This window comes from Notolabrus celidotus, chromosome 12 (genome assembly GCF_009762535.1).
Source record: "Notolabrus celidotus isolate fNotCel1 chromosome 12, fNotCel1.pri, whole genome shotgun sequence".
Classification (NCBI taxonomy): domain Eukaryota; kingdom Metazoa; phylum Chordata; class Actinopteri; order Labriformes; family Labridae; genus Notolabrus; species Notolabrus celidotus.
In genome coordinates, this window is record NC_048283.1 from 343,537 (window position 1) to 415,625 (window position 72,089).

A 72,089-nucleotide genomic window follows, 5' to 3' on the forward strand; every position below is an offset into this window, starting at 1 on the left:
CACTGCATTAAACACAGACATGACTCTGTAGTGGAAGTCACTGCATTAAACACAGACATGACTCTGTAGTGGAAGTCACTGCATTATAAACAGACATGACTCTGTAGTGGAAGTCACTGCATTAAACACAGACATGACTCTGTAGTGGAAGTCACTGCATTAAACACAGACATGACTCTGTAGTGGAAGTCACTGCATTATAAACAGACATGACTCTGTAGTGGAAGTCACTGCATTATAAACAGACATGACTCTGTAGTGGAAGTCACTGCATTAAAAACAGACATGACTCTGTAGTGGAAGTCACTGCATTAAACACAGACATGACTCTGTAGTGGAAGTCACTGCATTAAAACAGACATGACTCTGTAGTGGAAGTCACTGCATTAAACACAGACATGACTCTGTAGTGGAAGTCACTGCATTAAACACAGACATGACTCTGTAGTGGAAGTCACTGCATTAAAAACAGACAAGACTCTGTAGTGGAAGTCACTGCATTAAACACAGACATGACTCTGTAGTGGAAGTCACTGCATTAAAAACAGACATGTCTCTGTAGTGGAAGTCACTGCATTAAAGGAGTAAACACAGAAGCTGAAATCCAAGTCATGCATACGTTTCATGGGTGCAGCATGGGACCATTGCTGCTGTCACTAGGGGGCAGTAATGAGGCGTTTCGACCCTCCTCCTCTTCCCCCACTTGCAGTGTTCATCCTCCTCGTCTGTGGATCCCAGAAAGAGGAGGCAGGATTATTCTGATTCTGTGAGTGGTGTAGAGGAGAGGAGGTCATGGTGAAAATACCACGGCTCTGAAAACAGACCTCTGACCTTTGACCTCTTCACAAACCGGCTTCGCACGGAGCCACAAACAGCTCATCAGGCTGCTGAAAGAACCTCAGTGATCTCTGAGCGGGTCACAGGAAGTCTAGACTTGTTGGGACGGTGAAGTTTACGGTGCAGTGAGAGCATCACGTCTGAAATCACGCCATGTTTACAGTTCCTCTTCCGCTCGCTCGATGAGGTCGTGCACACAGAAAAGATGCAGTGATGTTTTTTTAATCTTACAGAAACTGAAGTGATCATGTAGATAATCTTCAAGTGTGTCTCATCACTTATTCAGGGTAAAGACTGCAGCAGCAGAGTCCCCCATGTGGTCTTAATGATGTCTGCAGGGATTTGCATGTTAAAGCTGATTTGAGTCTTTGGGCCAAACACTGATTTATTTATATTTATCCTCAAAGAGTAAAGTCAACTCCAGTGCTAACTCCTTTTTATGAGCACAACATGAAGACATGAAGAAGTCTGTTTGAATCTGACTTTCTGTAAAACAATGGATGAATGAACAGAGATGATACGTTCATTATACACCACAGAGAGACAGCCCCAAGTGGACACTGGAGGAACTGCAGTTTTATGCACCGCAACATCAGAGACTGCTGCTCGGACAAGACTCCTGATCTCCTCGTCATACCACCTGCTAACTTAACAACATGCACACCTGATGATAAATGATGGAGGGTGGATGATTACATCACCTGAAAGAAAATAACAACAAATAATATCACAGAGGAAGACCATGATGACCAACATTTAGATTTAAAATTCAACATTTAGATTTATATGTAGTATTTAGATTTATATGTAGTATTTAGATTTAACATTTAGATTTAACATTTAGATTTAACATTTAGATTTATATTTGACATTCAGATTTAACATTTAACATTTATATCTAACATTTATATTTAACATTTAGATTAATATTCAACATTTAGATTTAACATTAACATTTAGATAACACATTTAGATAACACTTTAAGATTTAACATTTAGTTTTATATATAACATTTATATTTATATTCGACATTTAGATTTAACATTAACATTTAGATTTAACATTTAGATAAAACATTTAGATTTAACATTTATATTTATATTTAGTATTGGGGTTTAACATTTAACATGTAGATTTATATCTAACATTTAGATTTAGATTTAACATTTATTTAAAACATTTAGATTTAACATTTAGATTTAATATTTAGATTTATATATACCATTTATATTTAACATTTAGATTTAACATTCAGATTTATATTCAACATTTAGATTTAACATTAACATTTAGATTTAAAATTTAGATAACACATTAAGATTTAACATTTAGTTTTATATATAACATTTAGATTTATATTTGACATTTAGATTTAACATTAACATTTAGATTTAACATTTAGATAAAACATTTAGATTTAACATTAAGATTTATATTTAGTATTGGGGTTTAACATTTAACATGTAGATTTATATCTAACATTTAGATTCAACATTTAACATTTAGTTAAAACATTTAGATTAAACATTTAACCTTTAAACTAATATCTAACATTTATATTTTGCATTTGGAATTAACAGTGATTGTAACTTAAATATATTTTTCACAGCAAAGTTAAATGTGAAGAAGATCAAATATTCCTCTAAATCTGATAAAAAGTTGACATTGAAAAATTCAGAGCTCAATGTGGAGAATAGTTTCTGTTATTTTCACTGCACACACCTTTAGAAATGGCGCCCCATAGATATTAAGATACGTGTTCAAAGTTCTCGACAGACTCAAAACAACAGGAGACAGAAATGTATTATGTAACATGTGAAATGTTAAATTTTACAGGAGTAAACAAGTCAAAAATAAACAGCCTGGAGTCAGACTCTTACATCCTGTTCTTAGTTGTAAGTCTGACAGCAGCAGCTTGAAGATGGTTTCCTTTCAACAAGAAAACAAGCAATCACAGCGGTCGATATTTCTCCTCCCAGCGACCTGCTGAAGATAATGATGTCTTCACAGTCTGAGCGTCGATCTGAGACAACAAATGACCGACATGTTTAAAGGACAGGAGGCCCGACCTGAGCAGACCAAAGATAGACCTGTTACATAAACCACATCTAAAGAGACTGAAAACAGAACTCTGTATAGAAGCACTCTGAAGGAGGAGAGGTACTCCGGAGTCCACACACTTCACACCTGAAGGTCTGTGCCGTCTCCTTAAAGAGAAGGAGAGGAAACCTGGACACCTTGTTACCTCCGATCTCTGACTGCAGAGCGAGTGAACCCCGGCTTCTTTAAAGTATAAATAACTGCACGTCTGTGGCTCATATCTATTCACAGATTCTACATGGAAACAGAATCGTCATGAGAGGTATTCTGGTCCCCAATCAGGTGTCTGCAGGAGAAACAGTCTGTATGGAGAGCAACAGCAGGTGTTCTAGAATTCTGACAGAATTCCAGAATTCAGTCTTTGATGATGTCATAATTCAGTCTTTGATGATTTCAGAGTTCTGTCTTTGATGATGTCAGAATCCTGTCTTTGATGATGTCACAATTCTGTCTTTGATGATGTCAGAATTTTGTCTTTGATGATGTCAGAATTCTGTCTTTGATGATGTCAGAATTCTGTCTCTGATGATGTCAGAATTCTGTCTTTGATGATGTCAGAATTCTGTCTTTGATGATGTCAGAATTCTGTCTTTAATGATGTCAGAATTCTGTCTTTGATGATGTCAGAATTCTGTCTTTAATGATGTCAGAATTCTGTCTTTGATGATGTCAGAATTCTGTCTTTGATGATGTCAGAATTCTGTCTTTGATGATGTCACAATTCTGTCTCTGATGATGTCAGAATTCTGTCTTTGATGATGTCAGAATTCTGTCTTTGATGATGTCAGAATTCTGTCTTTAATGATGTCAGAATTCTGTCTTTGATGATGTCAGAATTCTGTCTTTAATGATGTCAGAATTCTGTCTTTGATGATGTCAGAATTCTGTCTTTGATGATGTCAGAATTCTGTCTTTGATGATGTCACAATTCTGTCTTTGATGATGTCAGAATTCTGTCTTTGATGATGCCAGAATTCTGTCTTTGATGATGTCAGAATTCTGTCTTTGATGATGTCAGAATTCTGTCTTTGATGATGTCAGAATTCTGTCTTTGATGATGTCAGAATTCTGTCCTCTATGATGTCAGAATTCTGTCTTTGATGATGTCAGAATTCTGTCTTTAATGATGTCAGAATTCTGTCTTTGATGATGTCAGAATTCTGTCTTTGATGATGTCAGAATTCTGTCTTTGATGATGTCAGAATTCTGTCTTTGATGATGTCAGAATTCTGTCCTCTATGATGTCAGAATTCTGTCTTTGATGATGTCAGAATTCTGTCTTTAATGATGTCAGAATTCTGTCTTTGATGATGTCAGAATTCTGTCTTTGATGATGTCAGAATTCTGTCTTTGATGATGTCAGAATTCTGTCTTTGATGATGTCAGAATTCTGTCTTTGATGATGTCAGAATTCTGTCTTTGATGATGTCAGAATTCTGTCTTTGATGATGTCAGAATTCTGTCTTTAATGATGTCAGAATTCTGTCTTTGATGATGTCAGAATTCTGTCTTTAATGATGTCAGAATTCTGTCTTTGATGATGTCAGAATTCTGTCTTTGATGATGTCAGAATTCTGTCTTTGATGATGTCACAATTCTGTCTTTGATGATGTCAGAATTCTGTCTTTGATGATGCCAGAATTCTGTCTTTGATGATGTCAGAATTCTGTCTTTGATGATGTCAGAATTCTGTCTTTGATGATGTCAGAATTCTGTCTTTGATGATGTCAGAATTCTGTCCTCTATGATGTCAGAATTCTGTCTTTGATGATGTCAGAATTCTGTCTTTAATGATGTCAGAATTCTGTCTTTGATGATGTCAGAATTCTGTCTTTGATGATGTCAGAATTCTGTCTTTGATGATGTCAGAATTCTGTCTTTGATGATGTCAGAATTCTGTCCTCTATGATGTCAGAATTCTGTCTTTGATGATGTCAGAATTCTGTCTTTAATGATGTCAGAATTCTGTCTTTGATGATGTCAGAATTCTGTCTTTGATGATGTCAGAATTCTGTCTTTGATGATGTCAGAATTCTGTCTTTGATGATGTCAGAATTCTGTCTTTGATGATGTCAGAATTCTGTCTTTGATGATGTCAGAATTCTGAGAACAAATGGAACATTCTGTGAAGAAGGTCAGAGCTAAAGAAACATCAGTGTCTCTAATCCTCTTTCATAGACCTCCATTCAACAAACAAACATTGTAGACATAGTTTTCTTCTCCTCTTGAGGACAGACCTGACAAAGCTTGACTTTGGACTTTGGACTAATCTGCATCATGATGTTGTTATTTCAGCAAACTGAAGACCCGTTAATTACAAGAACATCACAAGAACATCAGTTCCTGTTTCCGGCTCTGCAGTCGTCACATCGTCATCTGCATAAAGTAAAAGCATGTGAAAACAAACTCTTCCTGATTTGATCTTTTTCTTCCTCCATGCTTTAGCCTCCTCCTCGTACACACTAACCCGACACTTCATAAGAGGTGCTTCTTTCACGTGGTCTCTGGTTATGAAACACAATCAGTCAGGTGAACCGAACAGCTGAGCTCAGAGCTTTATTTGTTCCTGCTTCCTCTGACCTCAAACTGTGAAGGAGAGGAACAGAGGAAGCAGAGATTTTTTCACCGTCACTTCACTGAATGAGAGGTCAACAAGGTCGAGCCGAGACGCCCCCGCTGTGACCGATGGAGATCAATAAACTCAACCCTGATGATTCTTATCTTATATAACGTGATGGCGTTTCCTCTCTTCGTCATCTCGAAGGTTCAAGGTCAAAGATCAGTCGGACCTTCTCAAACTGAAACCACTTTTCAATTTTCTGGAAACTTTGGAGACGGGCTGCCTCTGAGACTTCACAGTTATTGTTCACATCAGTTGCATGAGTAACGTCTTCAGCCATGATTCTTCCTGACAGTTACCTGCTGTGTGGACACGTCCCCCTGCCCTCCTGAGGGAATCCTACATGGAGGCCGGCTGGGAAGTGTTGCGTACGAACATTCGTACGAACATGCAGCTCACCAGGAGTTTTGTGCGTGTGTGAATACTGCATTAAAACCAAACCTACCTCTAGTTTTTTGCACAACAACAAAGTGACCCAGTGACTCGAGTCTCATATCAATCAATCTTTATTTATAAAGCACCAAATCACAACAAACGTTCTCCTCAGACGCTTTCCATCAGAGCAGGTTTAGACCGGACTCTATGTTCCATTATTAACAAAGATCCAACATCAAGACCGGATCAGATCCAGTCCCATCTTCCAGACAGGACTCAGTCTGATCTCATCTTAATCCACCATGAGCAGAGCACTTTGCAGCATTTAGCAAGTTACAGTGGCAAGGACAAACTTCCTTTAACAGGCAGAAACCTCCAGCAGGACCAGACTCATGTTAGACACACATCTGCTGAGACCGTGTTGGAGAGAGGGATAGAGGGAGATGAAGAGAGAGAGAGAGATGATAGTGGGGAGACGGATAGTAGTAGTTGTAGCAGCTGGAGTCTGGACCACGTCCACAGCAGCAGAGATCCAGAGGAACCTATGAGACAAGGGAGCTCAGGGACTCCAGAAAGGTCTAAGAAAAGAGAGAAGAGAGGGAGACCAGAAGAAAGAAAAAGAGGAGAAGAAATGGTGAAGGAAAGGACAGGATAAGAAAAGGAGACATAGAGGATGAAGAAACATGGAAAGAACAAAGAGGGAAGGAATGAAAGGAAAAATGAACAAAAGAAAGAAAGGAAGGATGAAAGAAAGAAGGAATGAGTTAAAGAAGAAAAAGAAAGAAGGGGTGAAATAAAGACAGAAAGGAGAAAGGAATGAAAGTAAGGAAGGAAGAAAGAAGGAAAGAATGAAAGAAAGAAGAAAAAAGAAGGAAGGAAGGAAAGAGGGAATTAAATAAAGAAGGAAAGAAAGAAGGAAGGAATGAAAGAAAGAAGGAAGGAGAACGAATGAAATAAATGAAGGAAAGAAAGAAAGAAAGAAAGAAAGAAAGAAAGAAAGAAAGAAGAAAAAAGAAGGAAGGAAGGAAAGAGGGAATTAAATAAAGAAGGAAAGAAAGAAGGAAGGAATGAAAGAAAGAAGGAAGGAGAACGAATGAAATAAATGAAGGAAAGAAAGAAAGAAAGAAAGAAAGACAGAAAGAAAGAAAGAAAGAAAGAAAGAAAGAAAGAAAGAAAGAAAGAAAGAAAGAAAGAAAGAAAGAAAGAAAGAAAGAAAGAAGGAAAGGAAGAAAGAAAGAAAGAAAGAAAGAAAGGAAGGAAGGAAGAAAGAAAGAAAGAAAGGAAGGAAGAAAGGAAGGAAGGAAGGAAGGAAGGAAGGAAAGAAAGAAAGAAAGAAAGAAAGAAAGAAAGAAAGAAAGAAAGAAAGAAAGAAAGAAAGAGGGACAGCAGGAAAGAAAGAAAGAAAGAAAGAAAGAAAGAAAGAAAGAAAGAAAGAAAGAAAGAAAGAAAGAAAGAAAGAAAGAAAGAAAGAAAGAAAGAAAGAAAGGATGAATAACAGACCCCAAAAAGGAATCTACAGCAGAGATCCAGAGGAACCTACGAGACAAGGGAGCTCAGGGACTCCAGAAAGGTCTATGGTTAGTCCGATTCATCACACAGTCACTCTGTCAGCATCATGGAGTCTTCTTTTTCCTCTTCAGTTATGTTGAAACTGAAATATTACAGACTTCATCAGATCAGTGATATAAGTAATCTTCCTCTTGTTTGACGGGGCTTCCTGTTGTATCCGCTCTCTGTTCACCTCAGGTCTCACAAACAGGAGACTCCATTAACCTCCAATCTCTCACAAACCAACAAACCGCATCATGTCTCTGGAGCGCTCATTATCTGGCGGGTGAAGAGATCTTTCTATGGAGCCCTTTGTGCCTCGTTAACACACAGAATAATAAGAATAATACATCTTTCAGCCTCACTGCAGCACATGTGGAGCTCCATGTGGATGTGGAATGAAAAGGCCTGCCCTGAGTAGTTCATTCAAAGACCATGAAGCTGTCATCGCTGCTGCTGTGAGTTCATCATTTGAGTTTGATTAGGATTATTATTTAATGCAGGAGATTAGATGGTCCGTCTGTTGCTGAAATCCAGCCTCAGAGAAGATGTCAGCTGTGACGTCCTGATGTGGGAAGCCCGGATACTGCATGGATACACACGTCTGCAAACTCGTGCAAGAAAACTCCTCTCAGGTGGATTAAAGGAGGAGCTTTCAGCGGGGGCACTTTCACCTCTTTTCTACCAGCGTGAACCGGGTTGTATTTTCAGACTGGTTTGGAGCTGGTTGAACTCGTGAACCAACGCGGCACCCGTTTGTTTTTCTGCCCACTCAAGCCCGTGGAAGAGACACGTCATGACGTCAGATTCATTGGGGGCGGCAGTAGCTCAGTCCATAGGGACTTGGCTTGGGAACCGAAGGGTCGCCGGTTCGAGTCCCAGCATGGACGAAGCTTGGCAAGTGGACTGGTGGCTGGAGAGGTGCTGGTTCACTTGCCTGGGCACTGCCAAGGTGCCTTTGAGCAAGGCACAGAACCCCCAACTGATCAGGGTGCGCTGGTTGATGGCAGCATCCTCACCCTGACATCTCTCCCTGTGTGCATGATTGTATGTATATATGTATGTGTAGCATGTCCAAAAATAGCATGAGTGAAAAAATTGAAAGTACCTGTCTTTACGTGACCGCTTTTCCCAGCAGGGCTAGAACAAACTTTCCCTCACAACAACAACGATGGAGGACAACGGCAGCTCGTCTCCACGGCCGACCGCTGCTTTGCCTTGGACTCCATTAGTCTCTTTGATTTGTTCTCTGCAGGACGATGGAGGAAACACGTTTGGTTTGTGTTTTTGTTCGCAGTTCTAGACCAGCAAAGAGTTGGAGCCGCTCTGGAACCAGTTTTCACGGCCGTGAGCCGGTTCACTCGCAGTCTAAACACGAAAAACCGGTTCTCAATTGAGCGCCTGCTCCGAACCGGCCCTGAAACTGCCTCGGTTGAAAATGGGTATTAAGCCCCGTTTCCACCAAGTGGTTCAGTTCGGTTCGTCTCGGTACGGCACGCATTTTGTGGCGTTTCCATCGACTAAAACTCACCGAGCCGTACCGTCCCACTCTTTGGTCCCCTCCTGTTGGGGTGCCAGACATGCCGATCCGACCCCAGAAGGTGGAGCTAGAAACACTGCAGTCCATTGATTGGTCAAAAGAATCGCCACTTCCCGTGCGACAGCGGTAATAAAGAACAACACATAACCCCGCCATCTTTAAATCTCCAGAGGACTTCAGGAAGAGAACTTTGTGTGTTGTAAAAATGGCGTCAGGAGGTGCAGACTTTCCTCGCATTTTTCTTCTTTGTTGCATCTATTAGCGGGGTACACTGTGTTGCGCTGCCATGACGTCACGCTATTACGTAGCTGGCGCGGCTATCGGCATCTGACTTACACGGCGCCCACCATGTAGGGCACGGTTAGCTGTGGAAACACAAACAGGGTCAGGCGTTACCGATCCAACCCGTACCAAACTGTACTGATCCAGACCAGACCGCTTGGTGGAAACGAGCCATTAGATGCACATTGCAGCCTGTTTCATGGCTGCAGGCTGGAAACATCTCCTGCAGCTCTTTAAAACAGAGCTGCATCTGAGACCGAGACCAAGACCAAGACCAAGACCAAGACCAGGCCATTTCAGGAGACATGAGGTCTGCAAAACTCCGAGTTGCATCCCTCTGTGTCATCAGATAACTGCAGCAACAGAGCGGAGGAAGCCAGAGGGTAAATTATACAGTATACACAGAGATGGAGATCACCACAGCGAGGAGGGGAGAGAGGGGAGAGAGGGGGGAGACAAGTGAGGAGGAGGAGGATGACACAGCAACTCACAAGGCAAGCAAGGGCGTGTGATCCGAGGCACGCCACCACAGAGAGTTGGATTAATTCACTCTGACTGTGACGTGCTCGTCTGTCTGTGGGGAAAGACAACCACTGTATCCCCGTCTCTCCTCCCCCCACATCGCACCCTGATTCCCCCCCCCCCCCTTCTCATATCTTCCTTTCCACCTCCCCTGCTCCTCCTGCCGGGTCGCTCTCTGGAGCTCGGCTGGGGGCTGACGCTGTGGATTTCAGGCGACAGATGGGAGTTTGCAGCTGAGGCTGAGCTTCACGCTCGGCTGGGTCGAGCACGGGCCGTCCGCTCGGAGTCACGTTTGAGTGTGTGGTGATGTCATCGCTGTGCAGACTTGCGTGCCCCAGCCAGGCCGGGATGGGGGATGGTGGTGGGGGGTGGGAAGAGTAGTTAGTGTGGGAGAGGTCGCTTCATCTGCTGCTATAAGATCATTACAGGAGACACGGGCCGGCCTCGACAGCTGTAACAGCTTTTAATTTATGTAACAGAGTTTATTTAACGTGGACCGGATTATAAGACTCAGTATTTAAACATCAACATACAACACATGGACTGAAGTACAGAGACACGGGGACATTCATACAGGGGACAGGGACGGTTTTAAGCTCAGTGACTTCCACTACAGAGTCATGTTTGTTTTTAATGCAGTGACTTCCACTACAGAGTTATGTCTGTTTTTAATGCAGTGACTTCCACTACAGAGTCACGTCTGTGTTTAATGCAGTGACTTCCACTACAAAATCATGTCTGTGTTTAATGCAGTGACTTCCACTACAGAGTCATGTCTGTGTTTAATGCAGTGACTTCCACTACAGAGTCATGTTTGTTTTTAATGCAGTGACTTCTACTACAGTCATGTCTGTTTTTAATGCAGTGACTTCCACTACAGAGTCATGTCTGTTTTTAATGCAGTGACTTCCACTACAGAGTCATGTCTGTGTTTAATGCAGTGACTTCTACTACAGAGTCATGTCTGTTTTTATAATGCAGTGACTTCCACTACAGAGTCATGTCTGTGTTTATAATGCAGTGACTTCCACTACAGAGTCATGTCTGTGTTTAATGCAGTGACTTCTACTACAGTCATGTCTGTTTTTAATGCAGTGACTTCCACTACAGAGTCATGTCTGTTTTTAATGCAGTGACTTCCACTACAGAGTCATGTCTGTTTTTATAATGCAGTGACTTCCACTACAGAGTCATGTCTGTGTTTATAATGCAGTGACTTCCACTACAGAGTCATGTCTGTTTTTAATGCAGTGATTTCCACTACAGAGTCATGTCTGTGTTTAATGCAGTGACTTCCACTACAGAGTCATGTCTGTGTTTAATGCAGTGACTTCCACTACAGAGTCATGTCTGTGTTTAATGCAGTGACTTCCACTACAGAGTCATGTCTGTGTTTAATGCAGTGACTTCCACTACAGAGTCATGTCTGTTTTTATAATGCAGTGACTTCCACTACAGAGTCATGTCTGTGTTTATAATGCAGTGACTTCCACTACAGAGTCATGTCTATTTTTAATGCAGTGATTTCCACTACAGAGTCATGTCTGTGTTTAATGCAGTGACTTCCACTACAGAGTCATGTCTGTTTTTAATGCAGTGACTTCCACTACAGAGTCATGTCTGTGTTTAATGCAGTGACTTCCACTACAGAGTCATGTCTGTGTTTAATGCAGTGACTTCCACTACAGAGTCATGTCTGTGTTTAATGCAGTGACTTCCACTACAGAGTCATGTCTGTGTTTAATGCAGTGACTTCCACTACAGAGTCATGTCTGTTTTTAATGCAGTGACTTCCACTACAGAGTCATGTCTGTTTTTATAATGCAGTGACTTCCACTACAGAGTCATGTCTGTGTTTAATGCAGTGACTTCCACTACAGAGTCATGTCTGTTTTTAATGCAGTGACTTCCACTACAGAGTCACGTCTGTTTTTAATGCAGTGACTTCCACTACAGAGTCATGTCTGTTTTTAATGCAGTGACTTCCACTACAGAGTCATGTCTGTTTTAATGCAGTGACTTCCACTACAGAGTCATGTCTGTGTTTAATGCAGTGACTTCCACTACAGAGTCATGTCTGTTTTTAATGCAGTGACTTCCACTACAGAGTCATGTCTGTGTTATATGCAGTGACTTCCACTACAGAGTCATGTCTGTGTTTAATGCAGTGACTTCCACTACAGAGTCATGTCTGTGTTATATGCAGTGACTTCCACTACAGAGTCATGTCTGTGTTTAATGCAGTGACTTCCACTACAGAGTCATGTCTGTTTTTAATGCAGTGACTTCCACTACAGAGTCATGTCTGTGTTTAATGCAGTGACTTCCACTACAGAGTCATGTCTGTTTTTAATGCAGTGACTGCCACTACAGAGTCATGTTTGTTTTTAATGCAGTGACTTCCACTACAGAGTCATGTCTGTGTTTAATGCAGTGACTTCCACTACAGAGTCATGTCTGTTTTTAATGCAGTGACTTCCACTACAGAGTCATGTCTGTGTTTAATGCAGTGACTTCCACTACAGAGTCATGTCTGTTTTAATGCAGTGACTTCCACTACAGAGTCATGTCTGTGTTTAATGCAGTGACTTCCACTACAGAGTCATGTCTGTTTTTAATGCAGTGACTTCCACTACAGAGTCATGTCTGTGTTATATGCAGTGACTTCCACTACAGAGTCATGTCTGTGTTTAATGCAGTGACTTCCACTACAGAGTCACGTCTGTGTTTAATGCAGTGACTTCCACTACAGAGTCATGTCTGTTTTTAATGCAGTGACTTCCACTACAGAGTCATGTCTGTTTTTAATGCAGTGACTTCCACTACAGAGTCATGTCTGTGTTTAATGCAGTGACTTCCACTACAGAGTCATGTCTGTGTTTAATGCAGTGACTTCCACTACAGAGTCATGTCTGTTTTTAATGCAGTGACTTCCACTACAGAGTCATGTCTGTTTTTAATGCAGTGACTTCCACCACAGAGTCATGTCTGTGTTTAATGCAGTGACTTCCACTACAGAGTCATGTCTGTTTTTGATGCAGTGACTTCCACTACAGAGTCATGTCTGTGTTTAATGCAGTGACTTCCACTACAGAGTCATGTCTGTGTTTAATGCAGTGACTTCCACTACAGAGTCATGTCTGTTTTTAATGCAGTGATTTCCACTACAGAGTCATGTCTGTGTTTAATGCAGTGACTTCCACTACAGAGTCATGTCTGTGTTTAATGCAGTGACTTCCACTACAGAGTCATGTCTGTTTTTAATGCAGTGACTTCCACTACAGAGTCATGTCTGTGTTTAATGCAGTGACTTCCACTACAGAGTCATGTCTGTTTTTAATGCAGTGACTTCCACTACAGAGTCATGTCTGTGTTTAATGCAGCTTGGGTAAACATCATCCTCATGTGTGCTGAGAGAGTGTTTGTGTTGATCTCTTCTATTTATTTGTTTGTTTGGGTGGAGAAGCTGAAACTGCTCGTCTCAGCTGGAGGGTCACTGTCTCTTTAAGGTATCTGTGATGGTTGTTTCTATAGGCGTGTGCCCGCCTGTCACTGCGTTTATTCAGATCTACAACATATATACTGACATACAGTAGATCAACATGTCTGCAGGGAGGCTCGGTCTGCAGCAGACACAAACAACAACAGACGCCTGGTGTCCTCCGTCAGCAGCACGCAGGGCCTACGGCCTGTCAGTCAAACGTGGTTAAGTGACAGTTGCACTGATGCATCGTGGGTATTCAGAGCCTGAGTCAGCCTCTGCCTCAGACCTGACAACCTGATCACATGTCGGGGACGGAGGTGGAGGAAAGGGAAGACACGGGTCTCTCCAACATGTAGAGGTGGATTCAGTTTCAAACCTGAGAGTCTTATCTTTGAGATGGTATCGACCTCTACAGTCAGGAGTCTCTTCAAAGGTCAAATGTTCAGCTTGAGGAGTGCTGGACGAGGCCTCCTACCTCTAGTGGAGTCTGAGACGTGCCGTGGCGTGTCCTGTGGAAACACCAGCACTGACTGGAGTGGGCACGGATCATAGAAACATAGACGTAGTTTCTGGGATGTCACCAAGCGGTCTCTAGTTGAGTTTCGAGGCCAGAAAATGGTGGGTGCCATGTTGGAAATGCGGACTCATCCACTATGATCAACCTAGAGACAAACTAAGAGGCGGGCTTGCAGGGGGGTGTCATATGGAGGTGAACAGTTAGGACAGTTTGAAGGGCCGGTGACTCAGATACCTCTTTTGGACTAACGTTGAACCGGGTTGTATTTCCGGGCTGGTGCTCGCTCTGGTTTGGAGCTGGTTGAACTCGTGAACCAGTTTGTGTTTCCGCCCGCTCCAGCCCGTGGAAGAGGCAACTTTTAATAAACAAAACCTTCTTTCTGCAAAGTTCCTTCCTCCTGAGAAATCCTGCAAACCGACGTCTATCAGTGATGCTCCGCTTCATCATGTGTTATGCATTAAACAGCTTTGCATTGAGCCTGACTCTGACAGGTATATATGCAGTGATAGACTCAATGAGGTATGCACGGCCTGGATATCTGAGAAGCCTAACAGGAAGGTTTAAATCCTGCTACAGCTTAAGTTTCCATCAGGAGGACTCTGACGGTAACGTGCTCAGAGGCGTCAGGTCATCTAAATGGAAATGAAGTCCTCAGCACACCTGGGGATGGGGGGGGGCGCAGCCGTCCATACTTTGACTTAAACTCATGTGGGAGCTCATTTAAAGAACAGTGTCTCATTTCAAACCTCTCTGGAGCTGATGAGATAACCACAGATGTGAGATACAGGCATCCTTCGGGAGTCTGACGGAGGAAACTTTCCATTTCCACCTGCTGAGATTTTATTAAACCTGATATCACCGCGCTGAAATCAAAGACTGTGAAGATGAATAAACGCAGCCACAGCGACGTCACCGACTGGTTTATAAACTCTCTCTGGAAGACGAGGTATCCACACCCCAGAGTATATCCTTCCTTTTCCTCCAGTTTGGCTCTAAATGGGATCATAGTTCACAGAATAAATACTGTTCTGTAGTGAGAAGGACTTTAAACTAGAGATTGAGACCATAAACTCAGAGGAAACACTTACTGGGGGGATAAATGAAGCACGGTGAAGCAGGCTGGTCTCTTACGTTTGCAAGAGCAGTGTGAAAGGGAAACAAAAGGTGCATTTCGACCAAGAGTTCCGGGGTCTTTAAGCCCCCAGAACTACTTTCCCCTGAACTAAAAGGTTCCTGGTCCCCCATTGTTGTCTGCGTTTCGACCGCGGGCCGAAGTCCCGTGTAGATTGTGTAAATCAGGCCAGTGACGTATGGAGGAAAAAAAGTAAATGCACTACACCACCAGACCAGTAGAGGGCAGTAACACAAAGAGGAATGCTATTCATCACAGATGACACCATAGAAGCAGACGGACAGGCAGGTATCATTATGAGCAACACAACAGTTAGCCTGTTAGCATGAAGAGACTCAGCTGGTCTGTTTTAGATGGTGCTATATTTCATCACAGATGGATTCACTGAATCAACACGTGAGAGAAGATAAGCGCGAGTAGCAAAGACGTTTCAACACGGCTTCAAAATCCTTTTGAACTACACCACCAGACCAGTAGAGGGCAGTAAAACAAAGACGAATGCCATTCATCACAGATGGAAAAAACAATGACTGTGAATGTTTTTTGGAAAAATGTGAAAAAAAAAAAATGTGAAAAAAAAGATTGAAAAAAGAAATTTTAAAAAAATAATTGAAAAAAAATAATTTGAAAAAAAAAATTTTATGGAAAAAAAGTTTTAGAAAAAATTTTGAAAAAAAAAATAGTGAAAAAAGAAATTTGAAAAAGAAATTTGAAAAAAATTCGAAAAAAAAAATTTTGAAAAAAAAATTTGAAAAAAAAATTTTGAAAAAAAATTTTTGAAAAAAAATTTTTGAAAAAAAATTTTTGAAAAAAAAATGGACAAAAAAATTTGACCACAAAGTTGACCCGGAGCCTGTCGATGAAAATGTATTTTCCTCAAATTTGAAATTGTGCTCCAAAAGCAGAAAAACATGAAAAAAAGTGAAAATTTGCACCTGCGGTTAAAAACATGGAAAAAGCATGAGGATATTTTGAAATCTTAATAAAAACTAAACTAGTTTGCATTCCCAGGAACTCCCTCTGTGTTTCAACAGCTGTGTAAACTCCACAAACACTGACACGTTCAGCTGAAGGTCTCCAGTTTACAGGGTCACTTTTAAAAGCGGAACACCGGGAGGAGAGACGCATTCACGGTGGGCTGAGAGAAGACTACTGTTACAAGCTGCTAAATCAAGAGAATCACAGCTTCTTCTTTTGAAAAGTACACACACATACAAAAAAGATAGAACAAATAAAAACTAATGAAAGAAAGAGAAATCAAGAGAATCACAGATGGAAAAAACAATGACTGTGAATGGTTTTTGGAAAAAATTGTTATTTTTTTTTGAAAAAAAAAATGTGAAAAAAATATTTTGACTAAAAAAAATGAAAAAAAAATTGGACAAAAAAAAATGTGAAAAAAAAATGTTGATTAAAAAAATGTGAAATTTTTTTTTCGCCAATTCTTTTTGAAAAAAATATTTTTTGACAAAAAAAAATTTGACAAAAAAATTTGACCCTGTCGAAAAAATAAATTTTCCTCAAACTTGAAATTGTGCTCCAAAAGCAGAAAAACATGAAAAAAAGTGAACATTTTGTGCCTGTGGTTAAAAACATGGAAAAAGCAAAGAATGAATCAACACAAACACTGACACGTTCAGCTGAAGGTCTCCAGTTTACAGGGTCACTTTTAAAAGCGGAACACCGGGAGAAGAGACGCATTCACGGTGGGCTGAGAGAAGACTACTGTTACAAGCTGCTAAATCAAGAGAATCACAGCTTCTTCTTTTGAAAAGTACACACACATACAAAAAAGAACGAACAAATAAAAACTAATGAAAGAAAGAAAACAAGAGAATCACAGATGGAAAAAACAATGACTGTGAATGGTTTTTGGAAAAAATTGAAACAAAAAATTGAATTTTTTTTTTGAAAAAAATATTTTTGAAAAGAAATGTTAAAAAAAAAAAGAAAAAAATGTTAAAAATAATTTTTGACTAAAAAAAATGAAAAAAAAAATGGACAAAAAAATTGTGAAAAAAAAATGTTGACAAAAAAATGTGATTTTTTTTTTTTTTTTGCCAATTCTTTTTGAAAAAAATAATTTTTGACAAAAAAAAAATTTGACCCTGTCGAAAAAATAAATTTTCCTCAAACTTGAAATTGTGCTCCAAAAGCAGAAAAACATGAAAAAAAGTTAACATTTTGTGCCTGCGGTTAAAAACATGGAAAAAGCAATGAATGAATCAACACAAACACTGACACGTTCAGCTGAAAGTCTCCAGTTTACAGGGTCACTTTTAAAACCGGAACACCGGGAGGAGAGACGCATTCACGGTGGGCTGAGAGAAGACTACTGTTACAAGCTGCTAAATCAAGAGAATCACAGCTTCTTCTTTTGAAAAGTACACACACATACAAAAAAGATAGAACAAATAAAAACTAATGAAAGAAAGAGAAATCAAGTGAATCACAGATGGAAAAAACAATGACTGTGAATGGTTTTTGGAAAAATTGCACAAAAAAAAAATTGAAAAAAAAAATTTGAATTCTTTTTTGACACATTTCACAATTTTTTTTCTGTCAAATTTGACTTTAAAAAATAAAAAAAAAATTGACAAAAAAAATTTGAAAAATAAGATATGACAAAAAAAAATGAAAAATAAAAATAGACAAAAAAATTGACAAAAAAAATTTGACAAAAAAAATTTGACAAAAAAAATTTGACAAAAAAAATTTGACAAAAAAAATTTGACAAAAAAAATTTGACAAAAAAAATTTGACAAAAAAAATTTGACAAAAAAAATTTGACAAAAAAGTTGCCCCTTTCGAAAAAAATAATTTTCCTCAAACTTGAAGTTGTGCTCCAGAAGCAGAAAAAACCTGGAAAAAAGTGAAAATTTTGTGCCTGCAGTTAAAAACATGGAAAAAGCAATGAATGAATTAACACAAACTCTGACATGTTCAGCTGAGGATCTCCATTTTACAGGGTCACTTTTAAAAGCGGAACACCGGGAGAGACACCTTCACACTCTAAGGCTCAGAGGAGACTGATGTTCAGGAGGTATTAAATCAAGTGAATCACAGATGTGTGTGATGTTATTGTGGACGGAGGGAGGAATAAAAACACTGCGGTTAATCTACCAATCAGACACGTTCAGCATTGCAGGCCCCGCCCCCTGAAAGTCCCCGGACCTTTGAAAAGTACTACCCCCTTAGCAGGTGCTTTTTAGAGGGGAGATTATCTACCCCTGAACTAAATTTAGATCCTGGGTCCACCGGTCGAAACGCACATAGTTCAGGGGTAAAGTTCTTCTAAAACACCTTGGTGCAACCAAGCCGTCACTCTCACCTCTCTTTTTTTGTGCTGTTTGTTTTGCATCTAATCCTGTCTCCTCAGCTGACGCCCTTGTTTTTTACTTTGGGCCTTATTTTCTCAAGGAGGGAAGAATTGAGACTCTTTAGTGTTTTTAAATCTGCACACATCGAGATAGATCTGCTCTGATAATGGAACAATCCTCCGCCCGGCTCGTGTTCATGCTGCTGCTTGTAAACAGTTTGAAGCAGGTAGGAACATGAGCTGAGTTTGTGCAGGAAGAGGAAGAGGAGAACATGATGTTTGCACTGATTATAACAAACATTCAGACCTGTATCACCTCGGTCAGAACACTACAGAACACAGTCTGTGTTTTGCACGCAGCAGCTCTTAAAGCTGACTGTAGGAAGAAGAAGAAGAGACGGCAGAGTTCTCTCAGGAGAATAGAAACATTTCCTCCTTGGTTCCCTGAGGGGATTCATCCTGTAGAAGAAGAAACTCTCTGTTTGTGTTTGTGTTTGTTTGTTTTACCCTGCAGCCACTCAAACCGCAGATTTACAAAACAGTGCAGCACAAATAACCCCAGACTCAGACCTTTGAGGGTTTACAATGCTTGTTTTCAGTGATTCCTCGTCTGAGTGATCTTTACTAAAATATTTATACATCACAAAAATCTCACCAAAATAAAACTGAGCAGGAAAAGGATTCAGTAACGAGCCGTCTGACCTTTAGAGACTTCCAGACTCTCTTTTCTGGAGCTGTGAACTTTATAGATCACATGTTTTCCATCACTTATCAGGCTGTTTATGATGCATGAGTTCTGCAGCTGTGTTTCTCATTTTGCAGAAGAAGAGTTGACTAAAGTGGAGAAAGTGGACTTTGAGTTACTTCTCCTCTTGGGACAACTCTTCCTAAAGTTAAAGTGAGCTCTAATGCTTCACTTCCCAAATTAAAATACAACATAGACATCTGATCTGGAGTCAGTGTTGCATTAAAGGAGCAGTTTTCACTTGCGTCCTGAAGAGAGAAAGTTCTTCCTGAGTCTTCGGATTGAATCATATAAAGTGAAAGAGGAACTCAGGGAGAGTTTATGGTGTGATGGGTGACGGTGCAGTTTCGTGCTGCGTGTCTGGTCCTGTTTAAGCTGTGAACCAGGAGCTGCAGGTCTCCTCCCAACAGCTCAGCTTCTGGCTGCTCGTGATGCCTTCACTGCACGTGGGAAAAAACAAATCTGTGACTTGTTGAGCCTCTTTTGAGTTAGTCAAAGAGGAAAGACTGACTGTTTAAATCCTCCTACACTCCTGTGAGTGTTAAGAGTCGGTTTAAAGAGATCATGTCGTGGTGACCTCGAGGTTTAAAGCTTTGTTTGAATTTTGGTTTGATGTCTTCTTATTTTCAAGTCAGATAGTTTATTATAAATATATATATATATATATATATATATATATATATATATATATATATATATATATATATATATATATATATATATATATATATTAAAGATCTGTTTATTTTAAATTTCACACATTACATATAAAAGATAAATGTAAACAATTAAAGCAAGTGATGTTTTTTGTAAAAAAAAAACACAATAAGTGAATGAACGAAAAAGCAACCAATAATACTAAATGATAATCATTTAAAATAAAAGATAAATAAATAGAAAGGAGAATTAAAAAATAGTGCAACTACAATAAGTTAAACAAGTTCACATCTAAAAGATAAATAAATAAAAAAGGTTAAAAAAAAAAGCAATAAGAATAACAATAATATATATATGTATAAATAATAATAACAATAAAAGTAACAATTAAAGACATTAATAGTAATTATAATACCAAAAACAAGTTGAGAAATAAAATAAAAAAATAAAACTTTATACCACAGACTGGAGACCTTCACCTGTTAGTTCTTGGAACCATTCAAGAGCTAACAGGTCGATCCAAAAGCTGCTTATTGAATTAAATTTAAAAAAGGCTCAAAGCAGCAGGAAGTCCTCAGAGGTCATGTGGCTTCAAAATAAAGAAGGAAACTGATGCTGTATTTTATTTGCGTGCCTTTATCTCAAATTGAGCCACAAATTTGTACAAATATTTTTAATACTATGCATAAAAAATGCAGATTTACAGCATGTACATTTTTATTGTTTTTTTGGGAACCCCTGCTGAAGGTGAGTCTCAACTCAACCTGTCAGATCTTTATTCTTTGCAGCTCTTCTCTTCATGACTTCTCATCCTTATTTTTATTTTTTAGAAAACAATCATTTACAAAATTAGAAGTTGGTACATTTTCCATTTAATTGAATTTATTTATTTATTTAACTTATCCCATTTAAAATATCTATTTGACTGTTCTCATCCTTGAAAGTGTTTTATAGAGTTTCAGCGTCTTCTCTCTGGTTGTCAGGTTGTTCCTCAAACTGCTTCAGGAACATTTCATTCCTGCAGCTCGGGGCGCTTTTAATGGGAGAGAAGCCAGCATGCCTCTGAGGACTGCAGACTGACAGGAGGCCTATAAATATCTGAACTTCTTCAGAAGCAAAACTTCTGATTTTATACTTTTTTCACTGCTTGATGTTGATGCACCTTAAAGCTCCTGAGAGGAACTTTTGCTGCACGTGGCGCCCCGTGTGGACGAAGCAGCACCTCTCTGATTCTCTTTAAGTCCTCCTGCTTCGGTTGAATCACTGATTCTGAATCTTTGTCATGAACGATGTAAATAAAGATCGTTATTGCGGTCGCTTTCTCACACCTTCCCTCTGGTTGCTGTTCCAGACTTTAGAAATGAGTCAGAAGAGAAATAATGAGTCTCGTTGTGATGGTTTAGTTTGCTCTGAAGATCATAATGAGGCGTGGGTGTTGATTTCAGTTTGTGTCATTTCCAGCTAAAACTTACAGGAGCTTTAACCGTGGTTAACTTGTGAGTGGGCGTCTGTGTTAACACTTTGTCCTGACCTGATTTTAACAGAAAAACATTGTCTTTTCATTCTTAATCTCTCTAACAATCTGCACACTTTGAGGTTAAAGCTGTGGTGCAAGGTCTCCCTTGACTTTCTGCTGCAGGAAAACAGAGCGTGACTTCGTATCCTGTTCCTGTGCAACCCAAATTCATCTGCAATAGTTACAACATCAGCTTCAGACTTTAAGAGATAAACTTTGATACACTTTCTTGCAGGATTCCTAAACTCTACAGTATGTTATCTTATTTTTATCTGCAGACAGCACACTGAGAAAGGTGAGGGAAGAAAGGACATGGAGCTATGACTCTGAATGTTACGGTCTACTGAGTCAAGAAGGACGTCTTGCACAGGTACACCTGCAGAGTTGGCATATTTCACGTAGACTACATGCACAGAACAGCTTGTACTCATGCACACATGTGACTACAGTCAGCTGTTTCCTTTACAGAGGCTGTTTAAGGGCTGAAACTCCAACAAATCCACAAACCAACTCTTTGGGTCCAAGTCTTTTCTTGAATTTTGCCTCCATAACAAGCATCGAGTTTCAAGAACCAACGCAGAAATAACAAGGGAGTGATTAGATTCAAGAAATGATGCAAAGAAACACTCTTTATATGTAGAAGTAATGATTTCATTTCTTTTATTCGTTCCTTGTTTTTAATTGTTTTAGTAGTTTATCTTCTGCTCAAGCTGCTCCTCTTAAATTGTCTTGCGAGTTCAATATGTCTCCCCTTCATGCTTTCTTTATTATTGTTGGGTTCTCATGATGTAAAGCACCCTCTCTACTTTTAAGAGAAGGCTTCAAACTTTCCTTTTTGATAAAGCTTATAGTTAGAGATGGATCAGGCTTGGACCAGGTCTTAGTTATGCTGCTATAGGCTTAGACTGACACACTGGGATCCTGTCTTTCCCTCTCTCTCCTCTCTCTGCCTGTCTCTCACTTTAACTCTTCCTGTCCCATTAAAGTTACTAACCATAGACCTTTCTGGAGTCCCTAAGCTCCCTTGTCTCATAGGTTCCTCACCAGAGGCAGAGTGACACATTCACTTCCACTAAACCAGCACTGGGAAATCATGGGTTACCTGTACGGGGACTTTCAGGTGGGCGGGGTAAATACAAGACTTCGCACTACTTAGGGGAGGCATTCGTTGTAAATCAAACTTGTTGCTGAGTTGAGTCAAGCCGGGGAACCCTTGATGAATACAATGCAGAAAAACTAGTCCATGCATTTGATACTTCTGGGATGGATTATTACAATTTCCTGAAATCAGACCGCCCAAGTAAGACTCTAAAGACTCTTCAGCTGGTCCAAAATCCTGCCGCACATGACCTACCTCCCTAATTCCCCTCTAGAAGGCCTGATCCCTGTACCTAAAGTCTCTAAACAAAGTATGGGAGGCAGAACCTTCAGCTATCAGGCCCCTCTCCTTTGGATTCGGGAGGCAGACACCCTCTCTACTTTTAAGAGTAGGCTTCAAACTTTCCTTTTTGATAAAGCTTATAGTTAGAGCTGGATCAGGCTTGGACCAGGTCTTAGTTATGCTGCTATAGGCTTAGACTGACACACTGGGATCCTGTCTTTCCCTCTCTCTCCTCTCTCTGCCTGTCTCTCACTTTAACTCTTCCTGTTCCATTAAAGTTATTAACCATAGACCTTTCTGGAGTCCCTGAGCTCCCTTGTCTCGTAGGTTCCTCTGGATCTCTGCTGCTGTGGACGTACCAGACTCCAGCTGCTACAACTACTACTATACATCTCCCCAATATCATCTCCCTCTCTCTTCATCTCCCTCTATCCCTCTCTCCAACACGGTCTCAGCAGATGTGTGTCTAACATGAGTCTGGTCCTGCTGGAGGTTTCTGCCTGTTAAAGGAAGTTTGTCCTTGCCACTGTAACTTGCTAAATGCTGCAAAGTGCTCTGCTCATGGTGGATTAAGATGAGATCAGACTGAGTCCTGTCTGGAAGAGGGGACTGGATCTGATCCGGTCTTGATGTTAGGTCTTTGTTAAAAATGGAACATAGAGTACGGTCTAGACCGGCTCAGTTTGGAAAGGGTCTGAGGAGAACATTTGTTGTGATTTTGTCTCCAATTCATGCATTCTTTATTATTATTGGATTTTTATGATGCAAAACACTTTGTAACGTCTGTTTTGATATTTAAATAAACTTTATTATTATTATTATTTACTTGTGCTCATTGGGATCATCTGTTGAGTCAAGATCTCTTGCAAACTTAGTCAGAATAAAATGTATTGATAAGCATAATTGGACATAACATACATTCAAATCTTGTTTACCTTTAATCTTTAAGCTATGTTATCCTTTTTCTGTCTATTCCTTTGGGACAAAGTTGAGTGCACACATTATTTTAAATTAATTTATATTATAATAAAGTAATGAACTAAATAAAGAGAGGTCTGTTTTGAGATGAGCAACATGTTCCCTCCTGTAACTGTGATTCCCCACCCTCCCCTCGGTCCCTGAACGCCCCGCGGCGCCCTGCTGCCATGTTGTTGTTTTATTTGATGCGTTTGAGTTTTCTGTGTGTCTCTGCCTGCGGACTCTGCGCTCTCTGAGGGGGGACTCTGGACTTCACTGACACTTTGTGGACTAACTCGGACCCTGAAGTCCCTGTGGAGGTTCTGGGAGCTGGAGAGGAGCCGTCGGGTGGGTCCAATCTCTGATTTAAAAGTTGCTCCTGTTGCTGCTCTCAGGCTGGAGCTACTTTTTCCCATTCATGCTAACAGGCGATAGCTGGGTCCCTGAAAGCTCTAAAAGCTCTCTGTTCACTTTGATAAAGTTATAAACTCAAACATCAGACAGGTGTGTGTGTGTAGAGACAACACAGGGATCAGGTTTTAGAGTTAGCTTCGTGTGAAGGAGTCTGAAGGGAGAGGGGTTTTAATGGAAGCTAACTTCGGAGCTAGCATGCTAAGTTTTCTTTGGCAGACAAACTGAAGGAAAAACTTTGAAAGTATCAGAGAGGACTTTGGACAGACCTGTGGAAACAACAAGAGGTCTAACCTCACCTTTCAAGCTGTCATTTACACCCTTAATCCTGAGGAAGGAAGGCAGTGTGGTTCATTTATTTAAGGAAGGTTTATTTATCAATCAATCAATCAATCAATCAATCAATCAATCAATCAGGGGTCAATAATTGGAATGTAAGGATACACTCAACCCACTACTTTCAAGAAAACTGGATTTAACTCAAAATTTGAATAACTATTATTTTATTTAAATCCTCAGATATGGACAGCTGCATTATATATTTGTTCTCTTATATTTCTTTGTAAATTAAGTCATCCTTTTTCATTTTTAAGGTGTGTTGGAACTCAAATTAAACCACTGCACACTTAAATCACTGTACTAAAACACCTTGTTGGAAAATTTCAGAACAATTATAGAGAAATGTAAAGTGAGCGATTCCCAAATGAAAGTATGAAATATTAAAACAAATCAAGTAAATCTCTTTTAAATTTAGGGATGTACATTTCAAGTGTTTTCTGTGATCGATCTATGGAAATGTTAACGATCAATTATGGTTTAATCATTAAAAACACGCTCAGACTACAACATGTTTCAGACTCAGTGTCCGGTTTTCTGTCTACTCGTTCTTCCTGAGAGAAAAAGCGCTCGTGGAGACCTGTCACTCTGTTAGCAACACCTTCAGTCAGCTGATTCTGAAACATGCTTTAAACTTAAAACACCTCAGCCCGCAAGAGACTTCATGATGTTGAACAAGCGGAGTGTAATGCAGGTAACGCCTCCTACTGTTTAAAAATAACAACCAGATACAAAGTATGTTGAATTGATTTTAATCCACCCTTATTTGCTTCGATTTTTCACTGTCTTACGATATATCCTTACATTCAATCAATCAATCAATCAATCAATCTTTATTTGTATAGCGCCAAATCACAACAAACGTTATCTCAAGGCAAGGCAAGGCAGCTTTATTTGTATAGCGCATTTCATACACGAGGGCAACTCAATGTGCTTTACATTAACACATTAAAAGCATTGGAGACATTCAGACAAGCATAAAAGAACAAAATTAAAATGACAAATATGATAAAACAGAAAAGAAAAGGAAAATTAGAAATATATTAAAAATTACATTAAAATGTTAGTTTAAAGTGAGTTAAAATAATCTAAGATAGGGAGGCAGAGGTAAATAAGAAAGTCTTAGTCTTTGATTTAAAAGAGGTGAGAGTTGGAGCAGACCTGCAGCTTTCAGGGAGCTTGTTCCAGATATGTGGTGCATAATGACTAAACGCTGCTTCACCATGTTTCGTTCTGACTCTAGGGACTGAAAGCAGACCAGTACCTGATGACCTCAGAGGTCGAGGTGGTTCATAAAGTAGTAGCAGATCAGCAATGTATTTTGGGCCTAAACCATTCAGTGCTTTATAAACCATCAGCAGGATTTTAAAGTGGAGTAATGTGGTCTACTTTTTTGGTCCTTGTTAGGACTCGAGCAGCAGCATTCTGTATGAGCTGCAGCCGTCTGATGGACTTTTTAGGGAGTCCTGTAAAGACCCCGTTACAGTAGTCTAGTCTGCTAAAGATAAATGCATGGACGAGTTTTTCTGCATCCTGCTGAGACATAAGTCTCAAGACGCTTTTACAAACATAGGAGGTCTAGACCACTCTATGTCAAATTATGAACAGAGACCCAACTTCAAGACAGGGTAAGACTCAGTCTGACCCCACCTTAATCCATCATGAGCATTGCACATCGCAGTATTTAGCTAGTTACAGTGGTGAGGAAAAACTTCCTTTTAACAGGCAGAAACCTCAGGCAGAACCAGACTCATGTTAAACAGCCATCATGCCTCGACTGAGTTGGGTCTGGAAAGACAGATAGAGGGGAGTAAGAGAGAGAGGTGATAGTGATGAGACGAGTCGTAGAAGCTGTTGCCGCTGGAGTCCAGCACGTCCGCAGCAGGAGGACGTCAACGGCAGCTTAGAGGAATCTACGAGACAATGGAGCTCAGGGACTCCAGAAAGGTCTATGGTTAGTAACTTTAATGGGACAGGCAGAGTTAAAGTAAGTGATGAAGGGGTTGGGGGGAAGAAGGTGAGCTAGGATCCCAGTGTGTCAGTGTGCCAGTTCCCCCGGCAGTCTAGGCCTATAGCAGCATGACAAAAGCTGGTCCAAGCCTGATCCAGCTCTAACTATAAGCTTTATCAATACATGTTTATTTGTATGAATTATCCCAAGACACTTCCCTCTTTTGTTATATTATTTACAGAGACCTAACGTTATTCCACCTAGAGTAAATTTGGCAACATTTAGAAACAATTAAAGCTCCCTGACATCAGGCAGAAACCTTGAACAGGACCAGACTCATGGTTTACGTCAATCTGCCAGGTAAGTGTTGAGGTAACGGGTCAATCCCAATACTTCACTTATCAGTCACAATCACAGTAACATGGGAGGCCTGAGAAGTTAGGTATATCAACTGGAATTGAGCAGCTCCAAGAAATACATAAAACTGAAGCTGCTACACCGCCCCAACATTTTTTTATGAATCGATTATCTGAATATTCTAAAATCACGACTCATCCCTTTAAGTGGCGCGCAGTAATATAACCTGAATGAGTACAGATTGAGAGAGATGAAGGGGTCAGGTTGGCGGTCTAAGCCTATAGCAGCATAACTAAGACAGGACAGGAAGACTTGAAGTAAGGGATCCAGAGGAACCTACAAGACAAGGGAGCTCAGGGACTCCAGAAAGGTCTATGGTTAGTAACTTTAATGTGTCAGTTCCCCCGGCAGTCTAAGCCTATAGCAGCATAACTAAGAGCTGGTCCAAGCCTGATCCAGCTCTAACTATAAGCTTTATCAAAAAGGAAAGTTTGAAGCCTACTCTTAAAAGTAGAGAGGGTGTCTGCCTCCCTTTTAAGTGGTGAGTAACATAACCTGAATGAGTACAAATTGAGAGAGATGAAGTGTCTGGTTGTCGGTCTAAGCCTATAGCAGCATAACTAGGACAGGAAGAGTTAAAGTGAGAGACAGGCAGAGAGAGGAGAGAGAGGGAAAGACAGGATCCCAGTGTGTCAGTCTAAGCCTATAGCAGCATAACTAAGGCCCTGGTCCAAACCTGATCCAGCTCTAACTATAAGCTTTATCAAAAAGGAAAGTTTGAAGCCTACTCTTAAAAGTAGAGAGGGTGTCTGCCTCCCTTTAAGTGGCGAGTAACATAACCTGAATGAGTACAGATTGAGAGAGATGAAGTGTCTGGTTGTCGGTCTAAGCCTATAGCAGCATAACTAGGACAGGAAGAGTTAAAGTGAGAGACAGGCAGAGAGAGGAGAGAGAGGGAAAGACAGGATCCCAGTGTGTCAGTCTAAGCCTATAGCAGCATAACTAAGACCTGGTCCAAGCCTGATCCAGCTCTAACTATAAGCTTTATGAAAAAGGAAAGTTTGAAGCCTACTCTTAAAAGTAGAGAGGGTGTCTGCCTCCCTTTTAAGTGGTGAGTAACATGACCTGAATGAGTACAGATTGAGAGAGATGAAGTGTCTGGTTGTCGGTCTAAGCCTATAGCAGCATAACTAGGACAGGAAGAGTTAAAGTGAGAGACAGGCAGAGAGAGGAGAGAGAGGGAAAGACAGGATCCCAGTATGTCAGTCTAAGCCTATAGCAGCATAACTAAGAGCTGGTCCAAGCCTGATCCAGCTCTAACTATAAGCTTTATCAAAAAGGAAAGTTTGAAGCCTACTCTTAAAAGTAGAGAGAGTGTCTGCCTCCCGAATCCAAAGGAGAGGGGCCTGATAACTGAAGGTTCTGCCTCCCATACTGTGTTTAGAGACTTTAGGTACAGGGATCAGGCCTTCTAGAGGGGAATTAGGGAGGTAGGTCATGTGCGGCAGGATTTTGGACCAGCTGAAGAGTCTTTAGAGTCTTACTTGGGCGGTCTGATTTCAGGAAATTGTAATAATCCATCCCAGAAGTATCAAATGCATGGACTAGTTTTTCTGCATTGTATTCATCAAGGGTTCCCCGGCTTGACTCAACTCAGCTACAAGTTTGATTTACAACGAATGCCTCCCCTAAGTAGTTCTGAGTCTTGTCTTTACCCCGCCCACCTGAAAGTCCCCGTACAGGTAACCCATGATTTCCCAGTGCTGGTTTAGTGGAAGTGAATGTGTCACTCTGTCTCTGGTGAAACTTTTTCTCCCACAAATGAGGAAGTCTGCCTCGCCTTCACTTGGCTTGAGTCAGGTTTTCAGAGAGGTTATATGGGGTTAGATATTCTCTCCTGTGAATGGACGGTGTCTGTGCCTCCAGTTAAAGTGAAGCCGGGTTCACTCACATGTTTTCCTGTCTGGTGGTGTTAAGCTCATCATCGCTTCCTCGTCACTCCTCGCAGATTTCACACCTGCTTTTAGACTTCTTCCAAAAGACAGGTCGTCCTCTTGTCCTCTAAGGTTAAAACAGACTTCTGCCAGGGAATGAAAGAGGTCAGAGGTCGCTGCTTTTGTCAGAGGTATACTAAGAAGCATCAGGTGATCTTTGAAACCTGTCCAATCATGGAAACTCTTTTATATTGCAGATTAATCATTAAACATGCTGTAGGTAGGTCAGGGCTTTCGAAACAAACTGGGAGTCTAATTGTTGTTGGTTCTTCTTCTGAATACTGAAAAGTGCCAGGTTCAACAGGAATTGGTCCAAAATGACGACTTCAGGAATCAGAAAACTTTCAATTAGAGTTTGAAATATCATAAAACAGTCAAAAACATATAATCTTCCAACTTCAAGAAGCAAAAACATGAATTGCCAGTTTCCTGAGTCACCGTGTTTGGATTTTGTTCCTTTTTACTGTCCAGTACCATTGTCCCCCCAATACCTGGCTGACCTCCTCAACCAACCATCCCGGAACCTACAGTCTTCGGACCTGGGTCTCCTCTCCATCCCCCCGGACTAAGCTGCAGACTCTTGGAGACAGAGCCTTCAGTGTGGCAGCCCCTACTCTATGGAACTCTCTCCCTCCTGACGTCCACAGCGCCCAACCCTGGACAGTTTTAAAAAAGCAGTCAAAACGCACCTTTTCCTCAAGGCCTTTCCCCATCTACCCCCCAGACCCCCTACCTGACCCTGTGAAGGGACCTTGGGTTTCTTGAAAGGCGCTGTAGAAAATCCTAAACCATGATTGGCTCTATACCTTGTCAGAGGTGCCACTTGTACTGAAATCCACTATCTGGAGTTGTGTTTCAAAAGCTAGATGCTTCTTTTGACGTCCTTAAAGAATGAAGTTTAGAAGATGTAAATGTTGACACTGTTTCCTTTCAGAGTTGAAAAATTTGAAATTTTTGATCTGATATATTAGGGGTGAAAGTAGACCCAGGTATCCGGTAAGTCCCCCCCCAAAAAATATATATATTTGGGGCTTTTTTTTGCCTTTTATTGAGAGGTCAGCTGAAGAGAGACGGGAAAAGTGGGGAGTAGAGAGTGGAGGAGGACATGCAGCAAAAGGTTGACCGGCAGGGAGTTGAACCAGCGACCTCTGCGACGAGGACTGTGGCCTCTTTACGGGAGGCTCTTAGACCACTAGGCCACAGGTACCCGAGTCCCAATTTTTAACCTCGCCTGGCCACCCCAGTCCAAAAAGGTCCGGTTCTACCACTGCTCATTACATATTGTGATCTTTGCATTCAGCAGTGTTCAGTTTGGGTGCAGCTGTGTTGCTCTTTTTGTTCCTGCTGTTTTCAGCATCATGTGAGCCACAGTCTGGGGTAGCACTGATAGTTATGAAGCGTGGTGGACTCATCGCCTTCGACCAGTTCACCAAGACTTGTGCCGACCCCTTCGCTGACGAGTGGTGGTCTTAAAGTGGAAACCAGCACTCCCCCAAGGTCGCTTTCTTTAAATGTATGATTATGACTTCATGAGTGAGGAACACTCCTTGAGAGTGGCACCTCTAGACTGATCTGCCTCGCTTTATACCCATCATGCTTTGCACAAAGAAGCGGCCTCTTGTTTTTCTAAAGGACAACAATACAAAGTATTGTAATCGTGGTGATATAAGACAGGGAAGAGGCAACATTTGGGGCGATCTTTGGGCATACGTACTCGATTACGGCTGGAAATGATCAATAAATGATCAAACTGATCACTTGAGAATCAACTTAATCTATCAGCTTATTGATTTAGCACTTAATGGCACCACATTTCAGATGGGAAGCTTGGTCTGAGTGCTTTTTCACATCTTCCATTGGTGGTAAATCTCAGATGATGGCAGGGTTGATTGATCCCCAGACCTTCTAGGTACAAATGTGGTTCCTGAAGTGCCGTGTGCATCACAGCTGGTCAAAAATACAAGGGACTTAAAATTATCCGCTCCCATGACGGCAAGCTGTCACTTCCCATCTCCAGTCTCAGACCGGGACGTCAGGTAGAGTCATGGAGCTGTTAATCAGGTGTTTAAGCTCCTGGAAGGACAGATAGTTTCCTCCTGTCTCTCTCCTCTTTGTGTCTCAGCGTCGTAAAACGAGTTTGGCCAGAGCTGAGGAGGGCGAGGCTGAGAGATATTAGCTAGGGCTAGGTAATCCCCCCCCTCCCACATCCCCCCTTAAACTCACCTGCTCTCACTCTGCAAGCACAGGAAGACTGGTGTGTAAACCAACACCCGGCCTGCATGTAATCCAGCAGGTCTCTGTTTATAAATGGATGCAGATTAGCATAAGAAGAGCAGGTCGCTTCCTCTGTGACACAACGACAGGTTCACATGTAAACTAAAGGATTAGGAAGATAAGGAGCGATTCTTTTAATGCACTCGAGCCGCTGAGCGACAGGAATACAGATTGTGAAATCTTACAGAAACTTTGCCTTATTACTCAATTATTATCCAGTCCCATCTCCCAGACAGGACTCAGTCTGATCTCATCTTAATCCACCATGAACAGAGACCTTTGCAGCATTTAGCAAGTTACAGTGGCAAGGACAAACTTCCTTTAACAGGCAGAAACCTCCAGCAGGACCAGACTCATGTTAGACACACATCTGCTGAGACCGTGTTGGAGAGAGGGATAGAGGGAGATGAAGAGAGAGAGAGAGAGAGATGAAGAGAGATGAAGAGAGAGAGAGAGAGAGAGAGAGATGAAGAGAGAGAGAGAGAGATGAAGAGAGATGAAGAGAGAGAGAGAGAGAGATGAAGAGAGAGAGATGAAGAGAGAGAGAGAGAGATGAAGAGAGAGAGATTAAGAGAGAGAGATGAGAGAGAGAGAGATGAAGAGAGATGAAGAGAGATGAAGAGAGAGAGATGAAGAGAGAGAGATGGAGAGAGATGAAGAGAGAGAGATGAAGAGAGAGAGAGATGAAGAGAGAGAGATGAAGAGAGAGAGAGAGAGAGAGAGAGAGAGAGAGAGAGAGAGATGAAGAGATGAAGAGAGAGAGAGAGAGAGAGAGAGATGAAGAGAGAGAGAGAGAGAGAGAGATGAAGAGATGAAGAGAGAGAGAGAGAGAGAGAGAGAGAGAGAGAGATGAAGAGAGAGAGATGAAGAGAGAGAGATGAAGAGAGAGAGAGAGAGATGAAGAGAGAGAGAGAGAGATGAAGAGAGAGAGAGAGAGAGAGAGAGAAGAAAAAGGAAAAGGAGACATAAAGGATGAAGAGATATAGAACGAACAAAGAGAGAAAGAAAGAAAGAATGAAAGAAAAAAAGAAGGAATGAAATATTGAAGGAAGGAAGGACCGAAAGGAAGGAAGAAAGAAAGAAAGAAAGAAAGAAAGAAAGGATGAATAACAGACCCCAAAAAAAGGAATCTACAGCAGAGATCCAGAGGAACCTACGAGACAAGGGAGCTCAGGGACTCCAGAAAGGTCTATGGTTAGTAACTTTAATGAGACAGGAAGAGTTAAAGTGAGAGACAGGCAGAGAGAGGAGAGAGAGGGAAAGACAGGATCCCAGTGTGTCAGTCTAAGCCTATAGCAGCGTAACTAAGACTTGGTCCAAGCCTGATCCAGCTCTAACTATAAGCTTTATCTAAAAGGAAAGTTTGAAGCCTACTCTTAAAAGTAGAGAGGGTGTCTGCCTCCCGGACCCTGACTGGTAGATGATTCCAAAGGAGAGGGGCCTGATAGCTGAAGGCTCTACCTCCCATACTACTTTTAGAGACTTTAGGTACAATGAGCCAGAGTAGAGAAGCTAACATTGGAGAGATTTAATACTAATAGTGTAGTCTCTCTTGTGCCTGCACAGAAGTTTAATGCACTCAGAGACAGAGACGTGTGAGCTGGTGTTTCGTTGCAACGTGTTAGTGAGTTTCAGCCGATGTGTCTGTGGTCATCATCTATTAATATCAGAGAGAGTCCTGCAGAGTCCTCTTTGTTTAGTCACTGGAGGACAAAGCTGATGAGTAAAGTTCAATGTCATAATGTGAAGGGACTCTTTCCTTTTTCATCAACCACAGACACACACGGCTGAAAGTCGACTATTAACAGGATCACTGGTTTTGAGAAGCGCTGCTTCGTCCCCCTCGAGCTTAGAGGGTAAAAATATCACAGAGAGCACAGACTACACCTAATACACAGCAGTATTACAACACCTGCAGACCCTCTGGGAGACTGTAGTTTGTACAGTCAGGGTCTACTTCCAACATCTACACTTCTCATTTCCATATCTGGGCACATTTAGCCGAACCATTACTCAACTCACTCACGTCTCACTTCTCATTTTCTGATGTGGCCTCAGCAGATGTTGCACTTCTGTCAGCGCAGTGCTCTCCCTGCTGCGGCTTCTGCTTTCTGCATTCAGCTCAGAATCATAAGAGTTACCGGCAGACAGAGTGTGTTTTGGTGCAAGGAGAATTATGCAAAGTCACATTGTTGTGTTGCTCTAATTAATCAGCAGTGTACTGTGGTTTAATCACAAATGGTTTATTCAACCTCATTGAAAACGTATGTTTTACAAGGTGTCTCATTGAATGCACCGCCCACAACTCGATCTGATTGGCTAGACGAGATATGACTGTGTGACATAACTGTACTGTACTATAACTGGTCAACTTCCTGTATTTGATGGGGATGGTAAAAGTTTCAGCTATGGTTAAATATTTGCTAAAGGCACTGAGACAAAATCTAATGTAGGAGTTTATAGTATTTAAAATTCGAATTTTTCTATTTGTTTAATAATAATACTTTTTTTTTTCTGGCAATTTATTCTTTAATTTTTTATTATTTATATTTTCTTTTCTTTTTTATTATTATTTTTTATTTGTCCTGGTTATTCTTTTTATTTATTATTATTATTATTATTATTATTATTATTATTATTATTATTATTATTATTATTATTATTATTTAATTAATTATTTAATTTATTCTTAATTTTTCTGGCTATTCTTTTTTATTTAAATTTAAATGTTATTTTTTATTTTTTTATTTGTATTTGCTCCGGCAATTCTTTTTTATTTATTTGTATTTATTTTTGTTTCTTTTTAATTATTTTAATGTTTAATTTTTGCTTTTTTTAAATATCATTTTTAAGATTTGTTCTATCTGTACTTTATTTATTATTTTAAATTTTAAATTTAAATTTGTATTTGCAAGACTAAAGAAAAACAAAGAGAAACACTAACATAGAAAGAAAACTACACTGATGACAATTTGAACAGAAAGTTTTATTTTTACTTTAAATTCTAAATATTGAAAAAAAAAAAATTGAACTACAAATTTTATTTGACACTTACTTTCTCTGATCTGCATCATGAAGAAGCTTTTTTGGCATTTTTTCCACCAGTTAAAAATCAGTTTATTACAGAGCTGCAGTATAAACCAGATTTCAGCCGAGGTGAGACGTGCTAGTTACAGTGAAACTGAGACTCAGCAGAGACAGACAGAGACTCTGACAGAGCACTGGTATTGGATTTGATGGTGTTTATATTACAGACATTAATATTCAGGTCGTATCTTCCACAGTTGTGTATGAAGCTTAGAACAGGCTTCCTCTCCTCCAGTTGTTTTCTGTTGTGTTTGTATTGATCCGGAGGGGGCGAGTGTTTGGAAACAGCATTTGTTTTTGTACTGCGTGTAGAAACACCCTGAAGTGAGCATGAAGAGGAGGGAATGGTCTTTGTAAGGCCTGATCTCGTGTCCAGCTCTCTGCTACCTGTCGAGTTTATTTGCATTGGACGAGCTCAAAGGTCGTTCTGCTGCACACACCAGTTCAGCAGAACGAGGGAAACAGATGGAGGCCTGTTCAGAGCACATTCCTCCAACGCTCCTCCATCCTGTCAGTCCCATTTTTAACACCCGCCAACAGCAGTCCACGCTCGGCTACAAGCTGTGCCACTTCAGGCTGACAGAGGGTTTTAAAGTAATGAGGAGGAGAGGTCTGCTCTCTGCTCAGAGGTTACACACTGCTGCAGCTTTTACTGCCCACTGAGCCAGAGAGCCTCCATTCAGACGCCAGGAGGCTGCGTGACGTTCGGTTCAATGTTTTCAAGGCTGAGAACTGATATCAATTGATTTTCAGACTCTGCAGGTTTCAGAGTATAACTCAGTAAACCTGCAGAGTCTGAGGAGAGTTTAAACCTCTGAACACTTAGTCTGTTTCATGTGAAAGGAAAGCTTTAGGTTAAATACTCCAGCAGGACCAGACTCATGTTAGACACACATCTGCTGAGACCGTGTTGGAGAGAGGGATAGAGGGAGATGAAGAGAGAGAGAGAGATGATAGTGGGGAGACGGATAGTAGTAGTTGTAGCAGCTGGAGTCTGGACCACGTCCACAGCAGCAGAGATCCAGAGGAACCTACGAGACAAGGGAGCTCAGGGACTCCAGAAAGGTCTAAGAAAAGAGAGAAGAGAGGGAGACCAGAAGAAAGAAAAAGAGGAGAAGAAATGGTGAAGGAATGAGAGAAGGTATGGAGACATAAAGGATGAAGAAAGAAAGAGGGAAAGAAAGAAGGAATAAAAGGAAAAAGGAAAGAAAGGAATGACAAAAAGAAAGAAAGAAAGAAGGAAGTAATAAAGGGAAAAAGGAAAGAAAGGAAGAAGGAACAAACAAAAGGAGAAAGGAAAGAAAAAAGACGGAATGGAAGAAAGAAAGAAAGAGAGAAAGAGGGAAAGAAAGAAGGAACAAAAGGAAAAGAAAAGAAAGAAGAAATGGAGGAAAGAAAAAAAGAAAGAAAGAAGGAACTAATAAAAGGAAAAAAAAAAGGAATGAAAAAAGACAGAAGGAAGGAAAGAAAGAAAGAAAGAAAGAAAGAAAGAAAGGATGAATAACAGACCCCAATAAAGGAATCTACAGCAGAGATCCAGAGGAACCTACGAGACAAGGGAGCTCAGGGACTCCAGAAAGGTCTATGGTTAGTAACTTTAATGGGACAGGAAGAGTTAAAGTGAGAGACAGGCAGAGAGAGGAGAGAGAGGGAAAGACAGGATCTAGTCTAAGCCTATAGCAGCATAACTAAGACCCTGATCCAAGCCTGATCCAGCTCTAACTATAAGCTTTATCAAAAAGGAAAGTTTGAAGCCTACTCTTAAAAGTAGAGAGGGTGTCTGCCTCCCGATTCCAAAGGAGAGGTGCCTGATAACTGAAGGCTCTACCTCCCATACTACTTTTAGAGACTTCAGGTCTTTCCATTAAGAGCTTTGTAGATCATTTCTTGAAGTCGGACTAACAAACCCGGGAGTGGAGCAGCATAAATAAGTGGAAGGAAGTCGGGTAGTAAAGAAAAACATCAACAGAAGAAGAAGGAACAGGAACAAGTTGAAGCTGTCGTATCATTCGTTCTGTAGCTCACAGGTAACACCGCTCTGTAGTCCTGCTGACAGATTTCACTCAGTCGTCCTTCTCGTGGAATCCTCTGCGCGTTTGAACTTGACGTGCATCAGTCAGCTCCATTTCCCGGCCTCCTCCTCCTCCTTCTCCTCCTCTTCCTAATCTGTTTGAACCTGCATAAGTGGATGATTAAACACTCCCTGCTGCAAACTCTGAAGACAGATCTTGGACTGACTGAGCAGGCGTCAGCTCTCCCAGGCTGAACCCAAATCTCTGCAAAGCTAAACGCTGACACTACGGAGAGATAACTGAAGTGTTTGGCTTCTTTCCTCTCAACACCCACGCCCGCAGTGCATCAGAGGAACGTCTCTACAATGATAAAATTGTACAAAGAGTATTTATTTGGGCAACACAGCTCTTGACCTGAATATCTGCAGCTGATGTGTCCAGATTTAAACCCATTCACCATTTTTTAGCGCCGGGTTTTGCAGCCTTTTTCGTCCTCTTGATCATTCGGTGTAACAACCCAAGCCAAGCATTTCACTCCAGTCCTTCCTCGCCGCTTTAATCTTGAATAAATCAGGAGTTTTTAGTTTGGCTGATTCAAACAAAGCAGTCAAAAGATGATGGCATTGTCAACAACCAATAGGAGCGTTTTTCAGCCCCGAAAAGGAAGCAGCCAGCAGCAAGACAAAACCCTGGATTCTGATCTTCCTGTTGCGGTGGATTGAACATGAACCTGTCCTCATTCAGCTCTCCTCCTTCTCTGAGCTCTGCGGATCACACCCCTTTAAATTAAACAAATGTCCCAACTTTGAACCCTGCTTAACTCCCCTTACGGTCTGTGGTGTCAAGAAGGAGAAGCTAAATGTGTCTGAACTCTTCTCTGTGGATTGATTGGCGTGACGTGTGATCAGTTTGTCTCTGGCGTTAGCACAGCTTTAGAGATACACTCATAAGGTGTTTTTTGACCGCAGGAACTTTACCCCAGAACTAGGGACTTTACCCCAGAACTAGGGACTTTACCCCTGAACTATGTGCGTTTTGACCGGAGCAACCAAGGTCTAAATTTAGTTCAGGGGTAGATAATCTCCCCCCATGAAAAGCCCCTGCTTGGAGGGTAGTACTTTTCAAAGATTCCTGGGACTTTCGGTTGAACGTAACAGTGTCCCCAGAGTTCCTGGGAATGCAAACTAGTTTAGTTTTTATTAAGATTTTTAAAAAAATATACATTTTTTGTCTCCATACGTCACTGGCCTGATTTGAACAATCTACCCAGGACTTCAGCCCTCGGTTGAAACGCAGACAACAATGGGGGCACAGGAACCTTTTAGCTCAGGGGAAAGTAGTTCTGGGGGGTAAAAGACCACATAACTCTTGGACTGAATGCACCTTTACCTCTTTTGGACCAACGTGAACCGGGTTGTATTTCCAGGCTGGTGCTCGCGCTGGTTCGTAGCTGGTTGAACTCTCGAACCGACACGGCGCCCGCTTGTTTTTCCGCCGGCTCGCACCGCTTTTCCCAGCAGCTCTAGCGTGAACTTTCCCTCACAACAACAACAAAGATGGAGGACAACGGCAGCTCGTCTCCTCGGCCGACCGCTGCTTTGCCTTGGAATCCATTAGTCTCTTTGATTTGTTCGCTGCAGGACGATGGAGGAAACACGTTAGGTTTGTGTTTCTGATCACAGCAACCTCGCCCCTGATGTAAGAGGTTTGCGGTTCTAGACCAGCGAAGAGTTGGAGCCGCTCTGGAACTGGTTTTCCCGGCCGGGAGCCGGTTCACTCGCAGTCGAAACATGAAAAACCGGTTCTCAATTGAGCGCCGGCTCTGAACCGGCCCTGAAACTGCCTTGATTAAAAAGAGGTGCAAGAAATGACTTTAAAAATAAACAAACATATCATAGTTGGTTCTCTAACACGTTTATACTTTGTGTATCTCACAGGTTGACTTTTATTCTGAAAGTTTCTCTTTCAAAGTCAAATATGTGCCGTGTCAGCGTGTGACCTATAAAGAGAAGCTGTGTGTGTGTGTGTGTGTGTGTGTGTGTGTATGTGGGGGATTCATCACGGTGCTGATGAGTGTTTCAGGACAGCTGAAGTCATGAGGGAGCGACTGCTGGTAAATGACTGTACAGGTCATTTGTTCTATTTATAAGCTCTGGGTTCAAATCTAACCTTCAGAAGCTTCGTGTGGTCGAATCATTCCTCATCTGTCTTTTTTAAATACTCATTAAATATGTCCTCAGATCAATATTACAGCCTCAGTGGATCAGTTAAGGTAATCTAATTGTGATTATTCCCCCGTTTAAAGCCCATGTGGCTCACTAAAGCCTGACATCTCTTAATAAGAGAGCGCACAGACGATGTGAGAGGAGCTGCTGTCTCAGAGCAGCCCAGCGCTCCTTTTTCAGGAGGTTTAGTCTGTTATTACTCTGATTACAGCCTCTTCTGGAGCTCACTGTGGGGTTTAATCAGTTTCACGGCCTCTTTGCTTTAAAGAGCCGAGTGTTTGTGTGACTGGAAACGGTTCTGATGATCTGGGGAAACAGTTTTTAACTGTTCCTTCCTGCAGAGTTCAGTCTGAGGGAGCATGGAAACAGGCCGAGGGAAATATCATCATCCTTCATCCTCAGTTCATGTATCTGGGAAGGTTTCTGTTGTCAGATAGCAAACTAGAGTTGGTGTACTGCCATGACGCTCTAAAGCTTTACTACCTGGATGTAAAGGAGCACAGGTGATGTCATCTGGTAGTGCGGCGTGGTTTGTCAGTATGTTGATGATGGGCATTTCAAGCCAAAATACTATTTGATAATCACCGGCATTTATTCAGCGGTTATTTGTATTCGAGCTCTCTGACAGCAGGTTTGAAATATCAAGTTCAGACTACAGTAAAAGTAAACACTCCATGACACACCTGTCCCCTTAACGGTCCGGTTGTGTGGCAGTCTCGTTAACCAGCACCGGGACGAGGTGCTGATAGTAGTCGGCTCTGTCAGCGTCTGTCTCCACCTTTATGTCTGTGTTTCCGTGATGCAGCAGCGTGGCGTGTGTGTTTATATTTTACTTCCATGCTCAGTCTCTGAATCTCACACCACTACAGATTTCCAGCAACTGTTTTCTTCTTCTCCTGTTACTTAATGCGGTTAGCAAACAGCTTTAAGACACCCTGTGGCCCCTGTGTGGCGGGAATACAGTATTGCAACCAGGCACCGGGGAACACAATGAATAATTGTGCTTTCAAAATGAGAAAATATTCACATTAACTCTTTGATTTTTATTTAATGAATGAATATCTGAGCATTCGATTATCATGTCCTATCACTAGTAAATGGAGGTAAAGTTGTATGTAGGCTGTGTCTGGTTAAACTGATATATAACCACTCCACCAGAGACATGAGGAACCAGCACAGGCAGGAGGATGTTAGCTGCGAACATCCCTATTACTCTTAGTGCCACAAAACTCGAACCTCACCAAAAATCTTGTGACACAGACAAGTGGTTGTGATTTGATAAGAGTTTCATGGTAGTAGTCAAAGGTCTCTGTATTTTAGTCAATATGATAATCCTCAGACTTTTAATACTTTGGTGCCCAGAGGTCAAAATGTAACTTTGCTGAGAGATACTGCAGTCCTGCTGAAAAAATGTCCTCCTTGCTGACGTGATATCTCAGGAACCCAGGGATGAAATGTTCTCAAGTTTGGCACAAACGGCCACTTGAAACCAAAGATGAGCTGATGGTTATCGAAGGTCAAAGGTCATCCAAGTATATGAGTTACGCCTGAAGGGGAATACATTTACATCTTGATTTTTTCATCCGTCCAAGATGAACAAGGCAATGATTGCTCAGTGGACAGTGCCCTTTCTGGTTTTGGTGCAACTCTCCCTAAACTGGATCTTGGCTAGTTGGCAGAAGGTCTTCACCTGTGAATATCACATGATGCCACAAGGGCTAGAGGAGAGTTCAGCTCCTCCTCCAGGTGTGTTACTTAAGTGTCTCCAGATCCTCTTAACTGAGCCTCTCCTTCAGGTTACAGTGATCAGATGAAAAGCAGTCATGTGACATTTTGTTTGATGAAGGATTGAAGCTGTGCGTCATTTTCTGATCCAGGGTGGAAACTTAACCAGCAGACGGGAAAATCAAACACTGCAGGAAGAAGAGTAAATCATTGTTTTTCAAAGCAGTGTCAGTGAGAGAGCTGTTATCTGTACCACAGGGACCAAAGTGCACCGACACACTAACTGCATACAGTAATCTACTCCCATTGTATGATAAGATTCACAAAGTTGACCCTACGCAACATCAATCAATCAGATCCAGTCCCCTCTTCCAGACAGGACTCAGTCTGATCTCATCTTAATCCACCATGAGCAGAGCACTTTGCAGCATTTAGCAAGTTACAGTGGCAAGGACAAACTTCCTTTAACAGGCAGAAACCTCCAGCAGGACCAGACTCATGTTAGACACACATCTGCTGAGACCGTGTTGGAGAGAGGGATAGAGGGAGATGAAGAGAGAGAGAGAGAGATGATAGTGGGGAGACGGATAGTAGTAGTTGTAGCAGCTGGAGTCTGGCACGTCCACAGCAGCAGAGATCCAGAGGAACCTACGAGACAAGGGAGCTCAGGGACTCCAGAAAGGTCTATGGTTAGTAACTTTAATGGGACAGGAAGAGTTAAAGTGAGAGACAGGCAGAGAGAGGAGAGAGAGGGAAAGACAGGATCCCAGTGTGTCAGTCTAGGCCTATAGCAGCATAACTAAGACCTGGTCCAAGCCTGATCCAGCTCTAACTATAAGCTTTATCAAAAAGGAAAGTTTGAAGCCTACTCTTAAAAGTAGAGAGGGTGCCTGCCTCCCGGACCCTGACTGGTAGATGATTCCAAAGGAGAGGGGCCTGATAAATGAAGGTTCTACCTCCCATACTACTTTTTAGAGACTGTTGGAAAGAGGGATAGCGGAGATGATGGAATCATTTCAATGCAGAAGTAAACACATGCTTTTATTTTGAAGGATGCAAATGGAAACGGCTAAAAGAACAATCATAAATGTTGGATGTATCAGCGCCCCCTAAGGGACACGGTGTGGCGACTCTACTCGCCATGCCCATGAGAGAGGTTGCCAACTTCGTTTATTCATCATGAACGACTATCAAAGAAAGATGGAAGAATAAAAAAGATGGTGTCGTCTTTGTTTTGGAGACTCTGGCGATGCATCTTTACCTGCAAAGTCTGCACGCCTCTATTCAGCTACAAGCTTAAAAGACGTCCAATAAGAGAAGCCTGAGGCAGGTGGCGCCCTCTGCTGTTTAATTAGGGTATCACTGTTCATTTTTCATCTCACTGATTTGAGTTGTCGGGAACTTTGACCCCAAATAACCCAGATTCAGTGCGTGTGGTTTCTGATGTCCATAATCTGCTCTCAGAAGTACTCCTCCAGGAGACTGAACAGGTAGGAGAACATTGGTTCAGTTTTCATGCCGTCACCTTTAACAGCAGATTAACCTCCAATCCTTTTATCTGTGCTCACACTCAGACCGTAGCGGTGTAATCCTGTGTGCGCACAGACGGGCTGTTGTTGACACGTCGCAGTAGGGCAGGATATTCAGGTTAAACTGATAAGAGCTTCTCAAAGGTGTCTCTCTGTTATCAGGACTGGAGCTGTTGTAGTTCAGTCCGGGTGTGAAAATCTGCGTCATTAATCCCCTCACTGTGCAGTAACGCTCCTTTTATTCCTCTGGTGAAAGCAGCATCTCTGGAGGGGACCGAGCACCTGCAGGTTAATCAGCTTTATTTCTTATTTTGAAGATTTAATACAAATTTCCAGTGTCGGCATCTTTCTGAGCTTTTAATGCAGCAACTGAGTGAGTTGGAGAACAGTTCTGCACATGTGTTTCTGCTTATAGTTCAGATAAAGAAAGGAAGATGTCACAGTTTGACCCTGAGCCCACACGAAGCCACAGCAGCTCGGCTCTGCAGCGTTGGTTTGTTACAGGATGCAGCGATATGTCAACAAAAATCAACGTTGAAATCAGCTGCAGATGAATTGAATTGTGGATGATTAGTTGAGAGTGAGACAGCTTGTGTTCTTCCTATCTCTGCATGAGTTGGGCATGCAAAACATAAGCAAAGTATACTGACATGGCGGCAGCTGGTGCAACACCGCTGCTTTGTATAATTTCTGAAGTCCTGGAGACAATTTTAAAAACTGAGCGTGCCGTCAGAGGAGCAACAACACAAGAGCTGAAGGATAGTCCTTAAAATCAGGGATGCAAGATATGTATCATACATTTTGAGATAGCTGCTCTTGATGTCCGAAACCAACAAGATAAACAATATATATATTTCTATATATTGATGATTTAAAAAGGAGGTTTTTGTCTGGCTTTGTAAGGACTGAAAATGCATTGTTATTGGATTATCTGATTGTTTGGGTTTATAAGCTTCCTCTTCTTGTCTGTCAAAGCACTTTGTAAACCCTTATTTCTAAAGGTCCTGTATCAATAAAGTTAGCTAAAAACATTAATGAAAGCATTATTTAAAAAGAAAAACATTCTTGTACGACAGAAGGTTAAATTGAAACTTGTTTAATAGACTTGAAGAGCTGGATTTCATAATGAAGGCTTAAATGATTCACTAACGTCTTGATAATGTGGATTAATTTGAGTCCCTGGTCCAAATTGGGACTAGAAAAAAGTAACAATAATAATTTGGAGAAAAACATCAGTAAAAGGATCGGTTGTGATCCAAATTTGGCTCCGTGTTCTCTCGTCCGTCAACACCCACCGGCTACGTTTTCAGGACCTCCAGACAGCTGGAGTCATGTGACCGAGGTTTTCCCACAGTAATCCCTGAATCAAGGATTCTCCTCCTCCTCCTCTCCTCATCCATGTTGTCTTTCTGGTCCTCTGAAAACCTCTGACCTGTTGACTCCAGGCCTGGCTCCGCTCATCATGACTTTGGTTTGTTGTTGTAGTTAAGTGAAATACGATCTGGTGATAACACAGAGTGTTTTATTCTGAAAATTAACCGGATGTTTTCATTTTGTTTTGGTGAAACCTGACTTCCTGTCCCGCTCCATCTGCTCTGTTGAGATTGATGCGTCGTGCTCCGGCATCCGGCACAAATAGAAGTCTTGTGTATCTGATCCAGAGGACTCCGACCTGCCGGATCAGAGACACAGCCGGAACGCAACGGAACGGATCCAGTGGAAGTTAACACATTGACTAGAATAGAAACGGATCAGATCCGGTGGAATTTGTTCCTTTTATCTCCAAGGATGTCAGATGACGGAGCTGTGAATGTTGCAGATTTTATTGTAGCACGTTCCCGATACAGCGTTGGAAAGTTATGAAGCCTTTAGCTCCTGTTGTTGTTAGCATTGTTAGCCAACACCAGGCGATAAAAGCTCACAACCTTATAGTTAGCTCGCCGGTACATTTTGGATTGTGCCTTATCATTTGTTGGCCTGTCTGAATCAGGTCCTGATAATGCTCTGATAACTTGTGTCCTCTGGTTTGGGTTTGTTTCCGTGGTTTCTTATGGATCTGGATGAGGCCTGACCTTTGAACCTGCACTCCATCAAGATGTGTCGCCTTGTTTTGGCCTCCCCTGCAGAGTCTTTGTGCTGTTCTGTGTTATAAAGCATCTTTTCTCACTGTTCCAAGGCCTTACAGTCTGCTGTCCCTTCAGTTTAACTTCTTACCTTGTAAACAGCTTCAGCTCAAACAGAGTAACACACCAACAGAAGACGATGGGACAATGACAATGGCTCGTCCTCGACAGCATCTGCCCCCCCGTCACCCCCGCAGGATAAATGGGTGTCCTTGTGTGTGTGTGTTTACAGCTCACAGAAACGCCCTTTCTCTTTTAACTCCCCGTCTCTGTCATCGTCACTCACTCTCTCCCTTCAGCGTCTGACTCATCGCTTCCCTTCCTCCCCGGGCCTCCCAGTGTGGAACCGCTGGAGGTTTAAATGCAGGTCATGTTGAAGAGTTAAAAAAACCCTACATCCTCTGTTTGGTTACAGTCGAGTCGACTTTCACAGATTTTCTGTAAACCCAAAGTTTTGTTTTTAAGTTGTGGATCAAGTGTCTCAAAGGTTTTCCCTTGAGACGAGTTTCTGCTCTCTGTGAGTTTAACATTAAGATCATTAGATGATTCATTTCCACATTTCTGCAGGACTCATGGAGGAACATGAGAATTTTCAAGACCCTTTTATGAGACATCTGAAGGATAAAGGGGGTCTTGTTCATCAGAGGGCACCAAGTACGGATGATGATGAAGGGTGTGACCGTGCCAGCAAAGAACAGTTGTTTTTGTTTTTCAAGCATTTCCTACCCTGCTCTGTACTTAATCAGAACATTGAGTCACGCTACATCTGCTGTAGTCCATAACATGGAAGACAAAGTGAGCTTATCCTGTAACATCTTTTTACAGATTTAACATAAAATGGAGAATCTGTATTTAGGGGCTTTTTATTTTTGTTTTGGGACGTTTTTTGTTTTGGGACGTGTTTTGGGTTGAGTTGTTTTGACCAATCAGGTGTCAACAACAGTCTGTATGGAGAGCAACAGCAGGTGTTCTAGAATTCTGACATCATCAAAGACAGAATTCTAACATCATCAAAGAGAATTCTGACATCATCAAAGACAGAATTCCAGAATTCTGCCTTTGATGATGTCAGAATTCTGCCTTTGATGATGTCAGAGTTCTGTCTTTGATGATGTCAGAGTTCTGTCTTTGATGATGTCAGAGTTCTGTCTTTAATGATGTCAGAGTTCTGTCTTTGATGATGTCAGAGTTCTGTCTTTGATGATGTCAGAATTCTGTCTTTGATGATGTCAGAATTCTGTCTTTGATGATGTCAGAATTCTGTCTTTGATGATGTCAGAATTCTGTCTTTGATGATGTCAGAGTTCTGTCTTTGATGATGTCAGAATTCTGTCTTTGATGATGTCAGAATTCTGTCTTTGATGATGTCAGAGTTCTGAGAACAAATGGAACATTCCGTGAAGAAGGTCAGAGCTAAAAAAACATCAGTGTCCCTAATCCTCTTTCATAGACCTCCATTCAACAAACAAACATTGTAGACGTAGTTTTCTTCTCCTCTTGAGGACAGACCTGACAAAGCTTTTTACTTTCAGCTACAACTAACCTGTAATTACAGATTCTGATTCAGAGACATGTTGAATCTGGATCTCAGGGTCTGGGTTTTAGTCTGAGAAGGGTTCTGGTCTCTGTCTGTAGTCTGAGGAGTATCCACCAATCAGGTGTCAGCAGGAAAAACAGTCTGTATGGAGAGCAACAGCAGGTGTTCTAGAATTCTGACATCATCAAAGACAGAATTCCAGAATTCTGTCTTTGATGATGTCAGAATTCTGTCTTTGATGATGTCAGAATTCTGAGAACAAATGGAACATTCCGTGAAGAAGGTCAGAGCTAAAGAAACATCAGTGTCTCTAATCCTCTTTCATAGACCTCCATTCAACAAACAAACATTGTAGACGTAGTTTTCTTCTCCCCTTGAGGACAGACCTGATTCAAATAAAAAAAAACCTGATTTTTCCAGCAGTTGACAGCACTTTTTTTGAGTTCAGCATTTCCAATATGGCTCCCGCCGACGATGGTTGACGTCACGGATACTAAGCCCATTATTTGTACAGTCTACAGTCTCAATTTATTACGGACAAAGTAAACAATGCAGCATGCAGAAAATGTAGTGTTAGCAGGAAGTCCTTAAGTGTTAAATGTTGGGAACACTGGAAGTTGTCCATTCTTTTAAAACTTTTTAAATTGTATATTTTGCTGTAAGGTGACCTTGAGTGTCAAGAAAGGCACCTATAAATAAAATGCATTATTATTATTGTAAGTACTGAGAGGTCGTCCATAAGTGGACCCCTCTCTCTCCGCTGTGTGGAAGTGAAGAGACGCTGATAAACGACCCATTAGTCCGCCTGCTCCCTCTGTAATGACATTTTGATGTAACTCTGAAAACTGGACCCTCTTATAAGACCTTGTGTTGTAGATGGAATCAGTCTCCTTGGTTACTGACAGGTTAATTACGCCTGACCTCCTTAAAGGGACAGTGTCCGCGTGCAGTAATACCCCTCCTGAGCCGTACACCCTCTGTTGTCTAGAAATCTTAATCCCACCTTCTGTAGAGAACAAAGTGCCCACTGTAGTCCCTTCTTGTGTTTGTGGGGCAGGTTCATTCTGATTCAGGCCTGGCAGTGAATAGCCGGTCCTTGTAAGCTGAGAGAGAGGACAGCACTCCTAATGAATTAATCATTGAGCTTATCTAAAGCCGCTGCTGTTTCTGTAACCAAAGGTAGCACAGCCGGTCGCCTGGACGGCATCGGCATTCAGAATGACCGACTCCTGTTGAGCATTAGAATAACTACCTGTGTACAGAAACAGCTCTGCCCGTCTCTCATTACTACACACTGATTTCTTCTTGTAGCAGCTGAAGTGTTATAAAGAAAGAAACCAAAGAAACCAAACTTTTAATGTCTTCTTTTTCTTACCGAGATATTCCATCATTTGTCCAGGAACTCCAAAACACATCGCTCGTCCTACAGAGGGATTTCGTCCAGTCAGTATTTGAGAAACGGCTGAGATATCTCGCCCTGACTTTGCTCCGTTAAAGCACATCTGTCAGTCCGTGAGGCCGCAGCTGGAGGGCGGCTGTGTTTGTTTTCTCAGATGACACAGCAGCTGGTGAAGGTTAGCTCCACAGAGAGCGATTCTGGCTCTGAAAGTCCTGTTCGACACTCTCCAGCTGGCTGACAAACCCTGACCTGTCCTTGAGGTGAGAAACAGACCCCGGGCGCCAAGTATACATCTGAACGACGGCCTCCGACTGTAAATGATTAAAGCTAATTCAAAGCAAAGTCAGAAGTAGAAGGTTAGGTCATCAGCATAACATATGAAGAGCCTCCAGGGCTCGTCTGCATGTCCAGACATTAGCGATGAAAACGGGCCGTTTGTACTAACGGTGAAAAAGAAATGGATTATCGGTCTGCATGAGCCAGGTTAACGCCCCAACAAAGCATTACATTTAATGGAGGCAGACCCCACCATTACAGGTGCTAACAGCAGGATCACCTCACCTGTTAGGCTGTTTAAAGGATGGAGGACATCCTGATTATGCGCTACCGTCTAAGAAGACAACAGATATTCAGGGATCAAACGAATCCTTTGGAAAAGTCTGACGATGTTGAAATATACAGCAAATTTAGATTTAGGAGACGCCACATGATTCTGAGGTAACCTACCAGCAACACCGTGAAGTGAATCCTTCCCAAACAACTCTGTTAACAAGTCCTCATCCTTCAATGGGGGGACAGGTGGTCCTCCACCTGGACCACGTTGGTGGAGGTGCTTGTTGCTGATTTTATTTTGTAGGTCTTCTACTGAGCGCGCTCAGAAACACCACACGCATTGACCCGGTTCAAGATCTGAAGCCAGACTTTCCCTTTCTCCTTGTTTGTTCTCTTTGAGGATTGACTTGCTGATGTCACAGCGGGACCGCTCGCCATGTTTATTGTTGTTTAGTAGGCATGCACAGTTTGAATTTGTTGGATCAGGGTTTTCCAGGAGGTTCCCTGGACATATGACGTTTTGCACCCGCCTCACTTTAATGGCGCAGTTAGTTAATTGGCCGATTATTTGCAGTCGTGCATGCGGCTAACGCTACGGCCAAACGGGCCTCTCCATAACGGTACGTTAAGACTGATGGTCCCGTTTGTGTAATGGCTGGACGTGCAGTTTCTGATGTTGCATTTTTTTTCGTAACACCATCGATGCAATGACGGATGACCATATTTGGAGTTAACACAAAAGGGGTGCAGGAGGGTTGTTGATGAATTAAAGATGGTGCATTTAAAGACGATCAGAAGATTGTGATTTTAAAGGAACATCTTCACAGGTCAGGGTGGAGTTATTTAGGGTGTAGACGGACGTTTGTCAGTCTCATATCTTTGCGTTTGGTTCTGTCGACAGCAGGTCAATACTTGCATTGTGCATCATGTGGTTTCTGCAGCCTACAGCCTTTATTTAGCATCGCACCACAGGCGACGTGTTTCAGAACTGCCGTCACAGCATTAGCTGCTGTATGGATTCTGTAACATGTGCATTGATGCACGCATTGGCAAGGAGCACATGACCGTATACAGCTGTATTGAGTTTTTGAGAACAGCCCCGTGCACAATGCAAATTTTAAACAACTCATCCAAAAGCAGTACAAGCAATGCAAATAATAAAACACAAATATCAAAGTGACAAAAATTAGAAATGTAAGAATCTGAATCTGCATCTCCACGACTTTGAACAGCGTTATAGGGGGTCCCCGATAATCTATTTCTGTATCTGTCTGACCTCAAACTCCTGCTCTGCATCTCTCAGCATCTTCACAGAGTTGTTTACAGAGAAAATGTTCAATTAGTGCAGCAATTATCAGAGTAAGAGTCTGGTGTTTATCTCAGGGGGAGGGGAATGACACAAATAAAGTTAAAAAGAGGTTGTTGTTTTAACTTATTCAAAGTTATTGTATTCAGAGAGTATTTTCATCTGCAGTATTAATAAGCCTTCATCTATTATTGATTTGAGACGTTGGGTTTGTTCATTAAAGTCAAACAGAATGAAAGAATGCAGGGAATGTAATCTATACGGTGTTAGAGTGTCGATTTGATCCATGTGAGCATAACTGAAGTGATTATTAGGTTGGTGTGTGTGTGTGTGTGTGTAAACATTGTTTTCAGATTGCTTTTCAATTCCCCCGTTGATTTGATTATATGGCTTCACTGTGAGTCTGTAATGTTCAAACACTGACATTAAGCAGCCTCTAACAGACACACTCAGCACTGACACCCAGCTTTGTATCAAGCATGATGATATAATGGGTTTAATGAGTGTGTGAGCCTCTGAATGCACATCCATACAGTATAGAGTCAGCTGATTAAACATACTGGGTTAGCATGTAGAACAATTCAATTTAGCTTTTTGTAGAATGTGAATTTATCCAATGCTTTATATATATATTGCATTATTAATTGACTTGTATTTATAAAAGAGGACTACAGCTGCTGAAAACATGTTTTTTTGAGGTTATGCCAGTAAAATAAAAAATATATAATTTTCAGATTTTTTTTTAATTCTGAGATTTATGTCAGAATTAAAAAACAACAACAACTTTCATTTCATAATTCTAGATCTCTGAGATAAACGTCGAAATTCATAAGATCATTTCAGGATTCTAGAAGCCTGATATAAAAGTCAGAATTCTGATTATCATTATAGGGTTCCAGAACTCTGAGATCAAAGTCAAAATTCCGACTTCCATTTCAGGATTCCAGAACCCTGAGATTGAAGTCAAAATTCATAAGATCATTTCAGGATTCTAGAACTCTGAGATCAAAGTCAGAATTCTGACTTTCATTCCAGAATTCTAAAACTCCTGAGATCAAAGTCAGAATTCTGACTTTCATTCCAGAATTCTAGAACTCTGAGATCAAAGTCAGAATTCTGACTGTCATTCCAGAATTCTAAAACTCTTGAGATCAAAGTCAGAATTCTGACTTTCATTCCAGAATTCTAAAACTCTTGAGATCAAAGTCAGAATTCTGACTTTCATTCCAGAATTCTAGAACTCTGAGATCAAAGTCAGAATTCTGACTTTGATCTCAAGAGTTCTAGAACTCTTGAGATAAGCGTAAAAATTCTGATTATCATTCTAGGATTCCAGAACTCTGACATAAACGTCAAAATTCCTAGGATCATTCCAGAATTCTAAAACTCCTGAGATCAAAGTCAGAATTCTGACTGTCATTCCAGAATTCTAAAACTCTTGAGATCAAAGTCAGAATTCTGACTTTCATTCCAGAATTCTAGAACTCTTGAGATCAAAGTCAGAATTCTGACTTTCATTCCAGAATTCTAGAACTCTTGAGATCAAAGTCAGAATTCTGACTTTGATCTCAAGAGTTCAAGAACTCTTGAGATAAGCGTAAAAATTCTGATTATCATTCTAGGATTCCAGAACTCTGACATAAACGTCAAAATTCCTAGGATCATTCCAGAATTCTAAAACTCCTGAGATCAAAGTCAGAATTCTGACTGTCATTCCAGAATTCTAAAACTCTTGAGATCAAAGTCAGAATTCTGACTTTCATTCCAGAATTCTAAAACTCCTGAGATCAAAGTCAGAATTCTGACTGTCATTCCAGAATTCTAAAACTCTTGAGATCAAAGTCAGAATTCTGACTTTCATTCCAGAATTCTAAAACTCTTGAGATCAAAGTCAGAATTCTGACTTTCATTCCAGAATTCTAAAACTCTTGAGATCAAAGTCAGAATTCTGACTTTCATTCCAGAATTCTAGAACTCTGAGATCAAAGTCAGAATTCTGACTTTGATCTCAAGAGTTCTAGAACTCTTGAGATAAGCGTAAAAATTCTGATTATCATTCTAGGATTCCAGAACTCTGACATAAACGTCAAAATTCCTAGGATCATTCCAGAATTCTAAAACTCCTGAGATCAAAGTCAGAATTCTGACTGTCATTCCAGAATTCTAAAACTCTTGAGATCAAAGTCAGAATTCTGACTTTCATTCCAGAATTCTAGAACTCTTGAGATCAAAGTCAGAATTCTGACTTTCATTCCAGAATTCTAGAACTCTTGAGATCAAAGTCAGAATTCTGACTTTGATCTCAAGAGTTCAAGAACTCTTGAGATAAGCGTAAAAATTCTGATTATCATTCTAGGATTCCAGAACTCTGACATAAACGTCAAAATTCCTAGGATCATTCCAGAATTCTAAAACTCCTGAGATCAAAGTCAGAATTCTGACTGTCATTCCAGAATTCTAAAACTCTTGAGATCAAAGTCAGAATTCTGACTTTCATTCCAGAATTCTAAAACTCCTGAGATCAAAGTCAGAATTCTGACTGTCATTCCAGAATTCTAAAACTCTTGAGATCAAAGTCAGAATTCTGACTTTCATTCCAGAATTCTAAAACTCTTGAGATCAAAGTCAGAATTCTGACTTTCATTCCAGAATTCTAGAACTCTGAGATCAAAGTCAGAATTCTGACTTTGATCTCAAGAGTTCTAGAACTCTTGAGATAAGCGTAAAAATTCTGATTATCATTCTAGGATTCCAGAACTCTGACATAAACATCAAAATTCCTAGGATCATTTCAGGATTCTAGAACTCTTGAGATCAAAGTCAGAATTCCGACTTTAATCTCAGAATTCTAGAACTATGAGATTAAACATGGAATTTTGACTTTGATCTCAAGAGTTCTAGAACTCTGAGAATAAAGAACTCAGACTGATAAAAACTGTTCACTGGCCCTGATTCTCCTCCGTATTTATTTGTTTAGACTTGAAGAAAAAACAAGACGTTAAAAAAGTAGACCGAAGACTTTGTGGATATTTTTGTCACAATTCAGATTTATTAATTTAAGTTCAAGAATATTTGTTTGTTGTTGCTCAGAGTTGGAAAAAGAAAATCGATATCACTCTCTTTCCTGCAGAGACGACCTGAGTCCAGGACTCTGAAACATTCTGCTGCATGTTATAAATATAAACATGCTGCTACAGTGGAAAGAGAGGGTTGATATTCTCTCTGCTGAAGCTCCTGTAGGTCTTATTTACACCTATATGCCTTTGTGCTCTCATTGTTTACAAAAAACAAAGAGATTTTAAGATTCTCTCCATAAATATAAGAGTTCCTGTATTTAGTATGATGTCTCTGCTGCTGTACACAGACTCTGTTAGTCATGACGGGTAATTGGTCTCCTCACAGCCTCATATAAAGATAGACTGATTCTGTCTCTCTGGACTTCCTTCATTCTTTATTTTGAGTGAGGAACAAAAGAGAGGATAATTAAATGTGTGACTGCAGGCTGGATGTGTCAGTGGGTTGCTGTGTTGATGTTCTGGGCTTTGGCGCCCACATTCTGAAGTTTAATGAATTCATTTAATAATATATTGTTGTTTTTAATGTCCCCAGTGTCTTTTAAAGAGACGGTTCTTCCTCCTGTAGTGTTTCAGCCTCCTCACTCTGCTCCGTCTCGGTGTGATCACCAGGTCCTGATCCTCCAGCCCGTATTTAAGCTCCCTGGAGCCTTTCCTCTCCCTGTCGTCATCCGTCAGCTGATGGGAGCTGGTTGGCCGGTTGCCTCCTCATCGGGCAGCGAGCCCTCGCTAACAGGGCTGAAATGTCAGCAGCCCCCTCCCTCCACGCTCTCTTTCTCTCGGGGTTATTAGTGTGCAGATCACTGGGGAGTCCGGCCCAGGCTGCTCCGGCTTCTGCGGGCTAATTAGCATGGTCTCTGGTCTGGATCTGGACTCTGCAGTACACCTACACTCGGTGCTCTTTGTGTTAGAGGGAGTTAGTTAGCTCTGGAGTCTGAAGTCAAACCACAAACAAACAAACAAACAAACAAACAAACAAACATCTGTTAACAGGAGCTGGTGTTTGCAGCTTGTTTTCTGCTCAGACTAATTGGTCTCAAAACAGTTCTTTAGCTCATTTTCAAACATTTGACCCCAGGTGAAAAGCCAAAGAATGCATACACTTTTAAAAATCATATAATGTTTACACCGCCTGGCAGCAGAGAGTCTCATTACTGCTGGTTTCAGAGCATCAGATAAACTGCAGGGAGAATCACAGCAGTGGAAAGTGTGTGTGTGTGTCCAGTGTCCATCATCACGCATGTGAGCATCTTTCTGAGGCCACAGCCTCGCACTCGACCCTCGAGGTTTGCCAGACAGAGCCAGCACTCCTCTATTTCTATCGTCAGTGACCTTTGACCTCCTCTGAGTGGCTGCAAGAGAATCCCAAAGCGGTGCTCTCTCAGCTCATGAGCTCTGAGGATAGAAACCTCCTGGTGTTTGCTCTTCAGTCTGAAAGTGAATCCTCTATTGAGTGCTTCTGCAGCATCGTACCATCATGGTTCATATATTAGATGTTTGGTACATCGTGCAGTGACTTCCACTACAGAGTCATGTCTGTGTTTAATGCAGTGACTTCCACTACAGAGTCATGTCTGTCTTTAATGCAGTGACTTCCACTACAGAGTCATGTCTGTGTTTAATGCAGTGACTTCCACTACAGAGTTGTGTCTGTTTTTAATGCAGTGACTTCCACTACAGAGTCATGTCTGTTTTTAATGCAGTGAATTCCACTACAGAGTCATGTCTGTTTTTAATGCAGTGACTTCCACTACAGAGTCATGTCTGTTTATAATGCAGTGACTTCCACTACAGAGTCATGTCTGTTTTTAATGCAGTGACTTCCACTACAAAGTCATGTCTGTTTATAATGCAGTGACTTCCACTACAGAGTCATGTCTGTTTTTAATGCAGTGACTTCCACTACAGAGTCATGTCTGTTTATAATGCAGTGACTTCCACTACAGAGTCATGTCTGTTTATAATGCAGTGACTTCCACTACAGAGTCATGTCTGTGTTTAATGCAGTGACTTCCACTACAGAGTCATGTCTGTTTTTAATGCAGTGACTTCCACTACAGAGTCATGTCAGTTTTTAATGCAGTGACTTCCACTACAGTCATGTCTGTTTTTAATGCAGTGACTTCCACTACAGAGTCATGTCTGTTTTTAATGCAGTGACTTCCACTACAGAGTCATGTCTGTTTATAATGCAGTGACTTCCACTACAGAGTCATGTCTGTTTTTAATGCAGTGACTTCCACTACAGAGTCATGTCTGTTTATAATGCAGTGACTTCCACTACAGAGTCATGTCTGTTTATAATGCAGTGACTTCCACTACAGAGTCATGTCTGTTTTTAATGCAGTGACTTCCACTACAGAGTCATGTCTGTGTTTAATGCAGTGACTTCCACTACAGAGTCATGTCTGTTTTTAATGCAGTGACTTCCACTACAGAGTCATGTCTGTTTTTAATGCAGTGACTTCCACTACAGAGTCATGTCTGTGTTTAATGCAGTGACTTCCACTACAGAGTCATGTCTGTGTTTAATGCAGTGACTTCCACTACAGAGTCATGTCTGTTTTTAATGCAGTGACTTCCACTACAGAGTCATGTCTGTTTTAATGCAGTGACTTCCACTACAGAGTCATGTCTGTGTTTAATGCAGTGACTTCCACTACAGAGTCATGTCTGTGTTTAATGCAGTGACTTCCACTACAGAGTCATGTCTGTTTTTAATGCAGTGACTTCCACTACAGAGTCATGTCTGTTTTTAATGCAGTGACTTCCACTACAGAGTCATGTCTGTTTATAATGCAGTGACTTCCACTACAGAGTCATGTCTGTGTTTAATGCAGTGACTTCCACTACAGAGTCATGTCTGTGTTTAATGCAGTGACTTCCACTACAGAGTCATGTCTGTTTTTAATGCAGTGACTTCCACTACAGAGTCATGTCTGTTTTTAATGCAGTGACTTCCACTACAGAGTCATGTCTGTTTTTAATGCAGTGACTTCCACTACAGAGTCATGTCTGTTTCTAATGCAGTGACTTCCACTACAGTCATGTCTGTGTTTAATGCAGTGACTTCCACTACAGAGTCATGTCTGTGTTTAATGCAGTGACTTCCACTACAGAGTCATGTCTGTGTTTAATGCAGTGACTTCCACTACAGAGTCATGTCTGTGTTTAATGCAGTGACTTCCACTACAGAGTCATGTCTGTGTTTAATGCAGTGACTTCCACTACAGAGTCATATCTGTTTATAATGCAGTGACTTCCACTACAGAGTCATGTCTGTTTATAATGCAGTGACTTCCACTACAGAGTCATGTCTGTGTTTAATGCAGTGACTTCCACTACAGAGTCATGTCTGTTTATAATGCAGTGACTTCCACTACAGAGTCATGTCTGTGTTTAATGCAGTGACTTCCACTACAGAGTCATGTCTGTTTTTAATGCAGTGACTTCCACTACAGAGTCATGTCTGTGTTTAATGCAGTGACTTCCACTACAGAGTCATGTCTGTGTTTAATGCAGTGACTTCCACTACAGAGTCACGTATGTGTTTAATGCAGTGACTTCCACTACAGAGTCATGTCTGTGTTTAATGCAGTGACTTCCACTACAGAGTCATGTCTGTGTTTAATGCAGTGACTTCCACTACAGAGTCATGTCTGTGTTTAATGCAGTGACTTCCACTACAGAGTCATGTCTGTGTTTAATGCAGTGACTTCCACTACAGAGTCATGTCTGTTTTTAATGCAGTGACTTCCACTACAGAGTCATGTCTGTTTATAATGCAGTGACTTCCACTACAGAGTCATGTCTGTGTTTAATGCAGTGACTTCCACTACAGAGTCATGTCTGTGTTTAATGCAGTGACTTCCACTACAGAGTCATGTCTGTGGGTCACATTCAGCAGCTCCAGTTTAATCCTGTCTGATGTGTTTCTGTACCCGGGTCATGTGACACGCCTGTGACTGATCTCTGGAGGTTTGAAATTCCTCGGAGCTCAGACTCCATGGAGCAGAGAGAGGACTACTGACCGGGGTCCTGAGTCTTTTTATCACCCCTGTAAATACTCATCCTCTCTCTCTCTGTGTGTCCCTGCAGGTGAGGTGAAGATGGTGGACCGGCTTGCCAACAGTGAGGCCAACTCCAAGCGGATCGGGGTGGTGGAGGGATGCTTCGGCGCGGCGGGGCAGCCTCTGGCCATCCCGGGCCGCGTTCTAATCGGCGAAGGCGTCCTCACCAAACTCTGCCGCAAGAAACCCAAAGCCCGTCAGTTCTTCCTCTTCAACGACATCCTGGTCTACGGGAACATCGTGATCCAGAAGAAGAAGTACAACAAGCAGCACATCATCCCTCTGGAGAGCGTCACCATCGACACCGTGGCGGACGAAGGCGACCTGCACAACGGCTGGCTCATCAAGACGCCGACCAAGTCGTTCGCCGTGTACGCCGCCACCGCCACCGAGAAGTCCGAGTGGATGAACCACATAGGGAAGTGCGTGAGGGACCTGCTGCAGAAGAGCGGCAAGGCCCCGACGGGAGAGCACGCCGCCGTCTGGGTCCCCGACTCGGAAGCGACGGTGTGCATGCGCTGCCAGAAGGTGAAGTTCACGCCCGTGAGCCGCCGCCACCACTGCAGGAAGTGCGGCTTCGTGGTGTGCGGGCCGTGCTCGGATAAGAAGTACCTCCTGCCCAGCCAGTCGTCCAAACCCGTGCGAGTGTGCGAGTTCTGCTACGTGCAGCTGACGTCGGGGAGCCTCTCGCTGCGCTCAGACTCCATCAGCCGGGGGTCAAAGTTCAACAACCTGTCGGACGACGACGACGAAGACGACAGCAGCGACTGAGCGGCGAGGCCTCTCCTCCCCGACGGCGTCCAGGAGGGATTACTTCTTCTTCTCTTTCTCCTGGAGGATTACTCTGGAGTCTCAAACCAAATCTTCCTCTTCTTCTTCTTCCAGCGGGGATTAAAACGTTCCTGATCAGACTATGGATTAAACCAGCAGGACTCCAGGAAGTAGTCCGCCCCCGCCCCGCCTCGCCTCTGTTGACTGTTATCTATCGTCACTACAGAACTAATGGTGCTACAGAGCATCCCCTCCCTCCTTCCTCTCCCTCCTTCCTCTTCTTCATTCATCTTTTTTAATCTTCAGTCCATGACCTCCTCCAGGTGACTGCTCGTCATCTCTGCAGGGAAACCGCACACGTCTGCGCTCTAACCTTTATCTCCTCCGTCCCTCAGGTGTGACACCCTCAGGGGGGGGGGTGGTTTTCTAACAGAAGTTTAGTATTTTGTAAACTCGTCCCCGGCTTTTATAAACCACAGAATGTAAACCTTACGCTTCACGCAGAGCTTTTTCTAGTCCCATGAATAATATAGATGCTTCTGACAAATCAGCTGGTCTCACTGTGAGCGTGTGTGAGCTCCAGGAACTAACTCTAACCGTCTGCCTGTAACGTCACGTAGTGCCTTGGAGAAAGTCGAGACTCTTTAATGAATCCAGTTTGCAAAAAAATGAGAAACCACAGAGACTTCCTGAAACACATCAGACCAGAGGGACCTGTTTGGTTCTGCAGGGAGACTTTAGAGGAAGAGATCGAGCCAGACATCGATCTCTGACTCTCAAGTTATGTCTCAGTTTTCAGAAGCAGGTTTTCCACTGCAGGAACTTTACAGCCCGGTTTTAGTTCCTCCCTAGAGACGACTGTGAGCATGCATCTTCAGGAGACACCAGGAAGCACAGGAGGAGATTTTTACTTACTTAGAATCAACAGGAGAGAAGAATCGATCTAAGTCTGGACATGTTCAGGGGTTGAATTTAAGTGTTTCCTCGAACGTCACAGTCAGGAAATATTTTAAAAAGCCCGTCAATTTGCAGAATTAATCCAATCAATTTTATTTATGTGGCACATTTTAAAAAATTATTACAGTTTACATAAGTGAAGGAAAATGATTTAAAACACACAGAAACTTATAAGGACAAAAATTTAATTAAATGCATTAAACAAATACAGAATATGCATAAAAACACTGTAAAATTTTGAAATAAAATATAATAATCACAATAAAACACATAAGACACTAAAAAATAATTAAAGATGTATAAAAAACATTGTAAAATATTTTTTTTAAATGAAGAGTGTCATCATTAAACAAATTAGATCCTTTAAAAAATAATTAGACTCATAAAGACGCTGTAAAAAATGTATTTAAATTCAACAATCACGATCAAACACATAAGACACTTTAAAAAAAATCAAAAACGCTTTTGAAAAATTTAAATGAAATAAAAGAATCATAATAAAACATACAAGACACTTGAAAAAAATGAAAGACATAGAAAACGCTTAAAAATTTAGATTAAATTAATTAAATAATCATTAAAACACACTTTAAAAAATAATAAGACTCTTAAAAATGCATTTAAAAAATTGTAATGAAAGAAAAATAATTAAATCAAATTAAATAATTAATTAAACACACTTTAAAAAATAAATGTAATAAAATAATTATAATAAAACTCATCAGACACTTTGAAAAATGATTACAGAAGCATAAAAACCATTGTAAAAAATAAATATGATAAAAGGATCCCATGAAAACACTTTAACATTTAATTAAAGAACAGACTGAGACCACACACACACTCATCAGGGTTAAAATACAAAGAATAAAAATAAGTTTAAAGACAGGATTTAATGAAACTATGTAGAAACACAGTCTCTGACTTCCTGGTACCTGAGGACAGACATGTGGAATATTTACTGTTAAAACAACGACTCCAGTGTTTCCCACAGAACGTATTTACCCTGCACAGACAGCCGTGTGTCCCGCCTCGCCTCGCCTCGCCTCCTCTCTGTACGAGTCTGAACTTTAGCTTCACGCCCAAACAGCATCATGACTCGCATGTTGGAAACACAACAGGTGACGTGTGATGGTGTGTGAGGACGAGGCGTGCTAGTGACGCAGAGAGCGCAGGATGACAAGCTGCTCATAGCGCCCCAAAGTTATCGTGCAGGTGGGAAACACTGGACTCGGTCTACACAGGTCTCAGGTGCTCTTTAAACTCCCCGGCACGCGTCCCAGCTCCCTGAACTGGATTGAAACGTCCCTGAAGGTGCATGCTCAACGTCTCTGCAAACCTGGACTCAGAGGGCGTGACAGAAGCCGTCCTGCAGACCTGCTCGTCCACTCGTCTTACGGCGAGTGTCAGGAATGTTAATCGGGGGGGGAGAAGTTGTTGATGAAATAATGACGGTTCTGACTTCTGTGAACATTCCTGCAGCTCCACTTCACATTGAGAGGAAGAAGTGGGTCAGGACTGGAAGAGCTGAGACCCAAACATTCGTAACGTCTTCCCCTGAACGCCGTGTTTCAAATCAAAGCAGCGCTGCATGTTTGTGTTCCTGTGGTGGAAAAAGCTCAAAGACTCAGAGTTTTGGACTTCCCTAAAAAGCTGCACCTCTCTTCTCTCTTATTTTGAAATCATAAGGTGATACAAAACATGATGCAATGTTCCCAGAGAGTAAAAATAGCAGCACTGATGATCTGGTTCTTCCAGTGAATGAGTGAACGAGTGAACGCAATAACCAGGGAGTGTTTGTCTCGTCTTGCATCACTCCTCGTCATCCCTCCTTCCTCGGGAGCAGAGTCAGTTTGTGATTACGGGAAAGGAAAGGTCAGGAAGTCAAACTAACTGACTCTTCCTGTGAGGTCTCACAGCCGTCCTCTCCTCCTTCCTTCCTCTCCTCTGAGAAGCACAGACCATGTGACAGGTGTGTGACTGACATCATGTGACCCGCCTCCGTACCAGGAAGTGAAAAGGCTGCTCTGGGTCATGATGAACCACCTGCTGCAGTGGAGAGTTTCATTCCCTTTTTTAAAGAAGCAAAAACACTCAACTTATATTTGATTTCTGTGCTTCAACTCTTCAACTCTGACTCTTTAAGTTTTTCACTTATTTTGCAGAAACAGATTTTAAAAACACGACCCCCTCAGCTCCTTAAATCAAAGACCAGGTCCAGGATTTGGATGCTACTTGCAGATGAGTCTTGTTCTCTGTCCTGTTTTGTCTTGTGCTTCATGCAGCAGCAGCATCTTCACATCGGGGGTTTACAAGCGTCAAATTGTGGATCATAAAAGCGTTTATTGTCTCCTTATCGCTGCACAAGAGTGACGTGTTCTGCAGATGCATGGAAGCTGTGTCCCTCTAATCAGGCGTCACAGTTCAGAGAGATATTAAACTCCAAATGCATTTCAAACAGACGCTCTGGCATATTGACCCTCCTTTAAGACGTGAGAAACATGTCTGTTTGGATCAGATCTCACCGTTTTCACATCAGCGTGATTTATAAAGTCTTGCATGGTTACAGTTTGCCGTCCTGCAGACTACCTGAGTGTGAACATGTCGTCCTGCAGTGAGCCAGAACAGACAAAACCCCACGACCTGACATGTTGCATACTTTAAAATCAAATCACAAAGACTTCAGTCTTGCAGAATAAGAGCTTAAACATCTCAACTCTTCACTTTGAAACACACCTGAGTCCTGATCTTGTGTTACACCACAGCAGTAACATTTATTTCTGCTGTTTTGAAGACGACATGAATCGTTTTTTAAAGGTGTGGTGGAAAAACACAACAGAGAACAAACTCCTGAATGAAACAGAAATCTAAAATCTCACCGCTTCCAGTCGTGATCTTATTCTCAAGAAGTCGTTGCAACAGCGCTGCAATAAAGTTCTGCTTCTAACGCTTACCTAACGAACTCTGCAATGCTTGATTTCACATCGCAGCGTGAGAGGCCGGGGGAACATCTTTACCCCGACGCTACGCCTCTGTGAGCTGCAGACAAGGCGGGATTATCCTGCCTTGAATCGGCCTTCCTCGCTCTCCTGATAACCAGAGCCTGGACCGGATGTTTCCACGTCTGTAGGGAGGGGAAAGTTCAGTTCTCCAAACTGGAGGATCTGTTTCTCCATCAGGACTGTTATTTATCTTTGTCACGATGTGAATCTGAGGATCTGAGTGGCTTTAGGTACCAAGCAGGAACTCTTCAAGGTGCATTTTTACACACAAGGTGTCCTGGTGTGACGTTTCCTCTCCTGAGAATAATACGTTAAAGCTGCGTCTCACGTCTCACACCCACCCGGAGCAGAAAGGGATCATTTTCTTCTTCTATGTTTTTTGATTTTACAGAATGAATGAACGTGTCGCTGCAGAACGAGCAGCCGGACTGATTAGAGAGATTAACGATCACTAACCAGCTGTCCTTTATACTCGCCGCGGACGGGACCGCACAGACGAGTCCGGCCGCAGGTGTGCTGTGGATTGCACTTAACGAAGCGGGCTCGCTGACTCCGCTGCAGGCCGAGTCACGGCGTCGTCACGGCGACGTCACGGCGTGATTTTAAAACCACGAGTCTTCATGTTTTAATCCTGTTGATTTTTGTACATTTGTACAGATGTGTTTGGGTTTTTTGTTTTTGTTGTACAGTTCTGATCAGTTCTCAAATGATGATGTGTCCCTCCTCCTCCTCCTCCTTTTCCTCCTCCTCCTCCTCCTCCTCCTCCTCCTCCTCCTCCTCCTCCTCCTCCTTCTCCTCCTCCTCCTCCTCCTCCTCCTCCTCCTCCTCCTCCTCCTCCTCTCAGCTCACCTCAGCAGCATCTGCAGCTTCTTCACGCTCTTCATCACACGTTTGTTCTCCACTAAGGTTGTCAGCTGGGTCACAGACTGTATAACAAGTGAACGTATCTGTCCTGGTGCCTTCACCAGGAATTCATGGAATAAAGTCAGAATTCTCAGATTAAAGGCAGAGTTCTAGAATTCTTAGATTAAAGTCAGAGTTCTAGAATTCTTAGATTAAAGGCAGAGTTCTAGAATTCTTAGATTAAAGGCAGAGTTCTAGAATTCTTAGATTAAAGGCAGAGTTCTAGAATTCTTAGATTAAAGGCAGAGTTCTAGAATTCTTAGATTAAAGTCAGAGTTCTAGAATTCTCAGATTAAAGTCAGAGTTCTAGAATTAATAGATTAAAGTCAGAATTCTAGAATTCATGGATTAAAGTCAGAATTCTAGAATTCATAAATTAAAGGCAGAGTTCTAGAATTCTTAGATTAAAGTCAGAGTTCTAGAATTCTTAGATTAAAGGCAGAGTTCTAGAATTCTTAGATTAAAGGCAGAGTTCTAGAATTCTTAGATTAAAGGCAGAGTTCTAGAATTCTTAGATTAAAGGCAGAGTTCTAGAATTCTTAGATTAAAGTCAGAGTTCTAGAATTCTCAGATTAAAGTCAGAGTTCTAGAATTAATAGATTAAAGTCAGAATTCTAGAATTCATGGATTAAAGTCAGAATTCTAGAATTCATAAATTAAAGTCAGAGTTCTAGAATTCTTAGATTAAAGTCAGAGTTCTAGAATTCTTAGATTAAAGTCAGAGTTCTAGAATTCTTAGATTAAAGTCAGAGTTCTAGAATTCTTAGATTAAAGTCAGAGTTCTAGAATTCTTAGATTAAAGTCAGAGTTCTAGAATTCTTAGATTAAAGTCAGAGTTCTAGAATTATCAGATTAAAGTCAGAGTTCTAGAATTAATAGATTAAAGTCAGAATTCTAGAATTCATGGATTAAAGTCAGAATTCTAGAATTCATAAATTAAAGTCAGAGTTCTAGAATTCTTAGATTAAAGTCAGAGTTCTAGAATTCTTAGATTAAAGTCAGAGTTCTAGAATTCTTAGATTAAAGTCAGAGTTCTAGAATTCTTAGATTAAAGTCAGAGTTCTAGAATTCTTAGATTAAAGTCAGAGTTCTAGAATTCTTAGATTAAAGTCAGAGTTCTAGAATTATCAGATTAAAGTCAGAGTTCTAGAATTAATAGATTAAAGTCAGAATTCTAGAATTCATGGATTAAAGTCAGAATTCTAGAATTCATAAATTAAAGTCAGAGTTCTAGAATTCTTAGATTAAAGTCAGAGTTCTAGAATTCTTAGATTAAAGTCAGAGTTCTAGAATTCTTAGATTAAAGTCAGAGTTCTAGAATTCTTAGATTAAAGTCAGAGTTCTAGAATTCATAAATTAAAGTCAGAGTTCTAGAATTCTTAGATTAAAGTCAGAATTCTAGAATTCATAGATTAAAGTCAGAGTTCTAGAATTCATAGATTAAAGTCAGAGTTCTAGAATTCATAAATTAAAGTCAGAGTTCTAGAATTCTTAGATTAAAGTCAGAGTTCTAGAATTCTTAGATTAAAGTCAGAATTCTAGAATTCATAGATTAAAGTCAGAGTTCTAGAATTCATAAATTAAAGTCAGAGTTCTAGAATTCTTAGATTAAAGTCAGAATTCTAGAATTCATAAATTAAAGTCAGAGTTCTAGAATTCTTAGATTAAAGTCAGAGTTCTAGAATTCTTAGATTAAAGTCAGAGTTCTAGAATTCTTAGATTAAAGTCAGAGTTCTAGAATTCATAAATTAAAGTCAGAGTTCTAGAATTCATAAATTAAAGTCAGAGTTCTAGAATTCTTAGATTAAAGGCAGAGTTCTAGAATTCATAAATTAAAGTCAGAATTCTAGAATTCATAAATTAAAGTCAGAGTTCTAGAATTCTTAGATTAAAGGCAGAGTTCTAGAATTCATAGATTAAGGTCAGAATTCTAGAATTCATAGGTTAAAGTCAGAATTCTAGAATTCATAGATTAAAGGCAGAGTTCTAGAATTCTTAGATTAAAGTCAGAGTTCTAGAATTCATAAATTAAAGTCAGAATTCTAGAATTCATAGATTAAAGTCAGAATTCTAGAATTCATAGATTAAAGTCAGAGTTCTAGAATTCATAAATTAAAGTCAGAATTCTAGAATTCATAAATTAAAGTCAGAGTTCTAGAATTCTTAGATTAAAGGCAGAGTTCTAGAATTCATAGATTAAGGTCAGAATTCTAGAATTCATAGGTTAAAGTCAGAATTCTAGAATTCATAGATTAAAGGCAGAGTTCTAGAATTCTTAGATTAAAGTCAGAGTTCTAGAATTCATAAATTAAAGTCAGAGTTCTAGAATTCATAGATTAAAGGCAGAGTTCTAGAATTCTTAGATTAAAGTCAGAGTTCTAGAATTCATAAATTAAAGTCAGAGTTCTAGAATTCATAGATTAAGGTCAGAATTCTAGAATTCATAGGTTAAAGTCAGAATTCTAGAATTCATAGATTAAAGGCAGAGTTCTAGAATTCTTAGATTAAAGTCAGAGTTCTAGAATTCATAAATTAAAGTCAGAGTTCTAGAATTCATAGATTAAAGTCAGAATTCTAGAATTCATAGATTAAAGTCAGAGTTCTAGAATTCATAAATTAAAGTCAGAATTCTAGAATTCATAAATTAAAGTCAGAGTTCTAGAATTCTTAGATTAAAGGCAGAGTTCTAGAATTCATAGATTAAGGTCAGAATTCTAGAATTCATAGGTTAAAGTCAGAATTCTAGAATTCATAGATTAAAGGCAGAGTTCTAGAATTCTTAGATTAAAGTCAGAGTTCTAGAATCCTTCAGCTGAGAGGTAAACAGAGGCGTCTCCCCCTGCTGGACGTTAGAGGGACCTCAGGGTAACGTCCTCTCCTACAGTCTGTGGCGAGCTCGAGCTTCAGCAGCAGGATGATTGTTGATTTTCATGAAACTGAGTTCAGGGAATAATCCGATCACTTCCTGTGCCGGAGGGGAAGAGCTTCTAGAAACAGAAACCCTGAGAGGATGTTCATCAAAGTGTCATTCTGTAAACTCAAGGTCCACGCTAAAAGCTTCTTCCGGAGCACATCCTGCTCCAGTAAAAGCCTCTCTGATTCCTACCTGTCGCTCTCAGCGTGACGTGGTGGAGGAGTGGAGGAGTGGAGGAGTGGAGGAGTGGAGGAGTGGAGGAGGGAGGAGTGGAGGAGTGGGGGAGTGGAGGAGGGAGGAGTGGAGGAGTGGAGGAGTGGAGGAGTGGAGCTGCAGATGCTGCGCGGTGAGATGTGGAGACGTCCCGGGCGACTGAAAGATGATGAAGTGTGTTTGTCTGACGGAGGTGTGATTTCCTCTCGGTGTCGTTTTTCTTAGATTTTTGATTTTTGTTGTTTTAATTCTTTTAAAAGCTTAAAAAAAAAAAAGGGCTTAATCAATCAGAATGTAACCCAGCATATCACAGATTATGACTAATTCTCTCAGAAACCTTTAAGTGTATGTTATGGATAAATAATGTATTACTTAAAGCCTGATTGTGTGTCTTTATTCACTTCTTTTACTTGATCTTAAAATTAAAGAACGCTTGAAACAGCGTGAGAGGATGAATTATGAATCAAGAGAAACACAGTGTTAGCATCAATAATTCAAATAATCTGAAACAATAAACTGAACTGGGAGGATGGGAGTCATCGTACAGCGGGAAGTCCTTGTTTTTCGAGGAACTCTGACCTGCAGAGACGTCAAAGTCACGCTGATATTAATAAATTATTAAATGTTCAAAGAAATGCAAAACAGATCACACCCGGAGCGTCATTAAAACAATCCCTCAGCGTTTGTTTAAATATTAAACTGCATGTTTATTAAGTTCAGTGGAAGGGGATTCATTCTGCCTCACGTCAGTCCACACTGATGAAAGTGACACTCAGAGGAACTTTAACAAACATTAATCAGGAGAAGATTCAGTGACAGAGAGAAGTTTTTAAAGCTCCTGTTTGTGAATTATTGATGTATTAATGCAACATGTTACAGGATTTTACTCCAGTGTTTCAGAGGTGAGTCAGAAAACGACGGTCTGTTGGATTTTCACAGAGTGGAATATTCTAAAAGTACATTTAAAGGAGACTTACTGTAAGTTCGTCAGTTTTAAAGTTAATGAATTTCACTTGATTGATTTATTATTGATTGAATGGATGTCTGCGTTAGTCAAAAATTTCTATTTGATCCAAAAAGGATTAGGGCCACTGGAAAATAATGTTATGGAGGGCGGGTAAGCAAACATAACAAAAATGTTTTTTAGGGTGTATTTTTATTTTTATTCTGAGATTAAAGTAATAATTCTAAATTTAGCTCAAAATTCAGACTTTGATCTCTGATTCTAGAATTCTTTAAGTCACTTCAGAAATCTAGAATTTTGACAATTTAAGAATCCTGGAGGGCGGGCGAGCGAAACAGCATTTTTAAGGTGTCATGTTTATTTTTTAATTCTGAGATTAAAGTCATAACTTTGAATATATCTCAGAATTCAAGCTTTAAATTATCGAGGCGAGCAAAAAAAAATAAAAAATTTAAGGTTTCATTTTTTTAATTTTATTGTTCTGAATCAGAATTCTGACTTTATCTCAGAATTAAAAAGAAATTACTCCAAAATTCTAGAATATGAGATTAAAGTCAGAGTTCTAGAATTATTTTAAAAAAAAGAGAATTAGGAGATATAAGACAGAATTCTGCCTTTCATCTAAGAATTCTAGAACTCTGACTTTTATCTCAGAATTCTAGACTTTTTTTAATAAAGAATTCTAGAATTCTGACATGAATTTCAGAATTCTAGAATTTGGAGGAGAGGCGAGCAGAAAAAAGTCAGAATTCTAGAATTCTTTTAAAAAGTGAGAATTCAGAGATTAAACAGAATTCTGACTTTTATCTCAGAAAAAAAGATAATTACACCTGAAAACTTGTTTTGCCCACCATGTTTTTTTTTAGTCGCCCTAATCCTCTTCCGTTATTTGAAGTCAGTAAAAATCTCATTCAGAAAAGTGGATTTACACATTTTTAAATGAGTGAAAGTAAGTATGAATTTATTAAAACCCACCACTTCTTTGTCGGTCCCTGATTTATAATCTTCCTGTCAGCTTCCTGATCTACACCACCGGTCAAAAGTTTGGACACACCTTCTCATTCAATGTTTTTTATTTATTTTAATTATTTTCAACATTGTAGATTAATATGAAGACATTAAGTTATCTTTATTTATGGATTAACAAATACAATGTGTAATAAACGCTGTATGATTTAACATTAGTTAGATAAATGCAAACACACACATTTCTTCATATTTATATGAATATATATATTTATATATTTATTTATAGAAACAGGAGAAAAAAGTAAGAAACCTGAAAGCAGCAGCTCCCTGCAGTAACACTCCCCGCCGCAGGGTGTCGCTGTGGCGCCTGTAACAGACTAATACAGAGGAGAGCCGGCGGGCTTTCATCAGTTCTCTCTGTGTCCACTAGGTGGCGACAGCGCGCCTTCACACTGTAACACATCTTTACTGTTTGTTACATCCACCGAAGAAGTCAAAGAATCGTCAGTTAAAGGTTTATTTTAATATTTTGAACACAATAACACAAAGAAACAGATTAATAAGACTTTAAATATGAAGGTTCAAAGTTAAAACAGAGATATTCATGAAGAGAAGTCTGACTGACTCCTGCTTTAAGGTAAGAACAACATCAAGGTCTGTTAGCTTAGCTGTTAGCATTAGCTGAATCTAACCTGCTAGCTGTAGCTGTATGCTAGTTTGGTAGAATACTGAAGGAACAAATTTAAAGAGTTTCTACTTTAATTTAAAACCTTATTTTAATTTAACATGACTTTTTATTACTCTATAAGATATCAGAGGAAAATACTGAGCTGTTTATAACTCCTCATTTTAAATAAGTGAAGTTTAAAAGCTCACAAAGGGCTTAAATCAAAAGTTTCATCATAACATAATATTATATTAAATCTTTGAGCAATAAAATAATATTCATAGATATCACAGGGTCTGCAAAAACAGTTTTTATGCCATTTAATACAAGTGTCTGACAAAATGACAGTCATTTTAATAAAATCATTCTTTTCTTTATTTATAAAAAGAGTTAAAAAGTAGATTTTCTTATTGTAATTATAGAATATAAATATCAGAGCGCGTTGGTGTCATAGCAGTTGTTTCAGTATTTGCAGCTCGTTTCCTGACGAATGAAGATCGCCCACCCGCCGTCTGAATTTCCACCTTTATAATCGGCCAAGGTGACGCTTTAATTTTGCACAATTAAAGCTACAACAAGATTCAACATGGCGGCTGGATGTGAGCATTTTGAAGTGTTGGAAACAGGCAGCAGGTAAGTAAACTTTATTTATATCTCACTTTTCACAGACAGAGATCACTAAGAGCGTCACATAAAGAAACATTAAAAGAAAGAAAATGTAATAAAATTGAGTTATTTACTTCTATTTTTATTTTATTTTTCTGTATTTTTATTATCTTTACCATCATTAATAAACAAAATAAGATTAGGGGCAGCCACACTGTACCATGTAATAAAACTGTGCTGACACAAAGAACTGTAAAGACTACAAACAATAATTTGCAGAGTAAAAATATAAGAACATGTTGCTCTTGATGAGCAGACATTCAGCGAGGTGGACGACGTCTTCACTTTGCACTTCCTGTTTTCAGGAGCAGGGTCAGGCCTGGTGAGTATTTAATCTTATAACAGAGTATTTTAAAGGGGACATATCACGCTTTTTTCATCAACATATATTGGTCTAAGAGGTCCCCAAAACATGTCTTTAAAGTTTATGCTCAAAAAAACACTTTGAAATCAGATCTTGGTCTGCCTGAAAAGTCCTCTTCTTCATTCCTCCTCAGAACAGTCTGTTTTCTCTCTGACCACGCCCCCTCAGGAAGTGGATGTGTCTCGGCTCTCCAGCACGTTGATCTAATGTTTACATGTTGGCTGAATATACACGGCTGCTCACAGACCCGCGTTACTTCAACTCTCTGAATCTGATCCAGAATCTGATCCTGACGGAGAGGCGCCTGCAGCAGGACCTTTCTGAACCATTGGTCACAGATTTAGTGTTTCTTGTTGTTTTATTTGTCAGTATGTAGACGTGTGTCTTGGTACACAGCTACGAACATGTAGCTATGCTAACTAGCGCTAGCACTTATCCATGATAAATAAAAATCATCCACTAGATCTTCAAATCTGCAGACGTGGGGAGTCAAAGCGACCTCTGCCAGAAAGGCAGCGGGACCTTTTATGAAGGATTGGTCACAGATTTAGTGTTTCTTGTTGTTTTATTTGTCAGTATGTCGACGTGTGTCTTGGTACACAGCTACAGCTACAGCTACAGCTATGAACATGTAGCTATGTGGCTATGCTAATTAGCGCTAGCACTTATCCATGACAAATAAAAATCATCCACTAGATCTTCAAATCTGCAGACGTGGGGAGTAAAACCGACCTTTGTGTTTATTAAGACAGCCTACAACTAGCATGCCTCCCTCCTAAGCTCCTTGTTAGCACACATGTGTGCAGGGAATGAAAAACGGAGGAGGGGTTGAGTTGTATTTTATACAGTCTATGGGCTGAACAAGCTCCGAGCTCTGACTTCCTGTTACAGACCGGATGGCGTTGTTACGTAACAAAAACACGGAAGTCTGAAACGGCTGGTTTCAGCACACATTTACAGAAAGGTGGAGAAATCAGAACAGGGGCAGAATGAATTCTTTTCATTCTCGGGGGGTTTGTAGACATGCCAGGGACACAGATTTCAGGTAAAGAACCATTAAAAAGTCAATTTTGCATGATATGTCACCTTTAAATCTGAGAGGAGCTGAAAGATATTAAGACTTTTAAACGTAAACTAAAAACTTATTTATTCAGTCTGGCTTTTAGGTGGGGTTTAACAATTTTATTACCTACCTTTTACTATTATATTGATTTTAATGTTTTATTATTTTATTAATTTTAACTGTTTAATTTTATTAGTTTATTTTTTTTAATTGATCTACTCAGTTTTATTGACATTTTTAGCCTTAATTTTATTTTCAACTCTTATCCTTACCTTTTATAATTAATTTATTTTAACTATCTATATTCTTAATATTAATTTGATGCTTTAAATTAGATTAATTACACACATTCTATTGTTGTTGGTGTGCATTAGTCTCTATTTTAAAATCCATTTTTGTTTTTTAATGTCTTGCCCTTATTTAATTTCTGCTTCTTGTTTTCAGTCGCTGTAAATCTCTTTGGGTTGTTTTTTATGAAAGTATTTCTATAAATAAAGCTTGATTGATTGATTAAATGTGTCGTTAAGATCTTGCAGTCTAGGATGCACCGCCAGTGTTTCCCACACAGATAAGTTTGGTGTCCTGACTGAGGAGATTTTACTTCCATGTTAAAGGTGACATATCATGCAAAATGGACTTTTTAATGGTTCTCTCCCTGAAATCTGTGTCCCTGTCTACAAACCCCCTGAAAAGTAAAAGAATCCATTCTGCCCCTGTTCTGATTTCTCCACCTTTCTGTAAATGTGTGCTGAAACCAGCCGTTTCAGTTTTCAGTGTTTTTCATACGTCACAACGCCATCCGGTCTGTAACAGGAAGTCAGAGCTCGGAGCTTGTTCAGCCCATAGACTGTATAAAATACAACTCAACCCCTCCTCCGTTTTTCATTCCCTGCACACATGTGTGCTAACAAGGAGCTTAGGAGGGAGGCATGCTAGTTGTAGGCTGTCTTAATAAACACAAAGGTCGCTTTGACTCCCCACGTCTGCAGATTTGAAGATCTAGTGGATGAGTTTTAGTTTGCATGGAAAAGTGCTAGCGCTAGTTAGCATAGCCACATAGCTACATGTTGGTAGCTGTGTACCAAGACACACGTCGACATGCTGACAAATAAAACAACAAGAAACACTAAATCTGTGACCAATGGTTCAGAAAGGTCCTGCTGCAGGCGCCTCTCCGTCAGGATCAGATTCTGGATCAGATTCAGAGGGTTGAAGTAACGCAGGTCTGTGAGCAGCCGTGTATATTCAGCCAACATGTAAACATTAGATCAACGTGCTGGACAGCCGAGGCCACACCCACTTCCTGAGGGGGCGTGGTCAGAGAGAAAACAGACTGTTCTGAGGAGGACTGAAGAAGAGGGTTTACAGGCAGACCAGAATCTGATTTCAAAGTGTTTTTTTGAGCATAAACTTTAAAGACATGTTTTGGGGACCTCTTAGACCAATATATGTTGATGAAAAAAGCGTGATATGTCACCTTTAACACTCCCTCCATCCACCATCAATAAACTAGTAGACGATAGTTCTTCTTCCCACACTGACTTGAATTTCCCCCTGGGGATTAAAAAAGTACGTTCTTCTTCTTCTTCTTCTTCTTCTTCTTCTTCTTCTTCTTCTTCTTCTTCTTCTTCTTCTTCTTCTTCTTCGACTTTCTCTGTGGAGTTTCCGTGCTCTCCTTCTGCATGCATGAGTTCCCTCTGGGTGCTCCGGCTTCCCCCCACAATCCAGAGATGTGTTTTATTAATTTGTGACTCTGAGTCGCCCGTAACCTGCGAGCTGGAGCGTGTCTGGTTGTCTTTACATGCTCTGGGATAGGCTGGCGACCTGATCTCCCCCAATGATAGTTGTGATTGGCTCTGGCCCCCCAGGACCCCAAACAGGATAAGCATTTTAGATAATGGATGGATGGATTTCACTCTGTCGGTATCTACCTGACAGCTTGGATAGAGACACAGAAACAGACATGCCTTGGGTCTGGATATAAAAGTGTCTGTATCAGTGAAGGAGGGTTTTATACGCGCATTATGAGGGCAGATAAAAACAGTATTGATAGATCTTCACACCACTGCTTTCTTGATTGAGCTTCCTTTGCTGTCGCTGAAGTTCCTGCAGAGTGAGAAGTAGTGTATGAATAAGAGGTGAAGATATAATAACAGAGGGGTCTGAAATAACTTCTATATGTCTGTAGATTAAAAAAGAGATGATATGTCTTCCTTCGCTTTAGTCCCTGATCAAAGCGACCGATCGTCACCTTCAGACTGAGGATAATAGCTGCAATCATGAGGTTATTTTAAAGAGACCCATCATGGGGATAATCCATGTCACACTCCGGCTCTAATTACAGCCTGAAGCTTTGAAGATTAAAGTAATTACAGCCCGCAGCTCCTCTTTAGATTTTACCAATTTACAGCACATCGCATGAAGCTCACGTCACTGCCGACCACCTCTGGTAATGGATTTTCAAGTCCTGAGTGGTCTGAAGTCTCTGAACCAGCAGGACAGTTTGTCTCTGAATCTGAGACGTGGAAATTTAAACTCAACTAACCTACAAGTCTGCGGATAAGAAAACACTCAAAACAATGATGTAGAACAATTTATCTAACAAGGCTGATCACAGAGTCTGCAGGAAAACCTTGAAAACCTGGTTTGCCGAGTGTGGCTGAAGCCTGATTTATACTCCTGTGTCAAATCGTTGGCGTAGCCTCCGTACCTACACAGAGGCCTAAGCAAGTAGCTGACACACATCCATCCATCCATCTTCTTCCATTTATCCAGGGTCGGGTCACAGAGGTAGCAGTCCAAAACAATTGACCCAGACATCTCTCTCCTCAGCAACACTTTCCAGCTCCTCCTGGGGAATTCTGAGGCAATCCAAGACCAGGCGGGAGATATAATCCCTCCACGAGTTCTAGGCCATCTCCCAGTTGGACGTGCCAAACTCCTCTAAAGGGAGGCGTCTGGGAGGCATCCTTATCAGATGCCCGAACCACCTCAGCGGACTTCTTTCAATGTGAAGGGCAGCAGCTCTACTCCAAGCTCTCTCTGGATGTCTGAGCTCCTGACCCTCTCTCTAAGGCTGAGCCCAGACACCCTTTGGAGGAAACTCATCTCAGCCGCTTGTCCTTTCGGTCCTGACCCACA

The 72,089-nt window shown here is 40.8% G+C and overlaps 1 protein-coding gene across 1 annotated transcript; it reads left to right on the forward strand.

The window, feature by feature from the left end:
• Positions 1 to 23,674: 23,674 nt before the first annotated feature.
• Positions 23,675 to 57,741, forward strand: plekhf2 (pleckstrin homology domain containing, family F (with FYVE domain) member 2). Its single transcript, XM_034697006.1, has 2 exons — positions 23,675 to 23,881; positions 55,524 to 57,741. The coding sequence occupies exon 2, from the start codon at positions 55,535 to 55,537 to the stop codon at positions 56,264 to 56,266; it is 732 nt and encodes a 243-aa protein (XP_034552897.1). The 5' UTR covers positions 23,675 to 23,881; positions 55,524 to 55,534; the 3' UTR covers positions 56,267 to 57,741.
• The last annotated feature ends 14,348 nt before the right edge of the window (positions 57,742 to 72,089 follow it).

Excerpts from the sequence above, each read along its gene's own strand:
- plekhf2 (XM_034697006.1), top strand. The coding sequence starts at position 55,535 with ATGGTGGACCGGCTTGCCAACAGTGAGGCCAACTCCAAGCGGATCGGG.